We start from the raw sequence: 66,617 nt of genomic DNA on the forward strand, positions 1-66,617 counted from the left end.
CAAATTAATTTATGTGGCACGAGATCAAAAGCTTTCCGGAAATTCTTTTCTTCAATTTTCAAAAATGACGTCATCCACTAACAATGACGTCATTCGCGGGCCTTGTCTTCTAGGTGGTATTGCTGCAACACGGCTCCCCTCGCAGCTTAGAAGAGGAGGGCGATAAAAAAGATCCTATCCTTCCTCCAAAATACCGAGGTTTTACGTCGGCCTTTTAATGTGCGCACTTATAGACGGCTACTTAAAAAAGATTGCATTATTGCTTCGGAGTCAATGAGATCAATGCATTCACCGATAAGAACGCCGAGGAGCGAAACAGAAAGCATATTCAGTTTAAACAAAATAAGACACACGTCCTGTCTTCCTGAAGCTAGCGTCAATTATACAGCACGTACCCTAACGCTTTTAAGGCACTTCATAGACGGCCCGTAAAAATTGGTTTTACAAAGTATCGCGCTGCGATTTACAACAAAGGTGTGAGCAGGTGGTAGGAGTTTACACCGAAACAATAAAAAAAAAATGTTTCTTCGTTCAAAAGGAAAAAGAAATACGCAGAAACCTGTTCTGGACAACCTACGCCGCCACTTCGCAGACGATGCACGCGTAGTGAGAAGTGCTGCCGACAGGTGGCGCACGCCACGTCGGGGGAGGTAATCTGCTAACCATCTCGACTGAGTTGCGGTGAGCGGACGTGTTTCCTGGTTCTCCTCGAGCATCCGAAGCTAAGTGCCAGTTTTTCTTCTTTTCTCTCTCTTTTTTTGAGAGTTGATTGGAAGTGACTATGCGGTAGCAGTATTAGGTTTGAACAGCAGCAGTTAACGTTAGTTTCGCAAAGTAGGCTCTGTTTGAATTTTTGGCGGGAAGGGACGGTTTGTTCCCGGTCTAGACATGGGTCTAGATTTGGGTCGGCATGACAAGGGTGGGGACGAGTTGGTGCAGTGCGAGGGGTGTGGGAGGTGGTGTTACCTGGAGGAGACGGGTTTCGGGAGCCTGGAGGTGGCGGCGGAGGTGAGTTTCGAGTGTCGGCTTTGTGTGAAGCTTCAGCAGGTAACTGGGGAATGGGAGGGTAGAGTTCGGGAGATTGAGGCCCAGCTTAAGGCAGAAGGAGAGAAGCGGGTGGGTCTCGAGGCCCAGGTAGAGGAGCTGACTAGGCAGCTTAATCATGAGAGGGAGCAGCGGGTCGGCCTCGAGAAGCAGGCGGAAGAGCTGGGGGAAGTATGGAAGGCGGGTTTAGAGGAGCGTAAGAGGGAGTGTGACAGTAGGGTAGAGCGCCTGGAAGGGGTAATTCGAGCGTGTGAGAGTAGCGAGGGAAGAAAGGAGGAAGTGTCAGTTCTAGCGGGACGAACCACCAGTCTGCAGGCTGGGGTCCCTGGTGGTCGGGAGTCCGGCCTGTTGGCAGGCGGGCTCGACGACGCTGGAGAGCTGATTGAACCTCAGCTCAATGGCGCCTTCGAGCAGCAGGCGTCGGGCAGTCAGGTGACAGGAGATAAGTCGCAGGACAAAGGCGCGCAGGCACCAGGGGGATCTAGGGTACTGGTAGTGGGGAGCTCTAACGTAGCACGGGTTAGGAGGGGTGTACATAACAGGGTGAAGGGAGACCAGAGGGTAACCGTAGAGGTCCAGCCAGGGAAGTGTATGGTGGATGCTATGACCGCAGCACGTGAGGGGGTGTGGGATAACCGGGAGGGAAGGAACCTAGTAATAGTTCATGCGGGGCTTAATGATGTGCTGAAGGGTAGGAGCCAGAACCTCGGAAAGCAGCTAAACGTGGGAATACGTAAGCTGAGGGACGTGTCTGAGAATGTGCATGTGGTTGTGTGCACCATTCCAGAAGTTCGGGGGCAGTCCGGGTTAACGGAGAGGAGGGTTGTCGAAGCCAACGGAGTAATTAAGGGTATGAGTCGACAGCTTCGGTACGACGTAATGGAAGTAAACAGAGAAGTGTACGAGGCTGGCTCCCGCCCTTTTGCAGATGGCATTCACTACAGTGAGGCCACGGGTTACAGGGTGGGGGATAGGATGGGCCGCACGGTGACTGCTTTTTTGGGGGGACCGAGGGCCCTGGGGGCACTGAAGTAACTGAAAACCCAACAAAGTCAGGAGAGGCACCCAGGGTTAAAAAGAGGAGAAAACGTAGGAACAGGTATAAAAAATCAGCACAATCAGACATTGGATATATTAACATGCAGGGTGGTAGAAATAGGTTAAAATGGGAAGAGGTAGAGGAGCAACTAAGAAAGGAGGATTTAATGGTGTATGGGTTTGTGGAAACACATCTCAGAGACATGGAGCAGCCACCTTGCAACCCTGACTATGTGTGGGAAGAATGCAACAGAATGGAGGGAACGAGGAAGGGAGGTGGAATTGGAGCATTTATTAAGAAGAATATGAACTTTCAAAGGATCGGAAAGGAGTGCGCCGAACATTTGTGGCTGAAAGGAAAAGTCGCTGGGGAATCAACAGTCCTTGGAGTGGTTTACTTATGGACAGGGACAGGTGCTAAAGAGGAAAACAGAAAAATGATTGATTGCATATCAAGAGACATTAGTGAACTAGGGGAAGGATCCGAAATAATTATTATGGGAGACATGAATGCCCATATTGAGGGTCTGGATGGGTATACGGACTCAACTGGAAGCATATTACTAGAACTGGTGGAAAAACATGACTTAGTTTTATGTAATACCAGTCAGAAGTGTGACGGGCACATAACTTGGGAAACTGGCAATCTGCATTCAACTATAGATTACGTACTCATGTCACACAAAATATATGGTAAGTTACAAGTAATGAAAATCGATGAAGAAGGTTCCAAAAGTCTTGGTAGTGATCACAAACGTATTAAGCTGAATTTTGCCAGAGAAGTAAATGCTGAAACTAGACAACATAATTCAAAGCAAACTTTCTGCAGCGACAAAGAGTTGGAAATAGTTGTTGAAAGAATAGAGGCAGCAGTTTCAGGGCAACGGCATACAGATTGGACTTATGAGAGCCTAACTAGGCTTTTTTCTCTAGAACTAGACAAAGTTAAGAGTAAACGAAAGGGGAAGCAAGGACATAGACCAAAAAGTTGGTGGGACAAAGAAGTGAAGCAAGCGATACAAAAACGTCAGGAAGCCTCTAGAGAACACAGGTATTCCAAGCGTAGTGGGGAGTCCGAAACGGAAGTAAAAAGAAAATGGGACAATTTTGTAACATGTCGCCGAGAGGCATCCAGTTTGATCAATGCGAAAATTCAGAGAAAGGGTGAGGAATGGATGAGTAATGTAAGTAAGAAAGATAGAAATGCTGCCAAGAAGTTTTGGGAGCACTTGAACTCACTCGGTGAAACAACGCAAGCTAGACAGAGGTTTATACTCTCGCATCAGGGAGATCAATTAGAGGGAGATGATGCGATACAATATATAGGAGCAGTGATGGAGGAGAAATTTCGGGAACGGGTACATGTGGAAGATAGGAGAACCGAAGGAAGTAGCAGTCCAGTTTGTGACATCGCGGATTTTGGACAAAGAGAATGGGAAAAGGCGGAACGAAGAGTCCCTAGTGGCACGTCGACAGGCACAGATGGTATCCCTATCAAGCTGGTGAAGAATTTGGGTCCTAAATCTAAGGCAAAACTAAGGGAGGTAGTGAGTACCATGATAACAAAAGGAAATATTCCAGATGAATGGAGGCTTAGTAGGATGAGTATGATATATAAGGGAAAGGGAGATAAGTCTGATATTAGGAATTATCGTCCTATAACCGTGACACCGGTTATTTACAGGTTGGTAATGCAGATTATAAAGAACAGACTGGAGGAATGGGTAGATTGCGAGGGCATACTGGGCGAGTTACAGAACGGGTTTCGAAAACAAAGAAGGTTGGAGGACAACTTATTTTCTCTAACACAGTGTATAGAAATAGCGCAAAAAGAAAACAGACAGCTCTGGCTGGCATTTCTGGATATCAAGGGTGCCTATGACAATGTGAACCAAAGAAACCTGTGGGACATAATGGAGAACTTAAACCTAGATGAAGGACTAACAGCACTATTAAGGAACATTTACAAAGATAACAAGGTGATTATAACATGGGAAGGAAAGGCGACAGGGAAAATAGAGATAAGACGAGGCCTTAGGCAGGGGTGCCCGTTATCGCCTTTGCTGTTTATGTTGTATCTGAGAGGATTGGAGGATAGACTAGAGAAGAGTGGGCTTGGGTTTAACCTTTCTTACAGTAAGCTAGGCCAAAAAATTCAGCAATCCTTACCGGGATTGATGTATGCGGATGATATTGTACTAATGGCTAACAACAGGACAGAGTTGCAGGAATTAATGAGCATCTGTGGTAGGGAAGGAGAGGAATTAGGTTTAGAATTCAGTAGCGAAAAATCGGCAGTCATGATTTTTAACGAGGATGAAGTTGAGAGGCTGAAGATACAGAATATTACAGTTGAGAGAGCTAGTAAATACAAGTATCTAGGAGTATGGATATGTGATGGTGCAGAATATCTCAGAGACCATGAAAAGTATATAATAGGTAAGGGCAACAGAAATGCAGCTGTAATGAAAAATAGAGCACTTTGGAATTACAACAGGTATGAGGTGGTGAGAGAGATTTGGAAAGGGGTCATGGTGCCTGGCTTGACTTTTGGAAACGCAGTGCTATGCATGAAATCCGAAGTGCATGCGAAACTAGAAATAAAACAGCGCGGAGTAGGTAGACTGGCTTTGGGGGCGCATTGCAAAACGCCAAACCAGGGAGTACAAGGAGACATGGGATGGGCATCATTTGAGAGCAGGGAAGCGGTGAGCAAGGTAGAATTTGAGGATAGGTTGAGGCTAATGGATGGGGAGCAATGGGCACGAAAGGTTTTCAGCTATTTATACATGAGGAGTGTAGACACAAAGTGGAGACAGCGCACTAGGAAATTAAGAGGAAGGTTTTTGGGCTATAGCGAAGATACGGAAGAGCAAGTCTCAGTTAAGAAGAAAGTTAAGGCCACAGAAAGAGATCGGTGGCTAGAGGGAATGCAGACAAAGACTGCTCTGGAAAGCTATAGATTAAACAAACGAGTTATTGCCAAAGAAAGCATTTATGACAATTCTAGGGGAAGCTCATTGCTGTTTGAGGCAAGAACGGGTGTTCTGCGAACCAGAACATACAGAGTGAAGTACCAGGAAATTGATACAGTGTGCACTGCCTGTGGAGAGGAGGACGAGACGGCTGAGCACTTGATACTCTACTGTAAAGGGCTTCACCCTATGCCTACCGAAGACAACATAGATTTAATAAAGTCATTGGGTTTTAGAGACAGCGAAGGGAGAGTGGATTTCAAGACTGTAGAGATTACCAAGCAAAGATTAAGTGAATGGTGGCAGAAATCGAGAGAAAACTAGGTATTTTCTTAATCACTGATGGCAAGGGGGTTTCATAGCCTCACTTTCTTTGCACTGCGGAGTGAATATAGATTTCACATTTAAATATTCTAAGCTTAAATGGTAAAACAAAATGGCTAGGTGGCGTAAGCTACCGCCCGATCCAAAGGGCTCAGCCGTATTCATCCATCCATCCATCCGAGCGCCGGCCGATTCGGGTTGCGATAGCTCGCGATCCCGCAAAAGTGTTAGTTTACACGCCGTATAGATCACGAAATACTGGCATTGTTAGTAACTATGACCCTAAAAAAGGTTCATGACATCCCTTCTTTGTTGTAGCGCTCTGTGGTGTCTGTTCTTCCTCTGTCCTTGTCTTAAAGCGCAATCATGTTTTGCCACGTACAATACCAACTACTACAACAATCAACACTTCTTTGTTGTTGTTAAGTTTTCTCTCTTTTTCTTTTTTTTTCTTGTATGGTTTTCTTTTTATTTCTGCAACGACTTACCGTTTGTTCGATTCATTCGTCCGGCTTCTAGAACCTTGTCAAGGTTCGCGAGAACCTGAAACGAATACACAGACACACACAAACACAAAAGAGAACGTAAATCACACTGTTAATACATCATAGAGGACAGTCAGCAGTCGCTAAACAGGAACCGTTTTTGCACATTCGATACAAGAGAGTTTTAGGGCACCATTTTTGCACATCCGACACTCTACGATGCGCCCTCCGGTAAGAACTGCGCATGTGCGAGTATTCTGCTCTAGCGCATGCGCAGTTCGTACCGGAGGGCCCATTGTGCCGTATCGGGTGTGCAAAAGCGGTTCCCTAAAGCTCTCTACTGGGTCAGGCAGGTTTCGTTCATGTACGACGGTCCCGACACGTTGGTCATACAAAAACCATCCGCAGAATTGTTTGAAACATAGTCCAAGAGATAATTGGCGTCCGTGTTAACCGCTGAAGCTGGATTAGAAAAATGGCAGCGGTTGTTGTTGTAAGCGTTGAAGTGGAATTTGGTGGGGGGGATTAGAGTCAATTTGTCGCTGACTCTGGGGGTAGGCCGGTAGGGTGAAGGGAGAAATGTGGGAATGTGGGGTGAGAGAGAAGATAGAAATAGAAGCAAGGGAGAGGAGTCGGTCATCAGGAGCTTCGTCTCACCGACCCGCCAGCTCTTCGTCCTGTCATCGCAGGATTCGACCCTCAGGTCTGCCGTGGGAATAAACTTGGTGTGACCAGCCCGCGGGTCTGGCGTGCCTTTGGTGGTGCCTTTCTCAGCTCGGCGCGGCAAGATACAGGTTATCGGACTGGTGGCATACGTCGAGAGTAGAACAAAGTTTCTTTTCCTTTCAATCCGTAGTGTGCAAAGAGCGCGCGCCGGGTTGCGAAGACGCATCACCGTCGCACGGAAGCTTTGCCCATTTCCACTTCAATCGGCATTTAACCGCAGATTAGTTCATTGTGGGATTTACATGTGTTAACTAGGTGGCGCGAGCCGCCGCCCGATTACAAAGGGTTCAGCCATATCCATCTATTCATCCATCGTATGTGCAGACCGTCGAATTATTATAATGTACGCTAGAGGTTCAACTGGAGATAGTGTCTACGCGACTTCCGTGACGCAAATTGTAGAAGACAGCAACCGGTTTACTGGGAAGAGGAACATTGAAGACAAACATACAAGACAGGCTTTCTTGTCTGTTTGTCTTCAATGTTCCTCTTTCCTTATCGTAAATTAGTAACCAAATTAACGCGCTCAACCATCTGCAATCTACTGTTACGGTGCTCTATATGAGAAAACGCGCGTGCATTTTATCTCTTCGACGGAATAACATGGAGCACTTTTGTTATTTGGGTCGTACCAAATAGTATGTACCTTTATTAACATTGTAAAACTTTAATTGCTTTATTTAGCGCATCCTTTTTCTTCAGTGAACGAAGTTTAACTTGGCTATACTTCAGACCCAAACCTGTGTTCCACAACAGGTGTGTAAAAGCAAGCGATGATTCTAAGCAAAATAATTGATTGATGATTCTAAGCAAATTTTTTTATTGTAAACGCACAGGCAGTTACTGATCCAGTGTTACTGCGTAGCTCTTGCCGTCTCCCTTGGTTTTTCAGACGTCCTTCGTCCGTTTGGCACGTGCACCCTCCTTAGAAAAGTGCCGCGCTAACAGTGCCCGACAGTACACAAAAATACATGTACGAAGTCGTTTTAGCGCCTATTTTAATGTGATGAATTAAAAAAAATGCCCTAACTGACCAATTATTTGATTTGCCTGACTGATAAATGTTCCAAGCTACCTAGTACGTATAAATTATTCGGGTCATCTGCTCTTGTAATCAAGCGCAGGGTGAAAATGCACCCTCTTTTCCCCACAGAAATGCTACCGGAAGTTAATTTTCGTCTGGTTGCTGCCTGCTTCAATTTTCGATAGCACACTAGCGCCAGTAGAACCTCTAGCGTACATCGTGATAACTCTATGGTGCAGACGCTTTCACGCGAAGGTGGTTTTCTGCGCACGCGCAGTGCCCACACCTGATAGGGGGTGGAAGGGAGCAGGACTGTTTGCAAAGAGCGCGGTGACGTAAAGTGTAAGAAACCTAGAACGTCTACTTTCCTGCAAGACACTTGGGAAAATACGGCCTATTGCGAGGCAATTGTGTTGCATGCGTGAAATCTTCTAACATCGCAAACGTTTAGCGGTACTCCGAGTTTCCAGACGTCTACGTCCATGGCGCTCTTTATCGGATAGTTTGACGCGTACCATATGTGTGCACTCTATAGTCGTACCTAAAACGAAGCGATACTACCACTAATCGGGCTGATAACCCTGTCGATCTTCCAGATCCTTCCATACTCTCAAGCTCCTCTCCCTGAGCGCGCACAGGTGGTCGAGTTGCTCCTCGCCTAACCCTCTGGTCACATGACCTCCCCGTTAACCAATCAGAGTCGAGCAGCTCACTCCTCCTCTCACACCGGCCATCCGAATAGTGTCGAGGTTCGAGGCCACGCTTTTATCCAGGCTTCACTTTTATCTGGGCTTTACGAAATGCCGAACGCCTAGCCAAAGAACTTTTCACGTTTAGTTCTTCGGAGAGAACTCGGTGAAGGGCGACACAAAACGGAGGATGGGTCGCCCAAGGACGAACATATTCGTCGTTTTGCAGGGATGGGGAGATAAAGGGGGGTGGGTAGGAATTGGGAGGTGATTATGGGGATGTTGAACTACGTGAACAGGATCATAGCGATTGACTTTTCCGAATGTTTTCCGGAAAAGTGGACGCTACGGATTTCTTAGAGTGTACTGTCTGAACATACCCTTTGCGTGCTTAAAACACACACTAAAATCGCGAAGGTGTTCCTGTACAAAGCAGCCGTTTTTGGCAGACAATTATTCCCGGCACTCCAACGATCTCGGCAAAAACTTGCCTGTCGTGTCTCTGGAACGATTCCTCCAGGAACCAAGAGTTTAGTCTGGGGGTCGGTTCCGGTCTGGCCGGCCAAGTACATGGTGTCTCCCACGCATATGGCGTGACTGTTAGGGGTGGTAGAAAAAAAAAAAACTACTTAATTTTCTGAAGTCACAGACTGCAAACCATGGGTAGAGGTCGAACATTTAACGCGATATGTTTCGCTAACTTTTTTACTTGAACAGCGCAAAGGATCCTTTGTTTTTCGCCAAGCGTACCAGAAACGCTCGAGCTCCTGTCAAAAAAAAAAAAAAAGCGTCAACATGATGAACATATCGTATTGAAACGAACGCGCGGTAGCGAGATTCTCGGTATAATCCATGGTGCCTGGAACGCGTCCTCCACTGGCGGATATACGATGAAATAAAAATGGAATGCATCGTAAGCTGCAGTCTGATAGAATCGAATATTCTAAACGAACCTTGTCCTATCCACCTACCCGAAGAATTTTTTTTTTAAATATTAAACACCACAGTTCACCTTACGATGTCCCACAGTGGAGGCCACGAGCCAACCCAGCCAAGTGATCGTATCACGTGACAACACGCTTCGCTGCGCCCCTTCCTAAGGTCACGTGACACACACACACACACATGGTGTGGGATTGGCTCGAATGACTCGTAGAGTCCTCCGCGGTTCATCGTAAGGTGGACTGGAGTACGTTGTATACATGTCGTTACACTGCGCGACCCTGTGAGCCCCAACACGACTCCGCCGCTCTTTCACATTTTACTTCGAAAAGGTTACCGGCGCGCATCAAGAGTACCACTTGGGCTAGGATCCCAAACGGAGCACTCTCCATCACTGTAGCATTGTTTTTATCGAGCCCTTTAATACTGAAAAAAAAAAGGGGGGGAGCGATTGTTTGATCGCGTTAACGGTCTCTCGGAGCGTATACACTGTCACGGCCAAACAACCGATCCGGCTTCTTTATGCGTTTGCGGACCCCACAAGCTCTGTTATCTCTCATGATGTCAAAGAGTTCGAAGTATGCGACCTCAACTTCGCATTCCGTTCTGAGTTCGAACCACCAGCTTTCTCAAAAACTGAGAAATACGCCCCCCCCCCTCCCAAAACAAATTAAATAAATAAATAAATAAATAATATTAATAAATAAAGAAGCACGAAACATTGTTCTAGCTTACACCGAACGCGATAGTGCCCCTCGTGGAAGTTTTCGCGTGATGAGGGTTGAATCGAATGGCCAACTTCACTACGCATTTCTATCTTTATTTATTTATATATTTATTTATTTTTTCAGGCATTTGTTTCTTTTTTTTTTTTTTTTTTTTTTTTTTCAGGCTGGCGAGCCCCATTTCCGGTAGGAAGGTCGGAGAACGATTCGCAAAGCATCAAACGTGACCCACACCCTCACCGCGGTTTTGGGTTGCCAGTGACCAGTCACTCGAAAGTGCCTTCAGAATTAAAATAAATAAATAAATACCGCGAAAGGCCCTCCAAGAGAAGGTATTACGTAGGGGGAAAAGGGAGGGGTACATCTGAGTACAGAAAGTACATAGCGTATGACTGCAAAACGAAATGAAGTATACGCGAAAACGATGAACAAGAGTTATTAGTAAAGTGGAGATAAGTAAACAAAAGGGGAAAAAAAACTAGATGGTATTGTTAGCGCACATTATCGAGTTCTTGAAATTTCGTTAGATCATCTCTATTCGCTACTCTTTAAGAAATGCCTGCGCGTCTACTTACCCGCAAAACACTCAAAGAGCCAATCTCTACGATCTATGAAATCAGCTCAGCGAATGATGTGGCGCAACATCTGTTTACACCTGAAAATTAAGTCTGCGCTGTTGCATTACGCAATGAAAGGCGTCGTGCTTGAAATTGCGTAATGCCACTGCGTAGACTTAATTTTGAGGTGTAAACAGATGTTCCGCCTTATCACTCGTTAAGCTGATTTCGTAGATCCCAGAGATTGTCTCTTCGAGTGTTTTGCGGGTAAGTAGACACGCAAGCATTTCTTAGAGTGTAGGTGTGTTGGCAGGTTCTTCCAATCAATGATTGCTCGCGGTATGAATGGTTGCGCATAAAGAGGTGAGTGCCATGTGATACAAGAGCGGTCCAGTTTGGAAAACTAATCTGAGGTGCCTGAAAGAAATGATCGCGAAATGAGATATGATGACAACGTTTGTGGAACCGTGTTACACGAGAGAGTTTCCGGCGATGACATAAAACTTGACATTCAGCAGTTTTTGTTTTTTTTGTACTATTGGAAAACAGTGAATAATCTGCAAAATGAAACGAACAGTACAAAACAGCACGACTATGGTACTAGTGTCTCGGGTGAGGCATTGCTCCATGCAAAGAAGGATTAAAAACGAGACACCATACCTGTACGGGCTGGTGGGCTTAGCAACGTCCGGACTGGTGATCACCTCGCGAGTGGCGTTCAACACCGCCTCAGATGCACCGATGCACAGTTGCATCAGCACAAAACTAAGCACCATCGAGCGCGTAACGGATGTTCCGAGCATTTCGGTGCGAACTGGCTCAAGAGGGGTCTGTATGGTCTCCCTCGGGAGCAGGCTACAAAAACAAGTGCGGAATCTCGCGAGGAAACTTTATAAGGCTGCGTCGGCCTCCAGTGGCGCGAAGGTTACCAGCCAGCAGAACCAGTTAATGGCAGTGCCTCATTACGTGACTTCCTGATAAGTTCGTGCACGTCCTTGCCACGATGACCCGGAAAAGTGCGAAACTAAGATCGGACACGTCTGCCATCTTGTTTTTTAGTTGGATTGTTTGTTTTTGTAGCTAAACGCCTTGTTTTGAAACCGTACCATTACAGCCAACCTGAATTCTCCCATTATGCTCTATAGGACAGAAGCGTTCAAGTTTCGCCGCTGACTACAATGCCATTCCAGCCCCTGGCGGGACGCCTCACACCGAGTGGTTCGCGTTGTTTTTCGCCCCGCTTCGCCGCCATAGGCGGTCGGCTACGCTAGTAGATAATATTAATTGCGATAGAGAAGATATAAAAGCCCGGCCAGCACAAATCTTTCGTTGTTGATTGCAGTAACAACCTCCGATATTGTTGTAGTCAGTCCAAAAATACGGCCGCTTCCCTGAAAAACCGTAAGAGACTCAAATGACGCCAAGCCTGGACCACCGCAGTGCTCCGACAAAAGTAAGTTCCTCGTTCGTTGGAGGATCGGTTTTGCTAAATACGCCGGAAAAACGAAATGTAATTGGTGTCAGAACAAAAACAGCATGAATACCGAACGGGGGAAAGTCATTTGGCACTGCCTGCTTGACGGAATATTTGATTTACGTGCGCGTCTGTCCCTCTTGAGGTGTTTGACGGGGCCTAGATCGCGATATTGGATTCCTTTGGCACGAACATTTAAACTGTAATCCCTGACAAGATGAGAACGGCAGGGAGGAGCTTCAGTTACCCCCGCCTCCAGCACTATCGTTCAACCTTCGATGGGGCTTCCATCTCGCGAGCCTCGAGCGTGCACGCGCAGCCAAATCGCGACGAAGGGCAGCGAAGACGTGCTGGAGGTGGGTCGTTCAGAAGAGACGCCCTGCCATTCTTACTTTGTCAGCAGTCTTGTAGCTAGGGGAGGGGCTTATGGGGGTGGCGAGTAGAGCTTTGTCCTGCCGTATTTCTTAATCGCTGTCCCCGTTTGTTTGTTTGTTTTTTTACAGCGGAGCTGTCAAGAGCTGGTTTCCCCAGGATCGTGTACCCCGCGAAGAAATGAAGACACCGAACTCTGGGCACCTACCGCCATCTATGAGCGACGGTGGCAAGCTACGTATCTGCTTGCCGCCGTCGCTCATAGATGGCGGCAGCCTTTCGACTCTGGCTTGCCGACCTGCGGCCGGCCACTACTTTCCATTGTACAGCTCCGCTGGCCTCCCGTCTTCACCAGAGTGGAAAGGCTGAAAGATTTTTTAACTGTTTATCACCATCGCGGTGTTTTCATATGACGTCAATCCGCCATTTTTTTTTTTTTTTTTTAGACGAGTTTACTGACTTGAAAGATTACATCGCAAAAACACAGTTGAGGAGATGTCAGCGTGGTAAGACTTATAAGCTTCTATGCTCTGCGCATGAGGGGTCATGTAAATCCTTAGAATGCTCGCCTTCGGCACACGCCAAACAGCTCCTAACAACAAAAGGGGGAACGAAATTGCGTCAGTGAAAACTCTCTATAATATAAACATGCATCCCCCCCCCCCGCAAAAAAAAAAAGAAACAGACACACAGAACGAATAAACTTTCCGGCCACCTCAGCCACACACACACACACACCCCTCCCCCTTCTCCCCTCCCAGAAAAAAAAGTCTGGCTACGTTATTGCTTGTCAGGCACTATAATATATTTTTTTATTATTATTTCGTGTTGATTTTCTGCTGATCACAACAGAGGTCTTATAATATTGATTTTTCAGTGGGGGCGATTCAGTTTGGATTCCGCCAACGTCACCGAGGATCTGTAGCGTGCACTTTGTGAACGCCTGCGTGGGACGACGCTCAGGCTCATCATGTAACAAGTTACATAGACAAGATGCCAGCCGAGGTGACCTTAATTTAATGGAGACTACCTACCAACCGTGCAATTGCATGTGAAAAATTCTTAGTTTATTTAAATTAATGTTCACTCCCTCGCTCGCATATACTGGTGATATTTCTTCGTCTCTTTTGCATTCTCTATACGTGCCCGGATCTTAGCCAATTAGAAGTATCGTATCGTTAGTTATTTCGTAACTTCTTGTAATCTCTTCGGTCTTCTAGTTACATGTTTTGGTTTACTCTGCACCCCAGGTTTCAGTATAACTTGGCAGCGCTAAAGATACAAATAAGTCTACGTGATGACTGTTTTCTCACGAACTGGGAGACATTTTTTGTGAGATTTGGAATATCATGAACAGCCCGTGCAAGATCCCTGAAGTAGTCAGGGTTCTTGGCCCTGAAAATTCTTCGACAGGCCTTGCTCCTCGAAATGTGTACATCAACGGCAAGTGTTCTGCCGGGCATGCTTCGACTCTGCGCCAATGTAACCGTGTTAAGAGCATGGGAAGAATTTTGATATTTATTTATTTATTTATTTATTTAACCTCAAGGTACATCGTACATTTCAGAGGGGAGTGAACACACAAAAAATTATGGCAATGAAATCAGTCAACTAAGGGCGCTGTTACCAAGTGCTTGTTTGAAAAGAGAAACGTCAGTGATGGAGGCAATTGAAGCGGGAAGGCGCTTCCAATCTGTTGACGTACGAGGTATGAATGACATACTGAATACGTTAGTGTTGTAACTTGGTATGCCAACCTTATGAGCATGATCAAGGCGAGCTGAGCGATAAGATGGTTCGAGCATGAGGCACTGACGTAAGAGTGAGTTGTGATGGTAGATTTTATGAAATAAAGAGAGACGAGCACATTTACGGCGGGAAGATAAGTCAGGTAATGACAGAGTTATTTTCATAGATGTTACACGGGAAGTACGATGATAGTTAGATAAGATAAATCGAGCTGCTCGGTTCTGAATGCTTTCTAATGCAGTGACAAGACAATGTTGGCCGGGATCCTACACAGATGAAGCGTACTCCAATTTAGAGCGGACTAGACACTTGTACATTAACATCCGTATTCACCAGGCGCGACTAACTAGCGCCGTTTTAAGGTTAGTAGCACGACTAAGTAGTCGCGAGCTAAACGAGAAATCCGCGACAAACGAGCGATTATGTTCTGCCGTATTCACTAGAGCACTATATAGCTCCTACGGAGCAGAGTAGCGCAATCCTTTGATCCGCGTGTTTCGCGAACAACATGGCCGACAGAGCAGCTCGGCGCGAGTCACGTGGTACTCAGGGTTCCAGGAGGCGGCCCGCCCTATGGGAGAATACATGGAGATCGACTCAACACGGCCGATTGAAAAATAAACGCCGAGTTCACACTTTTCGAAACTAGTCTGTCGTGAAGTTGGTAAAGTACTAAACAGTTTATCAAAGTTTTAATAATATTGGATGCGTGTGAAAATTTTGAGAAGGCAATTTTCAAGGCAATGGCGTTTGAAGCAGACGATTGTTTTGCGCAGCGGAGATGGACTTTATGGGGATTGGCCGGAGCGGGTCACTTGAATGGTGTGACGTCGCCGCGTCGTCTGCTGCACGATGCCGCTCAGGCATTTTTTTAAAACAAATTACGGTATTACATGGCACACAACTCAGCGCAAATTATTATAAACTGTTTCTTTATTATGTTAAAAACTATTGTCCTTCTGTACATCCCCGAAATATTCAAGAAACGGCGATTTTCTCACGTTCCCCATGCATTTCCATTAGGGTCATAGCAGAGAGGGTAAAAGAGAAAAAAATGCACTCCCCCTCTCGCCCCGCATCTCGACCGCTCCGCCGAGTGGGCTGTAGCTAGCGCCCGGCTGGCGTGCAAACTGTTTAAAATCGCGTCATTTTGGAACTTTCAAGCGCAGATGCGCAGATTTTGGTATGTCAGTTGTCGTGTAATATTATGCTGGATAAAAAGACTAACAGAGTCCAATTGCGCTGTTATCTGCGTGCAAATAAAAAAAAAATAGGAAAAACTGAGTCGGACTGGCCGGTCTCTCCGGCGAAAAGTGAATCCGGTGGCTGTACCTTTTTTACCATACAAAGTTCGTACTGGTGTAGGCCTTTAGCGACCATGAGTGGATGTCTGAAATAATAAATAAAAACGTGCTCTCCTGCCGCAATACACGCAGTAGTTGAGGGTAGTACTGCCGGCTGACTCAACTGCTATTTAAGTAACGGAAAGAAGATATGTCAGTTGATCATTTACCGAAGTAGAACAACATGGAGCTCTAGGCTGATTTTGGAGTAGCCATAACTATTCTAAGAACGCGAACCACTTCACAACGGCAGCCACGAGCGAGAGTTCGATGTTCGAACGGCAACCTCCCGTTTTGTCGTCTGCTAGCGGAGTCAGGCGCGTGCCCTCTCTCTCGTTTTACCCCACCGAACCCGCTGAATTTCCCGGATGTACGGAGAGGGCGCTGCTGTCGAACAAAATGGTGCCGCCCAGAGAGCGCTAAATGTAATGGTCTATATAGTGCTCTGGTATTCACGAGCGCGAAGCGAGCGGGTGACCAAAGGGGTGACCATCGAGCATGGAGAATAGAAGGGTAGGAGAGGGCATGACGTCGGCCGCGTAGCCTCCAGAAGCCATGCTCCCTTGACGCCTCGCCTCTTTCTCATTTTCCTCCTTACTCTCCTCACTTACCATGCCAACGTGACCACATCACGTGGCCGTAGCTAGCCTTCGTCTTGCTGTGGGGTACTAGAATACATCACAGTCTAGACTTCGACCTGATAAAACCTACCGGACGGAGCGCACGCAAGCCTGCAAGGAGTCCTTCTACAATCAACCATCCATCTCATACGTGACATGTCACGCGCACCAATCGCCAGAGAGATCTGCGGTCACGCTGGGCACAAAATCGTTTAAACTTTTTATGACTAGGCTTCACCAATATTGCAACGTGCCCCCTCCTAGTACTTCTAACCTCCTTGCCATCGAGTCAGAACTAACAAGCGGAAGTGACGTAAAAAGATATGTCACGCATATGCATCCTTAAACGCCACTGCGTAAATGGGTATTTTTTCGTATGAAAACTAAACTTTAAATGTTTATCAGGAAAAAAGAAGTTACAATGAGAGACATATATCCGAGACAGAGTTTTACAAAGAAAAATTTAAAAACGCCAGGGAGAAACACGGAAGCCGCATTGCCAGCGACATAAACAAATATGGAACCGCCCGTAAATGCATTTTTTCGCGCCGTCCACCGCCCTCCTGAGATTAGGGGTGTCGCGAACCGGCCGAGGTTCGAGTTCGACCAGGTTCGACTTTTTCGAACTTTTAGTGGAAAATTCGACGAACCTTGTATTGAGGTTCGACTCGTGTGCGCATGCGCGACAGGCTGGCCAGTTGGCTTCGGATTTGATGGTGATGGCTAAGGGATGAATAAAGGGCAGCGCTGATTGGTTATTTTAGTTAATACAGTACAAAAAATTAAGTTATTAACTTCTTTAGTGATTAGAATTAGTTTATTTTAATTGCAACTCTTTATCAAACAAAAAAAAATCTTTTCAAAAAATTTTTTTCAAACCTAGACATGCTTGAATTGAGATCTGGCCACACTGTCCACAGAGTCGAGCCGGTCGAATCTGGTGAAAAGTTCGAAGGTTCGTCGAACCGGTTCGACCCAGTCGAACCCCGAATGTTCGACCTAGAAATCTGGTTCGACAAAAGTTCGCGACACCCCTACCTGAGATCGCTTTAGCAATATCTCTAGCCGTTGAACATGCCTATGTACACAATGTTTGCTCCTCCGATTCTTTCTACATAGATATGTCCCCCAGCGTTCCGAGACAGTAAGTGCGGTCAGCGGTGATACGAGTCGGCCATGGCGCTGAGCCGCTAGTTACCCGCTAAACACCGGCTAAACTAGCCCTACCCCATGACTAAGGTTTGTTAGTCTATTTCTTAAGGCCCGTTCACACTCTTGCGACCGAGTTAGACGGAGAGAGACCAGACCGGTTTTTAAGCCTCTTGCGACTTCTTAGGACCAGCTGCGCTGCAGCGGATTCGGTCCTAGGAAGTCGCAAAAGGCTTAAAAACCGGTCTGGTCTCTTTCGGTCAAAGTCAATCGCAAGAGTGTGAACGGGCCTATAGTCGCACGGGGCGACTGGGCCCTAAACACGACCGGTGAATACCAAGCGCTCACTTAGCGGCGACTATCGCTTGCCACGTGATCATTTTAGTCGATGACGTCGCCAGTCAGCGATTAAACAGGCGCTACTCGCGCCTGGCGAATACGGGTGCATACGTTTTAGCGATGAAGGCGCTTGAAAAAAATTGCGTTTTAACTTTTAAGTAACCCAACATACGGTTGGCATTACCAACAACATGCTCAATATGGGTATTCCATGAAAGATTGGAGGTGATATAGACGCCGAGGTACTCGTAACTGGAAACAGGTGATAGGGGTGCATTGTTAATGTAGTATGTAGGACATGTAGTTTTAGAGCGTGATACTCTCATGGACTTGCATTTATTCTAATTTAATTCCATTAGCCAAGCATCGCACCAGCGAGCAATGTGTAGTTAAAATCTGTTTGAAGATGAACAATATCAGATTGGTCAGTGATCTTGCGATAGAGAACGCAGTCAACAGCGAACAAGCAGACTGGTGAAGAAATGTTAGATACTAAATCATTAATATAAATAAGAAACAATAAAGGACCAATTACGGAACCTTGAGGCACCCCTGAATGAACAGACGCTAAAGCAGAATTGTTGTTGTTAACACGTACAATCTGTAGACGATTAGTTATAAAGGCATTTATCCAATCGAGTATGTGAGGGTCAATATTTAAGACGCGGAGTTTCTGAAGCAGTAGAGAATGAGAAACTTTATCGAATGCCTTCGAGAAATCTAAAAAAACACAGTCCTATGGTTGTCTATGTTTACCAACTCATGGTTGTGATAAAACTGTCACTAAAAATGTGTTTCACTCTCAACAAAACATTCCTAAAAGCGTTGCATTATGATGTTGTACATTCCTGGGAACGCTTGAAAACATGCAAGCAATTATTTTTATTACTAATTTATGTGTGCCCAAGAAATATTACGAAACAAACTTCATTCAGTGAAGCAGCAATCCATGTGTCGCTGATGTTTTTTTTTTTTTTTTTTTTTTTTTGTTTTTGTTTTACAACATTTTCTTTTTGAAAGGCTCATACAGAAAAGGCGCACTGTTTCGGTTGCCTGTCAAAAATAGGGTCGAACAATGCTTCGAGAAATGTCATTGAGCTTCCTAAAGGTTTGTGTAGACACTGTAGATACTGTGCTGCAAACTAGAGTGCCAATTCCATTTTAGTTTCTAAAGTTTTGTTCTTTCGTATGCCAGCGGCAAGTTCCGATCGGTAAGTTTCGTTTCTCTGTCAGCGCTTATTAACGAAAGATGATTCCTCGTGTGGATATGCATATTTAAGTTTCTGGGAGTGATCAGTGGACCTCGAAACACACCAGGATTCATTCAAGACTCAGATAAAACATTTTGCAGAAGGGGATTTGCGTGGTTTATTTTGCGCCACTCATCTTCACGAGCTAAAAGGAAGCCGTCTCAGGAAGAATACGCGTGTCACGATTCTTTTTGATGTCATGTTAGCCGTTGAAGTTGAACTATCGTATTTGTTAAGATTTTTTTTTTTTTAACCTCCGACTGAAACTGACTTTTGAAACCTGTCGTTCATAAACGTTATAGTTTGACAGTTGTTTGTTTTTCACCTATCTTCGTTTAAAAATTGTTCGTTGATTCATACTTGTGTCATTCACCTTTTCTTTGTGGGCACGTAAGTAAGGCTTTCAGAATTGGCGAAAAGGCAAGCGATCTCTGTTCTCATTCGCAGAATCTTTAGGACCAGAGTTCGTTCTGAAGGACTTTAACATGCCCTAAAACGGTGTACATGTGTTTTGTTGTACTTTAAGTGCCAATAAAGACAACACGGTGCTTTTTGAAACATATATTTGATGTGCTTACTTTAATTACGAATATACATGAGTACTCACAACTCGCCAAACAGCGCTAAATGACGCGAAAAAAAAAAAATAGAGCAGTGCGCGTTTGGACGAGTGCGCGTCGAGCGCGTCCGGGGACAGCTAGCGCCATCTATCGAGCTTTTCAGGCGGAAAATAATTTCTACGTGAGGTAATGGCGATACGTCACAAATCCCGTGTCCGGTACGCTTCGCTTGGGAAGGCTACGCCTGCGCACTCCTGTTGGGGCACCCGTTACATGGCTCTCCTAAAGTCCCCAGATAGAAGCCCTAAAGTCCTTAGCCTAAAGTCCTAGCCTAAGCCTGAAACCAAGCCTAAGCCTAAGGTCCCTAGATAAATGAAGTATCAAGGGACTTTAGGCTCTCCTCTCATCCGTTGTTCTGCCGCTCTACCTTTTCACTTTCAGCGGACGCGTCTCTTGGCGATATGCCAGGAGGAGGCTATGGCACGACCCATACGGCGCGGTAAAAGGTAACGAGCGTTTCCTAAAGGCCGGGCGTTCGAAACATGCCCCGACGTTTTCATCCTGTCTATAAATAGCTTCCACTGGCGTCACATCAGCCGCCATTCTGGTAATCTTGTTGCGGAGCACAGTACGTTTTGCAGCACATATCGTGCACCACGAAATTTGTTTTTTCTTGGCAAGAGCATGTAGAAACGGCCGCTATATATATATATATATATATATATATATATATATATATATATATATACTTCGCCGCCGACGCCTACGAGCTCATGGAACCAACCAGAACGCGTCAAAAGCGCACCGTCGTGGTGTTCGTCGTGTTACCGTACTTGTTCTATGTCGTCGCTGAGCCAGTCACTAACAGAAAAAGGCCTAGTGACTTGCGCTTTTCGCGCTGCTTGATCGGTGGAAGCGTCGGCTGCGTCTGTGCTTGAATTGAAACGAAGTATAGACCAACTCAGCACACTGATGTCACGCCCCTGCGGTAGCACTGCTGTCGGTACTACACTTGGGCACAAGCTTCACTCCTCCCGAATTTGGTTTCCGCGCAAGCGCAGTGCCCACAGCTGGTGTTGGCAGAGCTGGCTTGTTCGTAAACACTGTCTTGGTGTATAGTATAGCCCGATGACGTCACGCGCAAATTATGTAAAGCATTTCGACATCACTCACCCTGAGAACGAGCACTGACAGAGATCTAAACACGAGTGCTGTCATCGTTCAATTGGGCCTCCTTTCGAACCGATAAAATGGACGAGGGGATGTTTTCTCAGACATCTCATATGCTGATCTCCCGCTCTGGGCCCGTTTGCTCGAAAGTGAACTATAGACGCTTTGCAGTAGCTGTACATGGGCGCCGCCATAACCGACCTTCAGTTTTTGTATTCTCTTATTCCGTTTACTTCACTTCATCATTACCGTTGCAGGCCAGGTCATTGCCATTTTAGATTTTATTGCGTCCTTCTCTCCAGCATTGGCCTCTGTGGAGGCTCGTCATCACCTGTTTCAGTGGCTCGGTATCTCGGTAAGGCAATGAAAGGTCGGCAATGGCGGCTGTAATCTGGAGCGTGTGTAAAGCGTCTCGGCAGAGTAGGGATGGCGGGGAAACATGGCGGTGCCCCTGCCAGCGAGTGACGTCGCTCGCTTTGGAACTAATACGTCGTAGTCGCTGCAATATCGGACAGGTCGGTCAGCAATGAATAATGCAGGAGGCTTTCGATTGGCCTTACCTCCCTTAAATCGCAAAGTATGTGCAATATTTTCGCCCCGTTCTTTTTTTAGATCGTCTTTCGATTCTGGCCATTCCTAAACCTAAAGGGACGCGGTAATTGTCGACATAGGAACCGTGCGGATCTAATTCAAGCCCCGACCAGGGCGCCCCTAGCGGCAAACGGGTCCGTTGCATCGGGCATCTTCTGCCAGTCGCTGCGTTGGTTGTACGTTGTAGTGGGTTAGCGCTGTAATTTCTGAGATGGCTATTCCGCACCAAGAAAGCCCCAACAATTGCTGCGTGGTCGGCAAGATCGCGCACGGCACGAAGAACTACATCGTCCCTTCGAAGCCGTACGAGGCGGAGTACTGCGCGACCTGGGTACGACTTGTGCGTTCATACAGGTTAGTGGTGTTTCTTACCTTCCAGTTCGCGCTTTGTTTAAGCTGCTGACGAATAATACAATTAACTTTTTTTCTCTTCTAGCGACGATGGAACAGCACCGACGGCAAACTCTAAAGTATGCAGCAAATACTTCACCGGAATCGAGAAGCGGTCGGCCTCCTAAGCCTACCGTTGGATGTTTCCATCAGAAGATAGTAAAGAGAATCGCGGAACGGCGCGAAAAAAAATTGCCCAGTTATTGTCAAGTTGATTCAGAAATAAACGTACATAATTACCGCAGTCCACTCAACGCCAACAAAGTTTTTTTGCGGGCGCGCTTAATTTTGTTTGCAGAGTACGGCGCTCCGTGACACCCACTTGTCCGTCGAAACGGACCTCCTTCACGTCGCACACGCGGCCAGATTCATGAAACGGTTTTCTCTTTGTCATATTGGCACCACGGAAGAAACTTTCTGGATTCGTAACCGCCTTAAATCCCGTCGTAATCACCCCGGGAACACTGTCCGCTGTACTGTATAATCGCCACTGCTTCCCCCCGATGATTCTGCACCGGCTACCGAAGGTTTCCGGATTCTTAGCCGCCCACTGTCCTCTGTGCTGTTCGTTGCTATTACTTCGCGATGATTCTGAGCCGGCGGCACCGGCTTCCGAAGGAACTTTCCGAACTCGTAACTGCCTTAAATTCCGTCGTAATCACGACGGGGACACTGTCCGCCGTGCTGTTCGTCGCCATTGCTGCCCGATGCTCCTGCGGAGGCTACCGCCAGGTCGCGGCGAACAATAGGCGACCGCCGCGACACGGCCGGCTTGCTCGCTTCCTATGGCAACGTCTTTGGAATCCTAGTGGATTGTCCCTTGGATTGTCTTCTCTCGACCAGCCGGTCATTCATAGCATGCAGAAGGAGACCGGGTGCCAATAGACCTATTGTTAAATTACCCAAGCATTAAAGGGGCCCTGCAATCATATTTAAGAGTCTACCTTTTTTGCAGTTTTCACGTCTCTTGGGGTTCGGGCAAACCAGCGGGCACGGAGAGAGTAACTGAATATCACTACGTCACTTTTTTGACCGGACGACGGGGAAACCTCCCACTGATCTCTACTATAGGGGGCTGGATGGCGCTTAGCTACTCTCCGAGCCTGGCGCAAGTGAAGCCACCGGAAGTTCGACGCTTGTCCCGGAAGTCGGGTGTGCGCTGGGCTTCCTAGTGCATTCAGTCGATATTTTGGATCATGCTTTCTTGAGTCTTTGATTGGGTTTTAATACTCCCGTTCTGGATTAAATCCCGAGAATGAGGCATTTGAACTTGGGACATATTCACAACTTGATCAACTAAAATCTCAAAATGTTTACATTGAATGGCTTCCGATGATATTTCTCGGGTCCGTATGCGCTCTTACTGCGCAACAAGCAGGCTCTCTTGAGGGAACAAGCGAAAATCCAGCGCTCTCGACGCTTTTCGAACCAGCACTTGGGAGGGTTACAGAGCCTGCCAAGCGCTCACTTCCGGGACAAGCCGCTCACTTCCGGTGGCTTCATACCTGTTTGCTTAATGTAGGGTGCCTACATGTCTGTCTGTCTCAGGGTGAAGACATCCATTGTTGCCCTGAATGTGCCAGCGCGAGACGTTCTCCCGCACTCGGTGCGTGACTTGGGCGGTAAAATGGCGTGTATGCATTAGCCAAAGCTACGCGCTCGAGCTGCGTGACACCGGATTGCGCGCACTTCAAAATGCATAAAAAAACGATTGGGCGGAAAAGTGGCTGAGATGTCACCACTCAAGCAAAAGCGCGCGTGTGTATGAAGGCACTCTAGCTCAATGCAGAGCCGTTTATACTGAGAGAGTTTGGCCGATGGGCGGAGCTTGTTGGCCGCTAGAACCAGCGGATTTCGCGATAACACAATATGGCGTTACTTCTTTGTCTTGTTCATTCCTGTGAAATCGCGTAGAGTTCCTATGAGGCAGATCCACAATATGGCGGACGGAAGTAGTCATCCCCCGGTTGTCAGACTACGCTGCTGTGGTTGTCAGACTGCCAAAATCTCCTTAAGAAGGCCAAACTCTCTCAGTATACACGGCTCTGGCTCAATGCCCCATCCAGCCCCCTCTAGTGGAGATCAGTGAAACCTCCTCCACTCACGGGTGCGATCCGTGGTGCCGAAAGCGCGCAAAACGTGACCTCTTTGGTTCTGGGCTTACTACTGGTCAGAGCCGCCAAGAGCTTCTTTTTAATCTAAATACAAAATATAAGTGAAGCGAGCCGTCTCAATTATTTATAAAATTAGTGTTTGTTAAAGTAGTTTAGATCAGAAAAGAAATAAATGCAGTTTATAAAGTACAGAAACAAGAAATGACCCGTCGACATACCCGCCACCAAGCGGTGGAAAAAGCTGCGCATACTAGAAAGGTGTAGTGGGATCAGGTACCGACGACGGCGACGAGCGGCGAGCGTAGAAAGGCCCCGGATGTACGCGTTGGCGCTGGAGTCGAGGATCCGACCGGTACCCAGCGCTCTGAAGGCCCTCGGCGAGAAGCTTGGGCTTGTGGTTTGGCCCTTTGGCGGTATGGCAGCGCGAAGTGGCTCCCGTTCTTAACTGATCTTTACCCCATGTTTGCTGCCGTTTGTGGCCAATGAATAGTCATTCCCAATTAGTGTTTCATCGCGAAGCAAATGCAATGTGAGCCGCCCTGGTTGCCCCCTTCATACAGCCTATCCAGCCCCCAGTGACTCGAGCGCAAGCAGTGATCACACCAGTCGTGCGATACATTCTGTTTAATCTGCCATCGTGCAGGCCCTTTTATAGCCGAACCCAGGTGGCAGGTTTAGCCAGCAGTGACGTCATGTGATGTCATAACCGATACATCTTCCCTCTTGAGACGGAGTTCATGAGTTCTTGATGGAAGTTTTCGTCGTAACTCAGTCTTGTCGGGGGGTGACGCCGTCTTGCTGACCTGCGGAATTGTCCATGGACGTGTCCATGGTGTGGGCTGGGATAGCTCGAGGCAGTTGTTTGGCTGGTTGGGGGTGGCAGTAGCGGTGATGAAAGTGTTGTTGACTCGGGTGCCTGGTACAAAGGGTGTCCGTCATCTTCGTCGTCGTCACTGTCGCCGTGTAGGCAGAAGGATTCTTGAGTTTGTTTCAGATGCTGCCTGTTTCTACGAAATACGCGGTTGTCTTCTGAGATAACGTCATAGGACCTCGGCGCAACTTGACGGAGCACTTTCGCTTTAACAATCCAGCCAGTCGGAGATACCACTCTGACAATATCACCTGGCCGGAGAGCACGCAGACAATGCCCACCATCATTTTGTTTGTGCTTCCTCACTTGCGCTCCTGGCGTACGAGAAAAGTCTGGCACGCGGGATCGCAGCCTTCGACCCATGAGGAGCTCACCTGGAGTCCGGCCATCTTCTAGTGGAGTTGTCCGATAATTAAGGACACCCAGCCAGAAGTCTTCTTCCCCTTCGGTGGTTTTCTTCAGAATACGCTTTGCTATTTGGACGCCTTTATCGGCCAGCCCGTTTGAACGTGGGAACCGAGGACTTGATGTTGTATGCTGGAAATCATAGAGAGAAGAAAACATCTTAAATTCTTTTGACGAGAATTGTGGACCATTATCTGAGCACACTTCGATGGGTAGACCGTGCCTCGCAAATGTGGCACTTAATTTCTGAACTACAGTTCGCGCTGTAGTGTCATCAAGTGGCTCAACTTCGAGGAAGTTTGAGTGTGCGTCATACGTAACCAAATATGGCTTGCCTGCATATTCAAATAGGTCTACGCCAACCCGCGTCCAGGGATTAGAAGGAGTCTCACGCATTAGCAGTGGCTCACTAGGTTGAGAATAAGCATGTCGCTGACAGATGCTACATCTACCGACCATAGACTCTATGTCCGCATTTAGGCCGGGCCAAAAAACAAGGCGACGAGCTTTGGCTTTGCATTTAGAAATTCCTTGGTGACCATCATGAATGCGCTTTAACATTTCAGATCGCATCGACCGAGGAACGACTACTCGTTCTTCTTTAAACACAATGCCTTTAAGAACAGACAGCTCTGGTGTCATGTGTCGAAAAACGCCATCGATCGTTTTGTTGTTAGTGATTGCTGTAACCACCTTCTGCAGTACAGGATCTTGTGCAGTTGCTTCCTGCAGCCTTTTGACGGTCGTTAGCGACACTCTGTCGAAGAGTATATTGGTGGCATGTATCTCCACATCGTCCGAAACATCCTCGTTGCTTGTTGTTTTTGGGGCTCTGGACAGCGTATCGGCCAATATCAGATCCTTTCCTGGAACAAACTGGAGATTGAAGTCGTATCTTAGCAGGCGAAGAAAAAAACGTTGAAGTCTGGGTGGCATCTCCCCCAACGCCTTGCTGGCGATCTGAATGAGCGGCTTATGATCAGTTTCGGCTGTAAACTTGATGCCATAAACAAACGGGTGAAATTTCTCGCAACCAAAGGTTAGGGCAAGGGTCTCTTTTTCAATCTGTGAATATCGGGACTCGGCATCTGTCGGAACTCGGGAAGCGTAGGCAGTTGGTCGCCACTCTTTACCATGACACTGAAGCAGCACCGAACCTATTCCAAATCTGGATGCATCCGAAGACACCTTGGTGGGCTTCATTGGGTCGAAAATTGCCAATTGGGGATGTTGTGATAGGGACTCTTTTAGTTCTTCAAATTGTTTTTGGTGACTTGGAAGCCATTCAAATATAACGTCCTGTCTTGTCAGCTCTCTGAGTACTTTTGTATTTTCTGCTACGTGTGGTAAGTATTTGCTGAAGTAATTAATCATGCCTAAGAGACGCTGGACCGCTTTCTTGTCTTCAGGCGCCGGCATGTCCAACAAACTGCTGATTAACGCAGGGCTGGGCTTGATGCCCTCGGAGCTGATCACGTCGCCCAGATAAGTGACTTCTGTTTGGGAAATTTTGCATTGTTCTGCGTTGAACGTTAGCCCGGCAAGCTGGGCTACTTCCAATGTCGTCCTTAATCGAATGTCGTGCTCCTCTTGGGTGCGGCCCCAAATCAAAAGATCATCAATATACACATGCACTCCTTGAAGTCCCTCGAAAATTTCGCTTAGTGTTTTTTGAAATACTTCGGGTGCCGATGAAATACCAAAAGGAAGGCGCAAGTAGCGGTATCTGCCAAATGGTGTAGCGAACGTGCAAATTTTTTATGTTTCTTCGTCCAGGGGGATCTGATGAAAACCTGCTTTGGCATCTAATGTTGTAAAGAACTTCGCTCCTGCTAGTTCTGCCTCTATGTCTTCTCTGCGAGGCAGCTGATAGTGCTCGCGTTTAATGCTTTCATTTACCCTTCTGGGGTCCATGCATACACGTAGACTTCCATCTTTTTTCTTAACAATTACGAGAGAACTCACCCAGTCAGTTGGTTCGTCGATTCGCTGGATGATTCCTGCTTTTTCCATCCGTCGGAGTTCAGTGCGGAGGGGCTCCCGTAGCGCCAGGGGCACTCGTCGAGCAGGCTGCACGGATGGCTGGGCATCTTCCCGAAGAACCATATGGTAATGGCGCTTCACACATCCGGTTCCCACAAAAACTCTGGAAAACTCGTCTGCAAAAGATGGTTTTGCGTGGACGGTACATACGTGCGACACTAGTCCAAACACCTCACTTGCCTCTAGTCCTAGAAGTGGCTGGCGACCATTCTTCACAACGAAGAAATCGACGTACGCTTCTTTTCCGTTGATCTTGAGCCGAAGTCTCGTCATGCCGAAGTGTTTTATCAATCCGCCATCGTAACTACGAAGTGCAGCTCGATTGGGCTTTAACTCTGGTGCTTTGTGCTGCTTAGCGTACAGTGAATAAGGCAGCAAGTTTGCCTGAGACCCCGTATCCACTTTGAGCATGATTTGCCCTCCTCCCGCGATTGAAGCGCGTACGATCCAGTCTGCCTGACTTTGTGAACTCTTGACGCCAACATTCAGAATATCAAAGTCATCATTCTCAGACAGCTGTCTGCTGTATTCACCGTTGCTGTTCTTGCTTATACAGCAGTTCTGCGTCTCTGCCACTTGCCGACCCGCCAGACAGCACGCAGCAAAATGATTGCTTTTTCCGCAGTTGTGGCAGGTTTTCCCTGAGGCGGGACACCGTTGAAAGTCGTGAACGAAATTGCAACGACCACAGCGGTTCCTCGACTTGTTCCGCATCTGTCCTGCATTTGTTCTTCTGACTGCATCTGCCTGCTTCTCATCTGTTTCCCAGGCTTGATTTTGTTTTTCTGAAACTTCTGCAGCTTGGCATATTCGTATCGCTTTATCAAGCGTGAGGTTAGCTTCCCGTAGGAGCTTTGTTCGCAATTTTTTTTTCAGAAATTCCAAAAACGATTTGGTCCCGCAGCATCGAATCTGTAATGCTTCCGAAATTGCACGACTGGAGTTTGGTTTTTAAGCCTCGGAGGAACTGTTCAAAAGGCTCACCTTCTTGTTGCTGCGTGACTCTGAAGACATACCGCTCGTAGGTCTCATTCTTCCGTGGAATGCAGTAGGCTTCAAACTTTTGCACCAGGGTCGTGTACAATTCTTTGTCCTCTTCGTCGAGAAATACGAAGTTGTTGTAGACCTCGATCGCTTCTTCTCCGGCGACATGGAGTAGCAAGGCCGCCTTTTCGTCTTCCTTCTTCTTCGCAAAACCCGTGGCTTTCAGGTACCACTCCAGCCTTTGCTTGAACTTGATCCAGTTCTGCTCGAGGTTGCCCGAGAGTCGCAGTGGCTCGGGAGGTTTCAGCGTATCCATTTCGGTCGTCGGAAGCGCTAAGCCTAATTGTTCCAAGATCCTGTCGGCTGCGCCATGGCTCGAGCGCAAGCAGTGATCACACCAGTCGTGCGATACATTCTGTTTAATCTGCCATCGTGCAGGCCCTTTTATAGCCGAACCCAGGTGGCAGGTCCAGCCAGCAGTGACGTCATGTGATGTCATAACCGATACACCCAGAACATGCTTCAGTGGCGCCCTCTCGAGCCGACGACACGGAGTGCGGCAGCCGTGAGCGCTCGCTGAGCTCACTAGTTCACGGCCACTCAAGAGGCCAACGACGTCATGAAGGAGGTTATTTTTTGCTTGTTTTTGTAATCTTAAATTGCCTATAACTTTTTTTTAAAATAAAACGATATTCGAGAAAAAAACAAGTTTCATTAAGTTACTACGTTCAGTGCGCTCGGGTTCGGTGCAAATTAAAAACCAGTAAAAAGGTCCTTGCAGATGCAGGGATTGGTGTTCCACGCGCCCCACACGCTCACGCCTTCCCTGTATAAAAGATTCGAAGTAAATAACTGCAAGGATGCAATTTGTTTTAGGAATTTGCTTTATAAACGTTACTATACTGCCGAGGCTAGCATCTGCGGCGCGTGGAACACCCATCTCTGCATTCCTCTTGATGCTTGGGTAATTTAGCAATAGGTCTACATACCCTTTGCAAAATTACCCAAGTACGAAGGAGCATGCACGCGCTGTACGTGCTGGCTTCTGATGTAGCAACTATTCTAAACAAAAGTCTAAAACAAATTTCACCTCGCACGCGCGTTCGTCACAGAATTAGTTTGGTTATTTACGTCGAATCTTTTATACGGGGAAGGCGAGCGCGTGTGGCGCGCAGAATTACATTCCCAGCATTTTCCTTGATGCTTGGGCAATTTAGCAATAGGTATATTTTCACTGGAGCCGAAGCATGCGTTTTTCATGTTATAAAGAAGGTTTTACACGCAGTTCTTATATGCTGGCCAACCTGTCAGTGTGCCGCCCAACGTCACGTGCCACCCGCCTCTTACTGCTCACTTCTTCCTTATCGCCTCTAGCATTGAACGTCGTCGTCCTCTGTCGTACTTGGAAGGAAATTTCAATGAGGCTTACCTTGGCTTCAAACACCCAAACACTGAACAATTTCCCACGCAAGGGTTGGTTCAGTTTTGCCTTACCCATTATCGTTACAGCGAGCAAAAAAAGAAGAAAAAGAAAACGCAAATGTATGCCGCGCTGCTACAGTGTACTAGAATGCGGGGCAGTATTGGGACTGGAGCGGCTCGCGTGAGGCGTGTGGTGTAGATCGCGGTAGGTGCCGACACCGGCGCATGGGCAGTAGGGTCAGTATGGTGGTGCGGCGTGCGACGTGCGGCGTGCGGCGGCACCTGCGGAATGCAGCGATTTTCTACCGCCCTGTCAACTGCGGCGCCGCGATTGTTACACGCGCAGATCACAAGCTCCCATTGCCGAGCTGCGCCGGTCCAAACACTACCCCGTATTCTAGTACACTGTAGTCTCATAGCGCTATTTTCCCTTAATCACTCATGTACAACTACCGACTATAGCTCAACTACCTACCTTGTTACATATGTATATGAAGCAAACACGCTTCACCCATATGGTTGAAGGCGTGCCAGCGAACACTGCGTCTTTTATGTATACGTCAGCGTGACTCCAACTGCTTAACGTTTCGCTCAAAATACGACAAAATACCAACCACGGTGTAGGGAAACTATCAAAACGCAATTCTTTATTTGGGCTACTCGCACAAGCTTTACACAATGTTAGAAGCATTGTACGCTTTATTCGCGTCGCGACCTTTGTCGGTATACCCTTGGCGTGCTGCCAGCCTTCTCGGAAGAGGCACGTAACGAGCAACCTCTCAGTTTCCTAGTTTCAGCAGTCCACCGCGACGGCCTCGATTTCCACACGGGCGTCCTGGTTTAAAAAAACAGATGAGAGTTAGTGACCTCGATCGCCTTTGAAGAACGAGAGAAATCTACAGTGCGAGGTGGTATCAAGACGCTGACCTCGAGTTCTGTTAGCTACAATCCGGCGAAATTTCGATACTCACTGATCTGCCTCAAAACTAAAACATAAATCCCGATACTTTTTTTTTTTCGTAGTTATTGAATTTCTTTTATTTATTGCTTGATTGATTGTTTTTTCTTTAGAGAGGCCCACGCATCATGCTGCAACACTGAAAACGTGATGTCAAATGTTAGGTTAGGTGGCGCAAGCTACCGCCAGGTATAAAGGGTACAGCCGTTAGCATCCATCCATTCATGTTGTAACCATATCGTTCGATTTACCTGCACCTCCTCCACCGACGCAGAAAAGTGTAAGGTGGTGCACTTCCGGTCGTATCTCAATATACATACCGGAAGTATACTGCCCTGCACTTTTCTGCACCGGTGAAGGAGGTGCAGGTCAGTGCCACTTATTAAGCTACGCTTCAGAGTAACGACACTTGGCCATACTGTGGCTTAAAATCATGGTTGCCAGTTATCTGAAGCTTTATCTGAAATCACAGGAAACGCTCTTCCATCCTCCACGAATGTTTAAACAGTTCGCGACAAAGCAAAGCAATATTACATGAGCTTCCCAACACCGAATCTAATGCTGAGGAAGTTGCACTTTTTAATCATGACGTCTGCTCTGCACAGGCACGAAAATGGCGGCGCCCACGACAATGTCGGGGAACGAAGTTTCGATACTCTAAGCGCAGCTCATTTAGTGGCTCTAGCACAGGTAAATCGAAAGAAGCTAATGTGCGCTAGAGCTTGAACTGGCGCTAGTGTCTATGGGACTTCCGGTTTCAAATGGAATCAGACAGCAACCAGTCCACTTTTGCGGTGCTCCTGCGCATTCATATGGGAAAACACGCCTGCATTTTGTCTCTTCGTCGGGGAACAATAAAATTGAGTTTGTTGCTTGGGTCGTAGTGGATAGTAGGCAACTCTATTAACATAATAACAGTGAAATCGGAAAAAGACTAGTCTTTTTCCGATCAGTGAGCGATGTTTAACTTCCAAGCATGCCGGGTCCAGTTCTATGTTCCAAAGCAAGCGTGTAAAGACCAGTAGCGGATCAAGCAAGAAAAACAGTCGGAAAAAGCGTAGGATTTGTTTACGAAGCGCCGACATTCCGGTGAAAGTAACACTCATCATCTGCAAGATATATATGCCACTTCCCATTTACCCCCATTTACGAGCGGTTAAAACACGTAAAACAGTAAAAGTACGCACACAATAAAAGGCGTTTCTCTTTTTATTATTGTGCTGAATTTGTCGGAAGGTAAGAGTTTTCTGGCTTTTTCCCCATTTTAGAAGTTTTCGAGCATGCAGATGTGAGCTTTGAACGCCAGAACAAACTTTCCACCCATACATGAGCAGTAGAGTGAATAGAACGAATTTAATTTATTTTAAATCGCACTCTTTGCTTGGCTTTACTTTATTTTGATCGTTTACATGCACAGGTAGGTACTGATCCACTGTTAGCGGATAGTTCTTGATGTCTCTCTGGAATTTTATAGATGTCTTTCATTGCTTTGGCATGTAAACCCCCCTGGAGAAAAGCGCCGATGCCGTGTTCGCGCGAACAGTGTCGGGCAGTGTACATAAATACATGTACGAGGCCATTTTAGCACCGTATTTAATGCCCTGAATTAAAAAAAAACAAACGCCGTAACTGACCAATATTTTTGTTTACGTGATTGAAAAATGTTCCAAGCTAGCTAGCTAGTAAGAATTATTCGTGATATTTGCTCTTATGATCAAGCGCAGGGAGAAAATGCACTCACTTTTTCCATAGAAATGCACTACCAGAAGTCAATTTCAGATTGGTCACAGTATGCTTCAATTTGAAACCGCCCACTATAGCGCCAGCTGGACCTCTAGACTACATTATAATAACTATGGTTTTAATATGGCGGTAGCACACCTTGTTCTCGACAAGTTACAATAAGTTTGATGGTGAGAAATGAATGCGTTGAATGGTCACGTCAGGAAAACAAAAAAAAATATATATATATACTGTTTTTTTTTTTTTTAGCTGTTTATTTGGCTTGCAGGTTATACAACACGGGACGTCACTCCACTGGAGAGCGTGCGGGGAACTTTGAATGATGATTTTGGCATAACCTCCATTTGCCGTCTTTTCACTCACTATTTTGAATTTAGAAATAATAAATAGCATGCCGGGATGGGCAAAGCCCAAATATTCCTAAGTAGCTAGAACAAAAAAAAAAAAAAAAAACGCGTTGGTGCATTTATGCGATTGTTTCATATACGTCAACTAAACACTTTTTTCCCCCCGAAATAACCAGACATAACTCTTCTCAGCGTGATATTTATTATCACGTAAATTCAAAATAACAATTTTTTTCTTGCGCACTCCAGTGGGATCACGTCACGCGTCGTAAAACTTGCAGGTCGAGCGACCAATCCGGAAAACACGGACAGCACGAAAGATCTGCGCTGTCCGTGTTCTGACTCCTACGTATAATTATTTCTTAAGTTCTCACAATATACCAATGCACTCATCACAAAACAGCACGCTTTTTTTTTTTTTTTTACGTTTCATTGGTGTGAATATTTTTAGCATTCATTTCGCACCATCAAACTTCTTGTCACCCATCGGGAAGAAGATGTACTACCCACATTTGGCCCGGATTACGTTTGTCGTGAGGTTTAGAGTGTTGGCAGTAGAACATTTGTTTCCAAAGAGAGGTTCAAATGTAAAAATTCTGTAAACTCGCAAAAAAAAATATTTTCACTTTTAACCTGCACATACATGTCTGAGCTAACTGTGCCGCACACTCTAGATAAAGCGTTACATTTTGGTAGTAAAGTAAATATGGGGACCTCGATCGTGGCATCATTCCCCTAATTGAGAGGGGTGTTGAAATGGAGCCACGACAAAAATCAGATCAGATATCTCCTGTGCTGTGATTGATGTGAGCCGTATTGAAGCCCGTTTCTAGAGCAGCCAACAGTCGATTTTGGAGCAGCAAAAAGAACTTTTGGAGCATATGCAAACACTTCATTTGCATTCCTACCACTGCATATGTTAGATGCTAGGATTCACGTGCTGGCTAGTCAAACTAAAAAACATCATCTACTTTGCCTTGCGACTTCTGTGAAACCTTTTATTATCCCCAATTACACGGCAGGTTTGATTCCCTCAAACACAGAACTAGCTGTTTAGTTGGGAAGAGAAACACCAGACAAAGCAACATGATGCTGAATGATGAAAGACACTATGAACTGCCATGAAAGCTTGTTTTATGTATGAAGTCGGAGGTAAACAAAATAATATATTCCGTGGAAATAATATTAGAACATGATATTAAGCACCTCAATTTATGTTTCATTAAGTTCTAACGAATGTATTAAACTGCAATTCTAAAGAAAAAAAATAGTCCTTTGATTATGCACATCAATGACATTTTATATGAAAAAGTTCATGATAACAAATATCGGCATGTGAACGTTAAATGTCTCGTTAAAATTCAGCAAAACTCACTAAAGTTATTTGAACATTTCCACTTAGTGCCCAACTAATTTAGTTTTAATTTACCATACTCGCTATTGCCACACAAATAAAACCTATACAAAGGTAATAACGAAACAAGACAGTTGACAGTAATTAAACCCAGAGAAGTCTATATTAGTTTCACAATGCCCCAATTCTCAATTTTTTTTTTTTTTTTTTGCTGTTTATTACACATTTATTAGCCACAGTTTTTGCCAGAAAGTCTTACTGAAAAATAGTTAAAGAAACACTCGCTATCTTCTTGTTTTATTGTTAATACGCCCAACACCTGGGTGCGCGACACATTTGTCTGGAGGAGCGCCTTCACCTTAGCACACGGGTGTGCTGCGGCGAAGCAAGATGCGCATAATCACGATGCCAACTCCGAGCTTCTCGCTTCACTGCAGTGCACCAAAGCGCACCGAGAAGCGCACTCAACGAAGCTAGCCTATCTGACAGAACAAAACACGATCAGGATCAATATCGAGAGACCCTTAAATTCGAAAGTTCTGAGAATTCGCACAAGCCTACCGTAATGATCCGACCACGTAGCTATTATATTTGAGTAGTAATAAAGTGAAATTACGTTTTGGTGCGAGCAATGTTGGCGCAAATTGATCATATTCGGGTGAATTGTTGCAGGGTGTAGCAGGGTAAGCACTTTGACGCAGTTTAGGGTAACTGGCGCAGCCATCACATCAATAGATATCCGTTGCGCATGATTTCAAAGTTTAGTCGAGCTGGTGGTGTTTACCTTGGGCAACCTTCCGACCTGGAACGCAGCTCGCGCTGGGTACTTCTCTGTGAAAACTGGAAACGAAGAACAACAGAAAAGTCGATCGGATTTAAAAATTGGATTTAACCTTCTGAAGAAATTAAAAACGTTGAGAGAAAAGTAAATAATACCGGAGACTTTATTAACACAGACGTTTTGGGAAGATACTTCCCTTCTTCAAATGTGAACACACTTGGAAAAGTTTTCAGGGTTGGCATGTCAAAAAAATCGAGTCAACATTCCTAAAAATTTGAGGCATTTAATTTCCTGCAAAGCACTTGAGACAGCCACCTTCTTCAAATGCGAACACACATCGAAAAGCTTTCAGGGTTAATATGTAAAAAAAAAAAAAAATCGAGTGAACTTTCCCAAAAATCTGGGGCATTTAATTTCCTGCAAAGCACTTGGTACAGCCAATCCCTGCAATCTATGGAGGTAACTCGGAAAAAAATGTGAACTGTTTGGGGTCAGCACATTCTCAGCCTCGTCATTTGCCAAGTCACCTCCATAGATTTTGGCAATTGGATCTCCTAAGCGCTTCGATGAAAAGTACATGAGCTGTATTTTTCAGTCTAATGAGTATTAGCACCGCCGTATCCTCATCTACCGTAGAATACCGTGCGTACACTTATTCCACACTAAGCGCCCACCCCAAAATCTGAAACATATAAAAAAATAAGCACAGTACATATATATGTAAAATTCATGACTTCACATGCCCCCATCCCCTATTTTTTTTTTTTTTTTTTTTGCGATTATCTTGATATTCTGAGTGGGTGCTGCTTGCTTAGTATTTTACAGTAGATCAATTAGATCATTAATTTGTTTCCATACAAAAGTCCCGAAAGCATTTGTACAAGAATGAATGATGCAACAATGCTTATAACTAGCAACACAAATTCTAAATTGGCAACTTCCGTTTCTAACTGGGAACTCCCAGGCGTCGATAGTGATCGAGTCAAATGACAAGGACAAAATGATGCAAAAAGTACAGAGCAGTTCTGGGTCTAACTGTGAACAGTTACCCGGAAAAGAATTGTATTTTTCCGTGTCCTATTCAAAGAAAGAACCAAAAAGCCAGGTATTATCAACTTTAATCGTTTAAAAATATTTCCATATACCTTTTCTATAATCAATGGAAAAAAAAAAATGTTGGGGGTCTGGGATGTGTTTTTTTTTTTACAATTGTAGTGTCACTTACACTCAGTGTAGACCTTGTTCATGTCGCCAAACTCGTTCATATCTGCCAGGTACACCGTGCATTTCACCACTAAAATAGAATAAAAATGATGAGACCCAGATGCAATTGACACAGAAAATAGAAGTGCTTGCAATGATGAATTTGGGGTAGACCCTTAAATCACATCGCACTATGCATATTTTTTTATTAAATGTCTTTGTTGGTGCACTTGAATCCTTAGCCTCCTTTGGGGAGCATTTACCTACATTGCAGCCACATGAATGCCAAACAAGCAGGCACATGCATTAATTTAACAATGTTTGATCTTGTGCTGAGAGTGACCTCTGACACAGGTCTGCGGCACCATCAAATTTTCTGTTCCGCATGGCAAAGAAGCCACATCAATGTCATGCCTTTGGATGGATGGATGAATGAATGAATGGATAGAAGGTATTAGTAGGAGATGGTAACTTGTACCACCTGGCCTACAACACTGATGCTGTTTTTATCAGCACCCACGAAAATTCATCCTTTGCCAAAAATGTATAATACTACTATAATATTTTTGGACAATTAATGGTGGGAATAATGCGAACTCCCTCGTTGCTCTAAAACTGTGACACCAACTAGGTTTAGTTTTTTTGTTTCTGACTGGGTAATTGGTCTAGATCAGGTGATTGCCCTTGTTTCTCCTCATTCCGGCATTCAATAAAGCATATTCGTTGAGTGCCGCGACTCACCATTTTTGTAGTTCATTCGTCCAGCCTCAAGGATCTTGCCAAGGTTTGTCAGAGCCTGCAATATGCATCCAAAAGCTACCATGGAACAGACATCCCTTAAAGTCAACATCAAGATTCCTGCATGATGTAAACTTCTGAAATGGTGCACCATGGTTGGTACACACACTAGTGTAGACGTTTTGCATATCCCTCTGTTTATGTTTTCCTCTTCTCTCTTCTTGAGCCTTTTAAATTATCATGCATCACCAGCTTACCTGATATCATCACCAACAGCTAAACTGGTGATGATCAGACATCTTAAAAAGCTGAAATAATGTTCAGAAAAACAAAGAAAATTCAATCACCTACAGATATAGTATTGTAGAGAGACTATGTTCATGTCTTGTGCACATGTGTGTGCCCACATGCAAGTGCATGTGTATATGTGCCTGTATTTATGAGTGTATATGCATGCATATGTGACTTTGCCCCTTGTTTTCTATACCTAAAAGCTCATATCTCCAAGAAATACATGGCTCGCACCGACGTCACATCAGCGGCCATTGTGAAGGACCTTGCTGCTCCACCCGTACCTTCTACAACACATGTTTCGCTCCACCAAATTTGTTTTTGTCAGCTAGAGCATGAAGGAATGCCCATTGGTAACATGCAATGACATCTCGTGCAAGCCATGTATACACCGTCTGTAAGGACTTGCCTGTCTCGTTTCTGGAACAATCCCACCGGGAACCAAGTTGCCTGTCTTCGGGTCCATCCCAACCTGGCCCGAAAGGTACATGGTGCCTCCAGCTCGGACCGCATGGCTGGAGAGATGAACCCCTCATGTTACCAAAAACGAAACATCAAATTTGGTGTTGCCTTTTCTAAGGCCATGGCTGTAGATATAAACTTCTTATAATTATGAAAAGGTATCACCAAAGTTGCTGTTACCACAAGATTCAGAGCCCTATAGCCAGTTGCAGGTAAGAGCAGCAGGACAAGCTCTTCCCATAAAGCCTTCCACCCTTTTTGCACCTTAGTAGAGCAAACACCAGAGAGGAGAAACCACCAATTATGAAGGGTAGAGAGCTTTGTAGGAGGGACTTCTCCTTGCTTTTTCTTATGGTGCACCAGACTATAGGACTATAAACTGAACCAAAAGAAGGTCTTCGTCGACGCTGTCCCGCAGAAGCTTCTCTACGGGACCAGCACTAAAATATATGTGATTGAATACTACCTTACTATTTTCTTCATGCCTATGCTCCTTCAGAAGGATGCTTAGGAGAATAAAGTCTGCTCTACACAGTTGCACTCAATATCGCACATATTTGAGTAGTGGGCAAAATAAACTGGCATTTGTATACACACATTATCTTCACATTCATTTCCACTTCGCAGACACCATTGTAAAATTAAATGCTTTCTCACATAGATTTGAATACACTGTAGCTTTCACAGACGTCACTTTCAGGGCTTATGGGATATGCCACCGCCATCACCAGGTACTGACATAGTTTCGGTTTCAGGCCGGTGCTGCATCGTTTTCGGTGCACGTTTCCTTCTTTCGTGTTTTCGCGCTATGTGCACTTGTGGTCACAGCGGTGTAGTAGTGCCGATGTGCGCGATGTTCAGCAGCAGAAGCAAGTCTTCCGCAAAGGAGAGTAACATAATGCCAAATATAAGGCTGCATTGTTTGACGAAAGTGATAAACCGACCGTCCAAGCGCACAAAACTGCTGTCCAAGAAACACCGGAGCTCTTGCTCATGTACAACAGAAGTATTTGAAGAGCCTTGACGACGAACATGTCTGTGGTCGTTGCTTCATTACCAGCAAAAAAATACATGCGTCATCCCTAATACATAGATTGCTGAAACATTACATTTGTACTCGGTGCACTTTGCCACAGTGGCCAAGACAGCTTTACAAGTTATGGTAGTGTCACACTGCAGGGACTGACAAACCTCCTACTAGGTTATGGAGAACCGCTGCTATTGTCTTTGCTTTTACCTTTGTTGCCAAGCTTCCTAAACTCTCTGGTTCATAGCCCACTTGTGTGGATAGTGATTCGGCTTTAGCACGAGTTTGTACAGCTCATTAAAGTAGTAATTTGAGCTAGTTGGTACTTCAACACAATGAAGCAGTGCACAGAACATTTCCTTCGTATTCTGTGCACTGTTCTATCATGGTGTACAGCTCAGGCAAGTCTTTTAATGTGCAGGCAAGCTTTCGACTCTCATGGACAATACGAACCCTGACTGGGTGCCCACCCAGCATCAGGACAAACGTGGTGATAACCTCTGCCCTTTATGAGCCTTGCCGCTCCACATCATGCATTTTATTATTATTTTGAGTGCAAGTATTCAGTTCACTTATCTTGCATTTCTGAAGGAAACTTCGTGCTGTAGTCGCATGCGCATGCTGCAACATATGCACGATGCACACACCGTCGTGATCTGGCAGTCGAGAATTGCACGAGCGGCAACGGCCACATCCGCTTCTCAGTACCTGGTAATGGCGGCCGACGGGCAGGAATAGATGAAGTGACGTCACGTGAAAACTATATCTGCGCTTCTCTATAGGCTCCTTGCAGTGACGTCACATCGCATACATTTGACCACCATGTAAAAGGAGGAGAGGGAAGCTGCTTTTGTAAGAATTTTGGATGACAAGTTTATCTCGTATAATTATCTGGGAGAAGAATAGCGATGTCTGTGCATATCCGGGGATGATCCTGATAAGAGGGGAGCTCCTCCCTCCCCTTTTCTCTGGAGGTGATCGGAAATGACGTCATGTGCAAGCCACGTATACCACATACGGTTACTTAGGAGAAAACTCTGTGTAAGATATGGGCTTGCCAGTTCGAAGTTATTCGCAAATCTACCAGAACCGACTATAGAGCCAACTTTAAAATGAAATGAGAATAACAGGTAGGAGTTTCAGTTGCTCCGCCACCAGCGCGAGTTTTTTTAACTTCGGTGATGCTTCGGCGTCTCTTGAGCGTCGAGTATGCACGCGCTGCCAAAGCACCACAAAAGGCAATGAGCTCGTGCTGGAGGTCGGGTTTCCCCAACGGACGCACTGCCGTTCACATCATATCCTGTCAACAGCTCCAGCTCCAGCATCACCGCTCGCATATTTTGTGACAGCTGAGGAGAAACCGACGAATTTGAGCATGCTTATGCTTGGAGTGAGAGAACAAGCAACTTTACCTGTACGGGCCGATCCCTGGCGCGACGGCTGGGCTGGTGATAATCTCGCGAGATACCTTCGACATAGTACGAATCGCACTGACGCTGAATTGCCTCGACAGAAGACTGCAAAACATGAAGCGAATTGAGGCGTCCTCCAACTGCTAGCGTCCGTCGGACGATAAGCTGCCAGACAGATTATGGAGTATCTGCCAACCAAGCAATGCGGGGCTCCAGACGACTCGAAACGAGATAACAGCAGCCTAAAAGTATAATTTAGATAGCATAAGTAGCCGTCCGAGTGGAGAAATCGTAGATTGCACGGCTCTAGCAGCGAAAAGGAAAGAAATTTCGGCACAGCAGCGGAGTAGCTGCCAACGTTTAAAAGACGGGAGTGTGGTGAAACTGAAAACAAAAATCCGCTAGATTAGGCGAAATTCAGTTTCGGTTTCGGTGTTGTAAATTTTGTTTTTTGCCTATGTTTCATAAAACCGAAACTGAAACTAAGTGCAGGAATGGCCGAAGTTGTATACATATCCACCTTCTAATGTCGCGGATTTTGTAGATATCATTGCATAATCACTAGGACTGCTACAATTGTGCAGTGCCGCGCCTCTCCCGTACTATCATGGTGCTACGGCAACGAAGATTTGAACGATTAGTACCACTAAAACTTCTTATTTTCAAGAAAATGAAAGAAAGTAGAACTTGTAATGTCATGAAACTTTTTCGAGAAATATATTTTGTAGTAGTTGGTTTTTTTCTTCGTTTTGTGGCTGCAATATTTGGCATTTGACAGTGTTTTTTATTGCCTAGTGAAGCATTCTCAGAAGCCGGTGGGGACGTTGCAGATGAACTGGAGGAAGTAGGAGATCTGGGTGTAGACGTCAGGGAATCCGGGCGTGCACTGGTAGTCGTTGGCGACGCCGACCAGCGTGAACTGGCCGCTCGGTCCGAGCTGGACGACTGGGGAGCCGCGGTCACCCTGCAAAGATGAAAGCTTCGATGTATCGCCACAAAGAGCATGGATAACCTTGGCAAGCGGGATAAACATAGACTCCTATAGGAGGTATTCACTGGACGCCATATTTGTGGGTGCTGTTTAGAGCGCATGCTCAGAACGAGCTCACATTAATAGCCTGCTAAGACCGGCAACCTTGATGGTGCTAATTGCACGCTCCAAAAGGACTGCCGAAGCTCGCCCTCAGCACGCGCTCAACAGCAGCGCACACGGATATGGCCACCAGTGAATACTCCCTATTGAAAATCATTTGTCGATTGTTAGGTTGCGATTGCACAATGACGGAACAACGACACCCCGAAAAATGCAAATCTAATACTTTAAAGTACACTTCATTTAATCAAAATTCCGATCGCAGGCGAAGGCACAAACGAACCGACTGAGAGCATATGTCACTGAACTGGACCTTTCCTGTACTACGTGACTGGTTTAACGATGATAGAGCGCGTACAGACACACGACAAACACCATGACGCAGCGCTTTGGACGCTACACTTATGGCGCTGTTTTGACTGGTCCTATCCGCTCGTGGCGTCGGTGTGTCAAACGGATCGATGGCGGTTTGAAGGGACCGCATAAGTCGGTTTCTTAACTTATCGCGCTGGGACTATCTACAGAGGTGCTCGAAGCCGGTGTTTTCCTTAATTGAGAATATGAATACATAAAACCTCCGGAGTCAGAAGAAAGAAAATAAAAACTGGCTTTGTCTATGAAAACATTATCGCTAAGCCTTCTATCTCAAAATCACCAGAAAAAATCGCTGGGGACTATTCTGGCGTTTACTACGATTGAAGAATCTCTGAAATGGAGAGAAAATAAAATTGGCTTACCTAGTCTTCACTTCGTTTGGCCCAAATAAGCGCCACAGTAACACATAATACTTTTATTGTGCACTCAAAGTATAAGAAAAAACATTGTCTTTTTTTTTTTTTTCTTGGTTTACTCAGGTAAGCCAATTTTTTCACAATTTTAGCAAAAACTTCTACCAACTTCAGTCACCTCCGTAGTAAATCCTAGCACGATACATTAAGAACCAAATTTATGCCGTCGGCCGTCCATTTAAAAGGCCACGATCCCTTTGACCCACGCGGTAGAAGACCAGAAGCACAAACGCAAGGCCGCTTTGCAGGCCTACGCATGACCGGATTAGCAGCGGTGGCACCACGAGCTGGTTATTAGTTATAGAGTTCTAACTTCGGCGGTGTCATTTGTGTCCGCTATTGTGCGGGGATCACACAGCTCCCAAAAGAAGACTCACCACTGTGTGAAAGAAATTTGAAATAAATGGGTCTCTTTCCGGCGTTACGGAATGCCACAAGGGTAAAGTCGAGCTTTCTCAAAAACCACTAGTCCTGGGTATTCAGCTTATTTTTCCCGGTATTTGCCGTCATAAATTTCACTTAATATTTTGTTGTAGTTTTCCTCTAACTAATCTATTCCTCAAATGGGCACAGCTCGAGCAAATATTAACACAGAAACGCACGCACGCACGCGTCGTGGTATGGCGCATGAAACGTCACGTAGCTGTAGCGTTCCAAGGCGGGTGTGGGATGTGGACCACGATGTATACCTACGGTGCGTATTGTATACTTGCGGTATACTTATATGTATAATCACGGTGCGCGCACGCTCGCACACACGTGCACGCGTCGCGGTTCCGGCTTCAGCGCGAGCTCGATGGCTTCCGCAGTGCTCTGGTTGCGCGTGCCTGCGCGTTCTCATTTGTTTTAGCAAGATCAGAAAGCTAGCGCTGAAGGCGGAGCTTCTATTGGCGACTCCAGCGAAATCGACGCCGCGTAGTGTCAACGCCGAGAAACTCAAGAGACGAGGTCGTTGCGACTGTCAACTGCTATCGCTGCTAGGTTCTCGCAGGCAGCATTGAAACAAACATCGTTTCCAGTGATTATTTTATGCTTCCGCCGTGTCATTCCTACGCATTGAGTAGAAGAAGGTCTCTACCGTCGAAAAATCGCTTTGCTTTCATATGTAACACCGATTTTACGCAGCAGTGCAAGAAATTGATGGTGGTTCGCGTGCTAACGACGAAAACGATTTCCTTTCGTCCGCCATTTCGCCTGATTAGCGCGCCCCCTATAGTTCGCTGGAGTGTTTAACCATGTGAACGGAGTATAGCTGTAGCGTATTCGCGACTCCAGCAAAACGGACGCCGCCAAGCGGGAAAACCGGGAACCAGCCGGTCCAGGTCGCTCCGCGCCCCGCCGCGTCCCTGATGGCTTTCGCGGACGCGTGCTGTCGGCGCGGCGGCGAGCAAAGTAATTTGACGAAGGTCCGAATATTTCTTAAGTTTGCCCGAGTGTTCATTAGTGTGGTGAAGTCTCAGTAGATTGTTTCTTTCTATCACGTGTTTGAAAGCCCGTTTATTCCACAACACACGATCGCGGGCTTTCAATTTTTTGGATGGGGAGGAATCACGGGAAAAAGTTTTGATTTCTCGTCTGTCTCTAATCACAATCAAAGTGACGACTGCTTGGTAACTGATAAGCGGTTTCTTTATAAGGATGTAGAACAGTAGACTGAGGTCGACGGACGAAGTGTTTCACTGGAGGGGACACCAATGTTGCAGTCAAGTGAATGGGAAGGTTCGATAGCTGCTTTCCTTGAGTTTAGTTGTCCTCGATTAGCTTCAGGTTAATTTAAGCCACTAACGCCGGCCGGTGCGTTGGCTATTCATCTTGGCGGCGTTTCGCCGAAAAAGACCACATTGAGGGAGTTGGGCTAATTTCGCAATTACTTGATTCAGAAAACCTGCTCGCTGCATATGATTAATGAGGGAAATTATCTGCTTTCAAAGGGTGGGGGACGCGTCTCGCAAAGATAGAAGCTGTAACGTCATTAGGATCTATCGCGCCTCCAATACTTATAACCCCTGTCGAATCCAGTAGCGATATACGTCTACACTGCTCAAGTTGACCGGCCACAAAAAAAAAAAAAAATACTAATTTTATCTGTTTAGGATTCGAAGTCAAGTTCAATGCAGAGAGGTCTGAGTGAATCTCCGATGAAGACTCTCCTCAGCTTGTCCGCATTCGTCTCCGTTCTACCGGCTAGAACCATTTGGCTAAGTTTAAGTAGTATCTGTCTGTCAAATATACTTTTATTCAGCAGTTCACCCTAATAGTTAGTCAACTAAGTTCATATTTCAACCCGAAGAACATACTAATATCGCTTTAGTGGGACCATAGTACGTAAAATAATACAGAACCGCATATTCATCAAAATGACTTCTCGATTGCTACTAAAGCCTGAATTGAAATACGAGTATCAGCCGCTTAGTGAAGTGCCAGCGATTTGACATGCTCCTTGGCTCAAGAAGCGCTTGCTTAATTTTCGTAATTTTCCTGCAGCCTGTGTTCTTGACCGAGCACACGACTGCAGCTGTATCTTGAAACGCGGACAGGCACAAAAGCTCAATTTCGCGGACAGGTAAGTCGCATGATCGAGGCATGCATGCGAGTTAGCTAAAAATTATTCTTGGTGGAACAATTTTGTAGCCCTCGCCACTTTCCTTAGATGACCAGAACTAATTAGAGTCTATTACCGTTTCTCCGGAGCCCATAGTTTCGGTTTTGATCGAAGTCTTCGCAGCGAAAGTTTGACATGAAAAGAACAAAAAACACCGGCAAAACAAAACATTGCTCGGCAAGTTTATGCGCACCGGCTAAACTTAACTGTCTCAGTTCAAATACCCATAAAATTGGGCATTCAACAAAATAATAATTGTTAAATTGAATGCGCCACCCATTCAGGCGTCCCGGCCGAGCCGACGCGACCTGGACTCAGCCGCCATGTTTGTTTCGTGGTGGCGCCCCCTATAGGTCGCTGGAGTCGCGAATAACCATGTGGAACAAGGCTATACTTACGGTGCATATCCCAGCGTTACGTCCGACGCCGCAGAAGGCGTAAGGTTTGTGGCGAAACAGGGGGCATTCGTCCTTGGGCTGCTTCTTGATGTTCACCTCTTGCATGATGGCGTTGGCTCGACCTGACAGAAACCAAACAAGGCGGCGTAACATCACATTGAAATCACGTCGAACCTTATCCAAAGAATCCTGAGCCTTGACACCTACAATGTCATTACGTCTACATTAGCACAACCGCGTTGCTTCGTTGCGCTCCACAATATATTCAGGGCCTGTATTGACGTCACATCAGCGCGGCCATTGTGATGGTCTCGTTGACGTGACGTCCATTGAGCTGCCAACCTCCTGCAGCATATAGAATGGGCGTTCAATGTAACTTTAGCTAAGGTTTAAAAATATGTTCGCGCACTTCAGGAAGACGAAATCAAAAGAATATGTCTGCACATTGTTTGGAGTCAGTCAGGCTATTTTTGTATGTTTTTTTTCAATTAATTATTTAATTAAGAATTATTAACTAACTTTCGAAATATGCAATTTGGAGCAAAAGTTCCAAGGACAAAGTTGTAGAGCGTCCTCAGAAATGTCTAATTCAGTGTTTTTTATTAAGAAACCTTAACACGTTCTCTTTTTTTATCGGTTTTAAAAGACGCCCGCGAATTATGAAAAAAACAACACGTGACTTGGCGCTTGTGCGCCTTATATTGCAGCGCTCTCGGCCGTGGCTTGAATAAACTAGACCTGCATGCTGAGTAGAGCACTGTTGACAGGGCACTGTTAAAAACTTCGCGATTCTCTTTTTTTTATATATATAATTTGCGCGTTTTTTTTATGTTTTAAAAGAACGAGTTGTGTGTGAAGTTTCTTGATAAAAAATACCTTTTCATTTGATGCTTCTGAGGATTCTCTACAACGTTGTCACAGGAGATTTTGCTCTAAATTGAATAGTTTAAAAGCTAATTCATCCTTCTTAAATAAATAGTTAACTGGGCAAGATACAAACATAACCTGTCGTGCTCCAAACAATTAACAAACTTATTCTTTTGGTTTCATCTTCCTAAAACGCACGAAAATAATATTAAACCTTGGCTAAAGTTACGTGGAATATTCTGCATTTCTGAGAACAAGTAGGGGTGGCCAACAGCTCGCGCAACGACATCACGTGCAAACCATGTATTTATCGAGTGCTGCAAAACACCAATGAAGTCACGAACTCAAGACAATGTGGTGACCGCGCAATACAGCTTGTTTCTATCATTGCTTGTTATATTTTGTTGCTGTGGTAGATATCAGTAACATCGGTACACAACTACATCTGACATTTTGTCATATATCTTATGATTTTATATTCTGTTCTTGTTGGAGTCATTATGGCGGCTCAATAGAAAAAAAAAAAGACGATGAGTACGACGCGTTTAACATCCGCGGGAGCGGATTCCACGAACCGGGCGTATCGGCTACTTTGCCTATCACGACCCTTTTATAGTAGTTCGCTCGAAATCCGCAAGGTGGCGTTTACATCACTCTATATCGAGGTGTTAAAGGGAGATCTGGAAAGGAGTTTTGGTTCCGAGCCTGACTTTCGCAAATGCAGTTTTGCGCATAAAACTGGACGCCCAGACAAGGCTAGAAATAAAGCAACGTAAACTAGGTAGTAATTATAATGCAATTAAATGCAAAGGTGCAAGCGAGCTGGACAAGAATGATGAAAATAATCCCTGGAGAAGGGGAACAAGAGGGACAAAGGACAAACATAGATCTCCAAACACAGCTAGGTGACTGGTGAGCGACCGAAAAAATCCGCCTGGTCCGGGTATCGAACCCGGAACCTCTCCATTACAGGTGGAGCGCTCTACCAACCGAGCTAACCAGGGGTTAGACGTCAGTAGAGCAAACGGGTTTTATCAGTTGCCACCAGTCTAACACCAACAAGGGTGAAGCTTGGAAGTTAAGGTTGTAATTATAATGCAATTAAATGCAAAAGTGCAAGCGAGCTGGACTAGGTGACTGGTGAGGTTCGATACCCGGACCAGGCGGATTTTTTCGGTCGCTCACCAGTCACCTAGTTGTGTTTGGAGATCTATGTTTGTCCTTTGTCCCTCTTGTTCCCCTTCTCCAGGGATTATTTTCATCATTCTTGTCCAGCTCGCTTGCACCTTTGCATTTAATTGCATTATAATTACAACCTTAACTTCCAAGCTTCACCCTTGTTGGTGTTAGACAGGTGGCAACTGATAAAACCCGTTTGCTCTACTGACGTCTAACCCCTGGTTAGCTCGGTTGGTAGAGCGCTCCACCTGTAATGGAGAGGTCCCGGGCTCGATACCCGGACCAGGCGGATTTTTTCGGTCGCTCACCAGTCACCTAGCTGTGTTTGGAGATCTATGTTTGTCCTTTGTCCCTCTTGTTCCCCTTCTCCAGGGATTATTTTCATCATTAAACTAGGTAGATTGCCTCCGGGGGCACAAGGTAAAACACCGAAACAAGGTGTATAGGGCGATATTGGATAATGCGCAATCGAGGGCAGGGAAGCTAGCAGTAAGATAAAATTTAAAAATAGGCTGAAAGAAATATAGATGCAGAACGGTATATACAAAGTGGTCTTAGCTGTTTACACATGAGAAGCGTCGATACAAAATAGAAAAAGTGGACTAGGAAATTTAGATATTAATATATGGACAATAGCAGGGAGGCGGATGAGAAAATGCAGGTTACGGAGAAGAAAATATAGGAAGCAGGCATACAAAGACTAAATCGGCCTTGGAAATTTACAGATCGTTTAAGAAGGGCATTGCTGAGGAGCCTGTCTTTGACAATTGTAAACGAAGCTCCTTGTTGTTCGAGGCGAGGACGGGAGTGTTGCGGACTAGAGGGCGATTCTTACACTTGCGTTGAGTCCGACCTTAGGGCGAGGGTTGCTATGGCAACAGCTGAGCACTTGATTCTTTACTAAGGGGCTTCACCCTGTGGTAGCTGAAGAGGCGACTAATTTAATAAACGCACTAGGATTTAGGGATAGTGAGCGAAAAATAGACACGGGGAAGGCAGAGGTAACCAAGAAGGTATTACCTGACTGGTGGCATAGGTCGAGGGAAGGAAGAATATTTTCTTATTCCCTTCCGGGCGACCCTTAGGGAGGAAGGTACGTGTGTGCACTCGGTTGCATAGAAGCGCCTCCGGCGTACGGATCGTAGCTTTAAAGAATAAATATCTAGATATATGATATATGTTAAATAAATGTTAGAAGAAAAAAAAACACTGGCTAGGTGGCGCCAGCCACTGCCCGTTTAAAGGGGTTCAGCCTCATCCATCTATCTACCCATCGCTAGAGAGCCTAGATTGAAGAGAGGGTCCATCTCAAACCATGGGAAGCGTTGACAATCTAATGGCGGACGCCTACCGCGCCGATTGGTCGTAAGTGCGCATACGTAAGGCTCTCTAAAGATCGCTGAAATCGTTAATTTTTTTTTCTTCTTTTGCTACTATTTTAGGTTGGTCATTCGTTTAAGTCGTCTGATCAGCACGACTCCTCGACACAAGAGAGAGTTACAGAAGCAGTATCGAAATAAAAGAAACGATCGCGCACCGGAGTCGTCGTAACCGAAACCGGTGAGCGTCAGCAATCCCTGCGTGTCCGTGCGCTTGTCCGGCAGGCAGACGGCGTTGATGTAACCGTTGGTGGTGGCGAAGTCGATCTCGCTGTCCAGCTGAAGGAGCGCCAGATCGAAGCTGTACAGGTCCACGTCCTGGTCCCAGCGCGGGTGGAGAACCTTGTCGTAAACCTTGGGAGAAAGGGGAGTACGCAACCGATGTGATGTCGTCCCTACACGTCGACAAGAAGCCCTGACGTCACGACGCTATGGTGGCGCTGCTGTCGGCACGGCACATGCGCGGATGCTTCACTACACGCAACTCTGGTTTCCGCGCACGCGCAGTGCCCACCCCTTTTGCCTGGGCCAACGCGGACTTGTTTCTAAACAGCGCGGTCGTCTATACCAGGGACTTTACACCAAGGGTCTCCAAACGGCAATCCGCGGAAGTTTTCCGACCGGCCCGTGGCTGGCCGCGGTCTTTCCAATGAACAAGGGGAATGAGCCGAGCTGGTGGGTTAAGGCCCGTTCACACTCTTGCAACCGAGTGCGACCGAGAGAGACCAAACCGGTTTTTAAGCCTCTTGCGATCTCTTAGGACCAGCTCCGCTCAGTGCATCCGGTCCCAAGAAGTCTTTCTCGGTCGTACTCGGTTGCAAGAGTGTGAACGCGCCTTTACTTATTTCGGGTGGGACTAGCTAAACATTGGAAGAAAGGTAGGTGATAAGAAGAGACAACTGACCGCTGGACTACACACAATTCACTGAATCCTCTTGCCCAGGAGATATAGACACTTTACACACGCGCCAGATTGCAGACGCCATAGCTGGCCTTCTCTTGTCTTATACCGAGATGCCGAGCCACTCAAAATGGGCACTGACGAGCCTTCACAAAGGCGAATGCTGGGGACAAGGACACAATAAAATCTAAAAGGGCAATAACCTGGCCTGCTATAGTAATGATAAAGTGAAGTAAACGAAATAAGAGGAAACATCGGTTAAGGCGGCGCCCATGCAGAGCTCCTGCAAAGCGCCTTAGTAAGAGTAAAAAAAATGATTAATCGTGGAAAATCAGAAGAAAAGTAACAGCGGTAGTAGAAGAAGAGGAATCAGATAATATAGTTGGTAGTCCAGCGGTAGGTTGTCTTTTCTAATCACCTTCCTTCCTCCCAATGCTCAGCATGGTTCCATCCGAAATTTCCAGTGAGGCCCGGCCTGCCGACACTGGCACAGAAATGACCGTGCGTAAAGAACTGGCACCGGAACGCACACTAACCACGTAAACGAATATACAAATAAAAACGAGAGAAAATTGCCTGTTGTAAGGCGTCTCCTTCCGTCATAATATTCATTCGACATTGGCGTAACGAGCATCATTATCCTTAGTCCCCTGTTTCATATATGTCTAACTACGTAGGTTAAACTCTTTTGCGTTCCACAACACCCCCCCCCCCCCCCCCCCCCCACAAAAAAAAAAATAATAATTATTATTATTATTGCAAAAGTTAAATACGCATTGCCAAACGCTCATCCTCCGCCAAAGGTTGCGCTAGCTGTTCGAACCAGATGCCAAAGCTTCAGAAGTAACCGTTATCTCATTCGAAGGCTATAAGTGATTTTCTGAAAATTCAATGGGGAAAATGGCAGCCGACGGAGCTCTTGAATGCACGAAGCTGAATTGCGCCAGTTATCGAAAGCGGGCGAAAATGGGCCCCATTTTCGCACGTTTTTCATTTTGCTAGTTTATTTTAGAAACACTGAAAAGGTGACGCGTGTGGCAGGAAAACGTTCAGTTTGGGCAGCACAACTATATATATTCGTTTTCACCTCAAGACAACAGTAAGTTTTGCGCATTGTTCATACGCCGCGCGAAATAGTTCTCGCCAGATTTGGTTGTCGGAGGCACAGGCGATGCTTTTTGCGTTTGAAACGTGTACTCCTTGATAAGATGACGTGTATCCACTCTAAAATGCTAATAAATATATCTTAAATCTCCACCTAAAGGAGAAAATTAGTAATCATCCGCGAGAAGCCGGACTTTTTTTCCTATGGTTCTTGAGGTGAAAACAGGTATAGTTCCCAACTAATTACAAGAAACTTGGCAGTGTGAATTCAGTGCTGCGGATCCACAGTACAGACTCGCTCAGCAGCGCGAAACAAATCCGCGACGTACTGCCTGCTCGACAGCCAGTGAAGTCCCGCCACTTACAAGCGTGGGTTAATTCGAATGCTCGTTCTGGTTTCGCTTTCATTTGGATACAAAACTTGAAAATATAAAACAGAGAGGACGAGGACGGGAACAGGACATCTTTTGAAAGATGTCCTGTTCCCGTCCTCGTCCTCTCTGTTTTATACTTTCAAGTTTTGTATCTATTAACCAACACGCTCGTTTTCAACTGTAACTTTCATTTGGGTAGCTCGAAAATCGGCGAGTAACTTTCAAGCAACCGCGTTGGTGAACCGCTTTGAGAATGCAGTACAACCACCAACGTGAGTAGTAAACGCCATTCGGTGTGCGGCAGCAAACAATCCCTCCTCCAATCGTCGCCTTCTGTGCACCGCCGTATTTGCGTATACAGGACTCTGGAACGCGTCTCTGGGCATGCGCAGTAGGAAGGTACCCCTTTTCCCCGGAATATCAGACTTCGCGCATGAGTCCACGACACGTGAGTCAACATATTTTGCCCGGGGTAATAGGCGCCGAAAAGGCGTACACACCAACACCCGAACCTGGCGTCCTTACGTCGCGCCGTGTTGTCGGCGCAGTGCACGCGTAGAAATTCTTACCTTGTAGCTACGCTCCGTGGAGGACACGACGTTGAGATTCGACTTGCCCAGTTTTACTTCCAGCTGGGACGTCGTGTAGCTGAAAAAAAAAAGGAAAAAAAGATCGTAATGAGCATCAGTGCCTGACAGTTCGCCACGGCACTACACTTACCGCTCTAAGATATAGATCCTTTTTCAAATGTGCGCGCCATCTAGCAGCTGCTGCGCCGATTATCGGAGACCGCCATTGTTTGGGTACGTGATTCGAATAGTTATTGGACGCGGGGGTTGCGTCACCAATGTTGCCTCCTCGGCTTTTAAAAGCTATATATCGTATGAAATGTTCATGTTACTTCAGCATTTACCTAACAACCTACAAACCATAAGATCCCTCCACCCAAGGTGAAGAGATAAAATAAAAAAAAGAGGTGTACTATATTTCGGGGGTGGCCGTTTTTTGGGGGTGGGCGATCTTTCGGGATTTTTATGGTAATTCCACAACACGCCCGCGGCCGATGCCGGATCGACTCACTCTTGAACCAGGTAGGCCGTTGTCAGGACGAGATTGCACGAGATGAGAGCTCCGCCGCCGATGGGAACGCCGTCAGCGTAGACAATCGCCTGAAAAGAGAGACCAAGTTTGCACGTCATCCTGTTGACTAGAAAATCTGAAGTTATTAACGTTCAAATTTAATCCCTGTCGTTTCTTTGTTTTTTTTTTTCTCAAGCTGGCAACAGCGAAAACGTGACGACGGATGTAATTTGGGCAGTACAACCTGTTCCCGAAAGGCAACAGGAAATTACATAGAATGAAATAAATTCTGGAAAGGTCACTCCAGCAGAACGAAAACCAATGCTCGACGCAAGGTTTACAACACATGACGTCACCCCACTTCAATGCGCGGGGAAATTTGAATGTTGGTTTTGACACTGCCTTAATTTGCAGTTTTCTCAATAACTATATGATAAATTTAGAAAATATGGCATACCGTGAGGAGTGAATCTCGGGTACCCTGAATGTGTAGTAAGTTCGGGTGGCTCAGAGAACCACCTAAATGGTCTATCTTGTTATTCCTAAATAACTAAAAGTTGTCATTAAATTAGTTAGAGAATTAACGTTCGGCCTAGTTACTGTCCAGCCGTGACGTGAAATTTGCATTAAAACTTCCGTAAAGGGTGCTATAAGGCGAGAATTGTCACCCTTGTACATGGCTTTGAAGCTAAGCGATCAAAGAGCGCCAGTGACGTCGATCAGTCCTCAGTGCGCCGTCTCCGCGACCTATGTTCACGCATTGCAAGTGACATCAGCGGCGCGACGCAAGCGCAGAGCGACGGAATCAACAGCACGGGCGCTCTTTGCGCGCTTAGTTTCGATGAGAAACCGAAACTAATGGCGAATTCAACTGGTCATTTTGGAGCGCGCCAGGACCACTAGACTAGATCCGAGATGGAGCACGCGATTCGAACGGAGTCGCTCCACCACCGGATCCCCAGTTTAAATCGAGATCGGCGGATGCCTTCCCGTCATTCACCTTCCCGGAAATCCCCTTCCCGCGGTCCCGGATCTCGAAAGACATTAACAACTTGTGCTCAACGCACGAGCGAAGTTAATCATGATGTGAAAGATGCGTGTTGATAAGCGATGTGCACCAGCGTAACCCACTTGCCTCTTCATCGGAATACTCGTGAACGGTGCCCAAGTACGTCTCGAGTTTCGGCCTCTTCGGAGGAAGTCCGAAAAGGCAGTGGAACTCATGCGGGACATACAAGCAATCCTCGTCGTCGCTGTTACTCGAGCCGTTGCTGCTGGAGGAGCTGCTTGAGTAACTTGGCGACGAACTGTCATCAAGCAGCAGCAGTAAAACGGGCGGCACTTCGCGAGCGGCCATTACGAATTAATTCTTCCGAGGCAAGATGCCCGGCGAGAAAGGAAGTCACGTGTGTGCGCCGAGGGCTGGCCATGGGCTGGCTTCCGGTCGAAGCCGATGAAATCGGCGGAGCGACTTTTTTCGGATCCGGATCGAGATCTGGAGTAGGAGCTGATCCAAAACGGACGAGTGGAACACGTCGGTCTCGATCCCAATCGCCCAATGAAACAGGCGCGCTCCAGAAAAGTCGATCCCGGCGCGCTCCAAAACGACCGATGGAATTCGCCATAAGTGTGACACAGGGAAATGAAAGAGGTGCGCTGGACGGAGCTGGCTGTACTCACGTGCCACGGGTACCGACCCCGGGAGGAGTTGGAACCTCCGAAGGCCCTGCCGGCGAACAGGTCCCAGGGATTGCGGGGCGAGCCGCAGTTGACGGGAACGCAGCTCCGGCAGGTTTCCGGTTTGTACGGGTAGCTGCCAGCTAGGGCTGCAAAAGTTGTACAGTTTGTAATCTGCGATTTGATCTGAATGCAAGCATCAGATCTACCTGGAGACCTCAAAGTGACAGCGCTGTTTCACCGAGGCAGTTGGCCTTGTCTGTACATTAGTGAAACGCGCCGGCAACATGTTTGAGGTCCTCTTCCAATATCCAGGCTCGCGGTTCATAAATGCCGATGATAAGAGACGGACAAATTGCGCGGGCGGGCTTTCGCATTTCGAGTCTGACACCTGCAGCACGTGTGGTAACTTTAGCGCACCATCGAGCATTCCAGGTGCTCCAAGTATTTTCAAAATTTACTGGTGTGTTGGTTTTCGATTACGCCGAGCAAGTTTCTAATGGACCATCTGTTTATCTTCAATATTTAAACAGTAATTTAGAAACCTTAGTTAATTAACCAATTTATCTTGACGATTATCCCCCTATACTATGTTCCTCCGGCCGCATAACTCATCTGCACAGATCGCATTATGTACCATTCACAACTTTTTTTTTTTAACAGTGTGTAAATTTAGGAAGAAAACCTCACGTTTTTTATCTGGGCTTTCTTCTATAAAGAGCGTATTCATCCTTGCACTTTTTGTGAGGCCTGCGTGTCCACTTACGCAACCCTCAAGAGATGACCGTGGTTCTACAGGGTCCGATAGAAAAAGCATGCCTAAATAAACCGCCGCAGAAAGAAACGCCGTGGATGTGACGCTAGAGGTGGTGACAGATGTCAGATTGTAAATGTTTAAGAACTTAACGTTGCCTAAATCAAAAGATGTTAAAAAATTCAGTCGATGCTTAAAATATCTTTTTAAATCGAAAAATGAGATTGTGTGCGGCTATGGCGTTTCTTTCAGCAACACCAACTTGTCAGCAAGTAAGAAATCGATTTTTTTTTCTTGGTGAATGATGTGGTGTGGCTCGGCACTATAAAAAATGTCATATACTCACGTCAGGCCCACTCAGTGTCAGCTACCGCGCGGGTACTCCATTTTTAAATAGAAAAGTCTTTGAGACAAAATTGTTTATAGAATTCCTTTATAGATAAATTCAGTTTAGAGAAAACGGCGACAAAGCCTTTTAGCATTTTTTTGTTTTTCTTATGGAAACATTTTGGAGTCGGCCGACGTACGGGGGGAAAGAGAGAAGGAGGCGCTAAAGACTTGGCTTTTTCGCATCATCGATCGTAGCGTACGCGGAGATTGGCAGGCGCAGGCCAAGAACCGTGCGGCACCGAAAGTACAGCCTCCTTGCGTTCGCTGTCTTTCTGTGAGCGTGTGCAGGGTTCACCGAATGTCTGCGTGTCTATGCGCTTGTGGATCGTCTAGTTCTCGCGACTGCCCTCTGACTTTACGGAGACAGGAAATAAAAACGTGTTTGTTTTTGGTAGAAAAGTAAATTGCATGTTTCTCACCGCGAAAATAAACTAAGTGTCGCCGAATGCTCAGGTGCCAAGGTTTTTCGTGGCTTAGCGCTATCTAATTATAAACCTATAAACGATTTCTTTTTTTACAAATGTCCAAGCAGAAAGCAGGGCCCGTTCCTCGCCATATTCCCGCCGCCCGGGCGCATTTCGCGTAATTTTTTTCAATGAAAAGTTTCGATAATCGCTTATAATTCTTTTGAATCAGATAATGGCAAGCCCAGAAACTCCGGCATTTTATCACAATCTTTAGTCTCACATTCGGAGACTGTGCGTGCGGTGCGTAGTTTATAATTGCGGTGAGAAAAACGCGATTTACTTTTTTTTTTTAGGTCGTAAAAATCGGACACCTTCGCGACGCCAGCTTCTAGGTATTGTCCATATATTATATTTTTTTCTGGCACACACCGAGCAGTCGAAATGCCACCGACACGACTGATCATATATAAACCTTTTCTGTGTACTCTCGTCTCCAGCCACCTATAGGCGTATACGGTAAGGGCGACGAAAAAATAATCCAACGTTTCAAAATGCCAATAGTAAAACAAATAAAGAGGAGGCAAACCGAGAAAGTCTGACGGTTACGCTTATATCCTAAATGCCTTCTATTGGCGTGGCAAAGGCAAAACAATGTTTTTGCCCATACTGGAAGTGACGACAATTTAAGATGGCGGCGCACTTGCAGAAAAGAAGCTGCCGCCTGTTACAAAGATAATAGCCGTTACCATCCATCCATCCATGGTTCAGGGGTAACTACCCCCCCCCCCCCCCCCCCCCAAACCTCATTCCACCTTAATCGAGTGAACGTTGGAGAGGAGGTCGCCTCCTCTACAGCGTTCATTCTGCAACAGTCGAAAGAGGTGCCAGGAGCTTCCCCTGAACTCTTCAGCTCGGGGGCGGATTTAGCCGGGGGTGCGGACGTCGTGACCCCCCTCTTGATTTCTGCATTTGTAAAATTTAGATCGTGAAACGAAGGAGAGGGGGAGGGGGTTCCTAAACATATGGTACGCTGACCAACACCTGACCCCCCTCCCCCCTCAGCAAATTCCTGCATCCGCCCCTGCTTCAGCTGTCACCGACTGTAGTGTTTTAGCTCTCAAAACTGTGTTCGGCACGTCGAGCACACACGGCATGGAAACACGTAACCCAACAAAACAACAACTACAAAAACCTTGGCAAATATTTCTAATTATTATTATTACTATCGATGCTGTGCACTGTTTCGCACCAAGTGCTCCGACAAAGCCTAATGCACTCGCGTTTGACGATCCGACCGACTGAGGCAACGCATCCGGTCCTAAGACGTCGCAAGAGGTTTGGAAACCTGTCTTGTCTCTCTGGGTCGTACTCGGTTACAAGTGTGTTAGCGAGCCTTGAAAATAAATTAACGTACAATTTTTTCGTTAGCCCCCCCCCCCTTTTTTTTTTTAATTGACACGCAGAGTTATGTTTTACAGAAATCGAACGGTACATGCCGTCACAAGTCAAAAATATTCTAGCCCTTTTTTTTTTTCTTTTTTTTTTTTTCAATTTCGAGAATTTAAAAGCTATGTAATAACGCTGGCAAGAAATTGTCTCTAAAATCGGTAATAATTTCGTCGTATGTGTTTTAGACATTGACTCCGCTAGATAAGGTATTTAGCCAGTGCAGTACGACTGCCAGAGTGAATGATACACGCTCTCGCGCCTGTACGATGCTCGTCCAGATTGAAACGGGCAGGGTTGTGGATCGAACCCAGGTTCTCTGGATTCTGCAGCGCAAGATTCTGCGGCGCTCCATGCACATGTTCCGAGATGCCGTGCCCTAACTTTACACCTTTCCAAAATACGCTCCTAGGCCGCCGCCATGTTGCTGATGCTGATGCGGCTGGTGCGACTCTCGCGCCCTCTATCAGCTAGAACTTTTCTGCCACTCTCTGGGACTGTGAAGACCCGCTCAGCGTGGTTCTCTACCTACGTTTTTGCGGTTTTGCATTCGAGAGTTTTCTCGCCCCTCTTAAAAGTTTCCACTTAATTTTTTTTTATGCGTGCTGCGTATCCTTTTTGTTTTATCTTCCACTGTGAGAAATGAGGCTGGTAAGTGCCTGCCATTCAAGCTTTTCTGCTCGACATTCACGGGAAACGAAGGAGGTGAAGGACGTCGATCGACCCTCGACGCGAGTTTGCGAACATTGTTCTCCCCCCTCCCAGAAATAATCCGCATAGAATCCTCAGTCATCTCCAAAAATAGTTGTCCGGGTTGGGGTGAAAAACGGGTCAGTCGCGTTTGTTTCTTTGCCTTGGTGCGGTTGTGAAAAAAGGAAGCTCTCCCCAAGACGTGCCCCAAAACGAAGTCGTCTCGGATTTCGTCCGATCGTCAAGGACTTAAGATGTCATTGTCGTCGACTGTGACTGTGTTATTTGAGAACTTTTTCAGATAAATCATTTTCGGATAACGCTGCATCGTGTGGTACGTACGATATAGACGCTTTGCAGCAGCTGCGCATGGACGCCGCCATAACTGACCTTCAGTTTTTGTTTCCTCCTATTCCGTTTATTTCACTTCATCATTACCATAGCAGGCCAGGTTATTGTCATTTTAAGTGTTACTGAGTCCTTTTCTAAAGCATCGGCCTTTGTAGAGGATCGTCAACTACCGTTTCAGTTGCTCGGCATCTCGGTAAGACAAAAGAAGGTCAGCAATGGCGGCTGTAATTTGGCGCGTGTGCAAAGCGTCTATATTGTTCGAATGTTATTGTATGCCCCCTTGTCGTGTCCATCAGTAAACACGTTATTTGTAAGCGTGAAAAATGCATGCCTTTCGGCCCTCTTCTGTTGCAATTTATTTTTGGCAGCAAAGCGCTTTGTCGTTTCACACGCGGCGAATCCCGCGGCGCCGTCAAAACTTATCGTAAGAAAACAAAACGAATAACTAGAACTATACATTCCACTCGCATTCGTTCTGTCGCGCGCGTACCCAACAAAAATAGTTAACAGTTTTTTTTTCTTGCTTCATTTTTTTTTTTTTTTTTTAAATGTGGCACAATGCTTTCTCAATGTCCTCGGGAAAATCCATGTACCATGAAACACAAAATATAGCGGGAAAAGCCGAGAATTTAGCCGCCAGCAGCGTTTGAAACTGCGCCTACGCAGTCAGCGCCTATTGAAATCACAGTCCACTCGGTTAGGGTTAGGAGGGACGCCGGGGAGAGTCTAGCCTCAAACTCAGTGACTGGGCTCGAAAAAGGTTTGTTGCCCCTGGGGTAGAGTGTTTTTGGAGCTAACACCCTGCAGTAACCGTTCTCCCCAACTTCAAGATACAAAATCCCACATAGCTAAAACGTTCAGTTTTGCTGCCTTCTCTTCACTCGTGAACAACGTGCACTTACGTGGCTCGGAGCAGGTGAAGCGAACGCTCGCAATGCAAAACCCGCGGGCCGCAGCGATCCTGGGATCCGGATGAGCATCATAGCGGCGTGCAATCGCGTACCACTACGCTTGCTAAAGTTCTAAACTACATAGTTACGAGGAGGGAAAGAGCGCCAAAAGTACGGAGGACAAAGAACGAAAAACACACAGGCCGAGCGCTGTGTTCCTCGTTCTTTGCCCTTTGTAGTTTTGGCGCTGTTTCCCTGTAGGCTCTTCGTACCTATGCATAACCAACTCGCCCCATCTTCAACGGTTCTCAAGTACAGCGGAGACATCCGACGCCCAGTGGGGCAGACTAGATTCCCGCTGTTTAAACGTAAAAGAACACAAGTATACTTTTAGATTTGCCGACGGCATCTTCTACCTCGTAAATAACATTTTCTTGTTCTAGCAGCTTGTCTCTTTGGCACTGACGCGAGATCGAAATAATTACATGTATATCCGTCTTACCAATATGAGCGAGGTAGTAGGCGACAACGACGGCGGCAAGAATCCGTGCTTCCATGGCGATGTTGAGCTGAAGCAGACGTGTGACCACCAAACGAAGCTCGCGTTTTGAAGTGAAATTCTCAATTCGAGGAGGAAAAAAAAGAAAAAAAAGAAGAGCACCAATATCCTTTCTGGCTCTTGTGAGTCAGAAAGAGGCGAACTGGAGATAGTCAAGAGAGAGAGAGAGAGGTAGCCCTCGCATTATTGAGTCACCCCACAAAATATTGGAGGATGAGCCGGCTTGAAGGCGTGGAGTGCATTGTCTATTCACAAGAAAACGCTTATCGAGTTTTTGGGTGGTGGTGGTCTTTTTTCTGTATGTGGGAAAGGGGAGAGTTCCTTTTGGCTGCTGAAACCGTCAGCTTAGAAGAAAATGGTGACTGGCTGATGTTCGGGGGGGGGGGGGGGGGGGGGGCGCAGGCAGACGCTGACGTGGTGCCCTGGTCATGCAACTTGTTTCTCAAGAAGCTTTTATTTTATTATTCAAATCTGGAGCATTCTGCTTGAATTGATCTGAAGGAACAGATACGGACACAGTGATTATTGTTTTGTCCGTTATATTGATATGAGTACACTTAATGCAACTCAGTCATCAATGACTACCATGACCTGACTCATCACAAAAAGTGTCATTATCCGAAGTATAGGTCAAGAGTCCGGCTTAGGCTAACTCTTTAATAATATATAATTACGACATGTGCATCAGACATGTTAGCCGATTGTCAGTCTCGAAGCCCAGCGCGCGCTTTGGGAATGCCAACGCGCTCACCGGAAGTCGTTATAACACCATAATAATCATTACAAACTGTTTCTTTGCTCGCGCTGCAGAACCCAGGGGATCCTAGGTTCGGTCCTCACCCCTGCCCGTTTGAACCTGGATGAGCATCGTAGTCGTACTGCACTGACGAAATTTCTCATCAACAGTGGGTAACAATGTCGAAATAAAATTGCGTTGTGTGCCTAGAACTTGGCCTGGAGGCCTCCACGGGCGACGAGTCTCCCAGCTGTAGATGAGCAATTTAGCCAGTGCAGTACAACCGCTAGCCTGATACACGACCGCACGCCGGTACGATGCTCATCCAGACAGAAACGGGCAGGGGTGGGGATTGAACCCAGGATCCTGGGTTCTGTAAAAATGTCGCAATACTCTGGCACAGTGGTTCTCGACTATCCATGTTTCGTGTACCCCTTGTGGATCGGCGGAGATGATGGAGGACCCCGTTCGTGCTGAGGGGAAGGGAAAGGTAGGTCAATTATGATAATGATTTAATAAACGGATATAAATCATATAACTAAGGGCTACTGTGAAGTAGACTTCGCTCATGGACAAACACACAAGAAAACTCACCCACAAATTGAAATGTTTCTTCTCAATCTGAAAAAAAGACAACTTTTATTGCAGGGCTTCGCGGGCCCCTAGGTTGCCTTCGCGGACCACAAAGGGCCCGCGGAACCCTATTTGAGAACCACTGCTCTGGAAGATTAAAGTCCCGCAGCCCGCTGTCTAAACAACTAACGATAAACTGGTTATTGTATTAACAGACCTAAATTTTTTTTAAAAAAAGACTAATGTGGTTTGTGCGGGAGAGTTATGCGTAGGGTGACCACCTTTCTGCTAGCGAAATGCGGGGCAGGGGGGGGGGGGGGGGGGGGGCGAAGGGGGGGGGGGGGGGGGGGTAGAGCAAATTTCCTAACACGCACACCACAACCCGAGGCTCTGTTAACACATTTAATATCGTCCGCTGTTTATACTCTCGCAAATTGTATAGCAGCAATTAAGTTCGAATAATTTTCACTCCCAGTGATACAATTTTTTAATGCTAAATGTGTTACTAATTGCGTCGAAGTTGGAAACATAAAAATCGACTGCAGCAGAACTAAAGGCATCAAATGTAAATAAGAAACAGGAAGTTTTTTTCGGGTTATTGTTTTCTGTCAACGCTTACTTTTACCAACATGGTCCTGCACAAATGTTTTAACATTATGGTCTTTTCGACCTTCGTGAGTTTCAGGCTTCTTGTCTTGAGTGGCTGTCTTCACTAAAGAACACTTCCACATTAACCCTTTCGCATTGATACAGCGATATGAAAAGAAGTACAATAATTTATATTTAAACTTTTGGCGAACAGTTTTTCCTTAGAATATTTTGCCACCAAGGGGACAGGCACAACGGCGCATGCGCGTCGGGTCTCCTGCAAGAACGGCAGTCGCTTCCCGCCATTCTTGTATATAAAATGGCGTATACCATTGCGATTCACACGATTACCAGCAACCTCCGCGCTTCCCCGTGCCCCGTTGTTCGGCAGCACCATGCGTTGCAGAGTAAATTGTACGACAGTGTGAAATGCGGGACATTCTGAAGATTGGGAAACTTCTGAACAAAAAGTGAGGGCGCAAACGAGCTGGTGTACATTGCACATGGTTGAAAAAAAACCGAGACTGCAGGTAAACGACACAACACTAAAAAGTCGCTAACACAGCTGAAATTTTTATTTTTCGAAATCTGGTTATATAACCAGACTTCGGAAAATAAAAATTTCAGCTGTGTTAGAAACTTTTTGTGTTGTGTCGTTTACCCGCAGTCTCGGGGTCTTTTCAACCATGGAAATTTCTCGCGGGACGCGGGACACGAGCCCTCAATGCGGGACAGTCCCGCGAGGGGTGGTCACCCTAGTTATGCGGCCAGAGGGACATAATACAGGTGGCCAATCTTAACAATAACTCGGCTAATTAACTAAAATTTATAATTTATCTTTTAAATTAGTGAAGTTAAACATATGGTTCTAATTAACAACTTGCTGAGCGTCATCGAAAACCATTATCTGGGTAAATTTTCGAGGTTTAGAGGCCGTGGAGCGGCTAAAGCATAGCCTCCTATTTACTGACAAAGCCTGGCAGGTTGCCACGAGAAGCGGCTGCCGAAATGGAAAGGGTGGAGCGGCAGACAACGGATGAGAGGAGAGCCACGTGACTGGCGCCCCGCTGCGGTGAGACGCCGAAACACACTTCTCCCGAGCGAACAAGAGTGTTTCGGGTCCTCGTCGCTGCAAAAGCTGTGCGCTGGCGTCTAGGTTCCCCGCTACCTCAGAGCTGGGTTCCCCGAGAAATGACTCTTTGATGCTATGCGCTACCAGATCCTCGCGCACCAAATCTGCGACTGGGCACTCTATGGCTCCGTCGTCAAACTGTGCAACAGACGCAAGGCTCGCGACCCGAAAACGTGCCAGCGTGGTTTTTCGGTCTTTCATCATCCGCGAGTTTGTACCGCCAGCATTGCGCCCTTGTCCGAGTGGTAACTTTGGCTCACCACCGCGCCCCAAATATTTCCGAAATTTACCTATATATTGTCACGTGCGTCACCGAACGAGTGCGTGCGTGGCCTAGTAGTTACAGTGCTTGCATGGCTTTCGAGGCCCCGGGATGGATTCAAGGGAGTGGAGCGTCTTTTATTTGTTCTTTCACTTTAGCGTTCTCGTAAGTTCGAGAGCCTTGTCGTCTGTTGGAGGTCACAACGTTCTATGCGCCGAATCTTCTACGGCGATTATCCCAAAAGCGCACGAGTGTACAAAAAGGGGCTCCACGTGGCGAGCCGAAGTCAGTCTCGCCCCAGCGTTCGATCCTGCTCTTTCGCCGCCATCAACGCCTGCGACGCTAGCCTTTTGTCTATTTTGTTTTGGGCACAATCGCCCCATTAAACATTTAGTTTGCTTCAGTTTTCGTCGCCTCATCAATTGTCCTTCGTGACAATATAGTGGTTTTGGATGACGCTCAGCATGTTTTCAATTGGAACCATATATGTGTATTTTCACTAATAAAAAGCTTAAAAGGAAACTGAGGCGGTTTTGTATTTGAAGAAAAATACCTATATAATCTTTATTTGGCCTTCAGAATCCCGAATATCGACACCATTTATCAAATTGGTGCACGGAGGCTGCAGACACCCTAGCATGGACTGACCGCGAAGGCTGTGCTAGCGCGAGCGGCCCCCTTTCGAAAGTCACGTGCCGATTATTAAAAGGCCGGAACCACTGCACAATGGTGGGAACAACCGCATCGAGAAACGTTCAAGTCATTCCATAAGATAGCTAAAGTCGGAGCGCATCCAATACTTCGAGCCGACGAGCCAATCAAAAAGCGTCAAAAGTGCAACGTCACTGCGCTCATCATCTTTTTCTGTGGGTGTGTTTTTTCCAGTGTGCCGTGACGTTGAAATTTTAGTTCGCCATTGTGCAGGAGTTCCAGAGCTGCCATAAGAGGGCAGTATTTCGAAAGGACCTTTGCAGAAAGAGCTCTCTGGCCGGCGCCATTTTGCGATTCGAGCGACCCCTATCAGCCAGAAATTTTTGTCGCCCGCCTGAGCTGTGGAAACCCGGTCAGCGCGACTCCTCCCTGCATCGTGCATTGGAGTTCGCCGGCGTTTCTTGAAAGTTTTTACTTTATTTCCCTATTCAGGATGCTTACTCTTTGTGTGTATCTTCCACTGTGAGAACCAGGGAACACCAGGGCTCGCAGTCTGCTCGGCCTTCGCAGGAAACGAACGAAGAAAACGAACGTCAAGTAGCCAGCGACGCGGGCCATTCGACATTCTTTGAGGATTATTTCCGTTGAGATAATCTCCGAAAAACCTTCCCGGCTATGTTCCCAGTCTTCGCGAAAAATAGCCCATATGGTCGGGTCCGGGGTGTGGGGACGGAATACACACGTTCGTTGATTTGCTTTGGTGCTGTGCAAAAGAAGCAGCTTTCTCGAAGACGCGCCCTATTACAAGCCGGACTCCGTCCGTTCGTCGTGAAGTGACTATCGTGGACACTGTATATTGGATATGCTGTGTTATTTAAAACCTTTCTCAAATCCTGTATATGAGACTCGCTGAATTTCATCTTATGAGCGGGGAATGCCCATACCATTAGGCTATTATTTGTGGTCAAATATTTTCGACAGTTAAGACCTTTGTAGATTGACACGGCTGAGTGTATGATGCCGTTAAAATATCAACGTAAAAAAAAAAAAACACGAAAAAAAAACGTTCCAGTGGCATTTGTTCTGTCACGGACAGACCCACCAAAACAGCTTTCATTTGTTTGTTTTTGTTCCCAAAAACAGTACAATGCGGTCTTAAAACCCCCAAGAAATTATATTCGCCATAGAACACGAAAGAAAAGATAAAACGCGGCGATTTAGCCGCCACTAGCGTCTGGGATCTACGCAGGCTGCCACAGCTCACTGACTAGAAAACCCACAGCCCAGCGGAGTCGGGTAACACTGACGTACACACTCAAAACCAGGGATGCGCGCTGTAAATCGCTTCCTTCGAGACTGCCGCTGGAAAGGTCTCCTTGTGTCGTACCGCAGGAAAGGCTACAAGCGGGAGCTCCTTGCTCTAGGGCACATCTCGGCGGCACAAGCTCTCGTGCACCAAGGGCAGCTGCCAACGCTATGAGCTCGCGCTTCTAGCCTTCGCTGCGGTACAACATAAGGTGAAACGGAGTATAGAGCACTTGCTGCACGAGCGCTCGTGCAGCCGCCGCGGCTTCATTCAAAGCGACTCGCGCTTTTAGCACGCGCGGCTAACAATAGTCCATACTAAGGTAAACGAAGTATAGTGCGGGGGAGTATACCTAAAGACAAACGCAAACACATCGCAAGGCTTTAAGTATACCTGGCAAGCTTGCAATTACACGTGCTGTCCACACGAGCGACACGCGCTTGGCGGCCCAAGGATCCTTTTGTGACGTAACAACTGGTCGGAGGTTTTTCGTGTTTTCTCACGCTTAGTTACATCTTCAGGGGAAACGAACATGATATTTAGATTCCCGAGATAAAAATACGTCAGAATTCACCTCTAACTCGTGTTTTTATTTGTTTCAATTAGTGTGTCAGCTTCTCTTTAATTAACCAACTTTTAGTTAATTATTCGACTTATCGACTTCCACCTTATCGGACCAGTAACATGTCTATCTTTCGCCACGCGATCCCGCTCCTGGCCATACCCACACGCAGAAAGCGGGAGCTTGAACTTGTATGGACGGTCAGGGCGCCATCCTTACATTTTTTTTTTTAGCCTTTTCATTACGCCGTTAAAAAAGAGGCCGGTGGAGGGGGGGAGGGGGCGCCACGGCCGGAGTTTGCTCAGCGCACTTGATGGTGTAGAGCCGTGCCTGCTATTAGCTAGTGGTAAACGCCGTAATACTATGACCTCATAGCAAATTGTGGACAGCCGAAGAGTATTTTACACACAACGGCAGCGGCCAGAATAAAAAAAAAAAAGTGTTGCTTGTATATTTACAGTTTTGATGTTAGTACACCGCAACGTGTAACCGGTATCTTAGCTGTACATAAGAAATTTAGCCAGTGCAGTACAGCCGCTAACCTAGGGCTCTTTAACATGCACCAGGTAGTGGCGATTACGTGTCGACACGAAACTCATCCAGATCGAAACGGGACCCGGAATATAACGTTGAAAGAATTGACATCCTTATACTTTGGCACTGTTCATCTTGTCACAAAGGACAGAAAACACACATCCTTCCTTCAAAATGTTGCGATTCCGCCGCGTAGTCGCGAGGCAAAAATTAGAACATTCCGAGACCTGCAGCCGCGAGCGGCGACAATGAGAACCACGCGGATTGACGTCAATGGGGGACTTGTACAACGATAGCAAGTTGTGCGAATACCTGCTCGATAAAAGGTAACTTTTCTATAAATCCTGTCGATCCAACATAAATATAAATGCGTCAAAAATCTGGTATCATCGACAAAACTTTTATTATACGGAGTTTTAGTGGGCTGGCGGTTTTGTGTGCCTAAGATAGATGATCTTAGGCCCACAAAACTGTCAGCTCTATCTGCTACCGCGAGCAGCCGCCAGACGCCGGAGGGGGACGGGGACAGACGCGGACGGGGATGGCCGGACCCGTACGAGACTTTCCTCCTTCGCCAGCACGTGGTCACGCGGTCGCGAGCGGATGAGTTCTCGGTGCTCATTAATGCCGGAACCCCGCACGACCCCCTTGACGTAATAACGCACGTGACTCGGAAGATGGCGAACGAGTTGAGAGGTGCCGAAAACCTCAATCTTTGTCCATTTTTAAAGTAAAAAGTAGGACATGCAGGTAAAAGCGGTTTTCTTTTGTTCTTCAGAAAGGTCGAGACACCAACTCCCAGAGGCACTGATATTGTTGCAGTTTCACTCTTGTTGGTGGTAGACTGGTGGCAGCTGATAAAACCCGTTTGCTCTGCTGACGTCTTACCCCTGGTCAGCTCAGTTGGTAGAGCGCTCCACTGGAAATGGAGAGGTCCCGGGTTCGATACCCGGAACAGGCGGATTTTTTCGGTCGCGCACCAGTCACCTACCTAGCTGCGTTTGGAGATTTGTGTCTCTCCTCTTGCTCCGCTTCTCCAGGGATTTTTTTCGCCATTCTTGCCCAACTCGCTTGCACCTTTGCATTTAATTGCATTACAATCGATTATTAATTATTCGTGACGTCACAGGCGCGCAGCCACCTGTGACGTTACACGTGGCTGTAACGCCATGACCCTATCGACCCGCTAAATTTTCCCGCCAAATTTAGGGGAAAACTTTCCCGCCAACATTTGGCGGAAAAATTCCAATGAAAACACGTGGCGTCACGTGACGCTACCGACTAGACCACGCGCACACACTTGAACGGCTTGGGAAGGAGCGCGGGTTTAATGAGAAGACTTTGCAAATTAGGGCCCATGAAACGAATTTTAAGCTGGGATAAATGCATTTAGACTGGGATTTTACTAATAGCATATCGGTTTAGTGGGACAAAAGAAAGAAGGTAGAAAGTCAAAAGCCTGATTTTCAATACGCAAATTTGAAAACAAAATGGACTTTTTCGTACCTCCTCCCCTTCGAAAGCTATCTGCCTTTTCTCCGATATATCTGCAATACTAAAGCGCGTCACCCGGCCCAAACGCACGTCAGACGATACCGGACCTCACTCCTTAGCTGACAGTGCGGTGGAAGCAATGCGCTTGCCGGATCAATT

General features: G+C 46.3%; 3 protein-coding genes across 5 annotated transcripts in view; all 3 read right to left on the reverse strand.

The window, feature by feature from the left end:
* Positions 1-11,631, reverse strand: part of LOC8051747 (2-iminobutanoate/2-iminopropanoate deaminase) — a 15,825-nt gene extending 4,194 nt beyond the window's left edge. Inside the window, exons 1-3 of the mRNA XM_042286699.1 lie at positions 11,190-11,631; positions 8,797-8,902; positions 5,870-5,924 (exon numbers count right to left, since the gene is read on the reverse strand). Coding sequence (XP_042142633.1) covers positions 5,870-5,924; positions 8,797-8,902; positions 11,190-11,332 — 304 coding nt within the window. The 5' untranslated portion in view covers positions 11,333-11,631. The remainder of the gene's footprint in view (positions 1-5,869; positions 5,925-8,796; positions 8,903-11,189) is intronic.
* Positions 11,632-29,996: 18,365 nt separating this feature from the next.
* Positions 29,997-40,072, reverse strand: LOC8051745 (2-iminobutanoate/2-iminopropanoate deaminase). Of its 2 annotated transcripts, none has more exons than XM_002433959.5 (6): positions 39,692-40,072; positions 37,200-37,305; positions 36,503-36,557; positions 35,784-35,852; positions 34,562-34,617; positions 29,997-30,210 (listed from the first exon to the last, which is right to left on the reverse strand). In XM_002433959.5, the coding sequence occupies exons 1-6, from the start codon at positions 39,805-39,807 to the stop codon at positions 30,169-30,171; spliced, it is 444 nt and encodes a 147-aa protein (XP_002434004.4). In that variant the 5' UTR covers positions 39,808-40,072; the 3' UTR covers positions 29,997-30,168. The 2 variants fall into 2 exon arrangements, with proteins under 2 accessions (XP_002434004.4, XP_040071664.2); XM_040215730.2 differs by lacking the exon at positions 39,692-40,072 and adding an exon at positions 38,927-38,988.
* Positions 40,073-40,454: 382 nt separating this feature from the next.
* On the reverse strand, positions 40,455-58,719 carry LOC8051748 (transmembrane protease serine 6). 2 transcript variants are annotated; one of them, XM_042286683.1, is made up of 7 exons: positions 58,564-58,719; positions 53,137-53,282; positions 51,457-51,545; positions 50,946-51,024; positions 48,156-48,351; positions 44,573-44,694; positions 40,455-40,655 (listed from the first exon to the last, which is right to left on the reverse strand). In XM_042286683.1, exons 1-7 carry the CDS (start codon positions 58,616-58,618, stop codon positions 40,497-40,499), a joined length of 846 nt encoding a protein of 281 aa, XP_042142617.1. In that variant the 5' UTR covers positions 58,619-58,719; the 3' UTR covers positions 40,455-40,496. The 2 variants fall into 2 exon arrangements, with proteins under 2 accessions (XP_042142617.1, XP_042142618.1); XM_042286684.1 differs by lacking the exons at positions 53,137-53,282; positions 58,564-58,719 and adding an exon at positions 52,592-52,700.
* Positions 58,720-66,617: the final 7,898 nt, after the last annotated feature.

This window comes from Ixodes scapularis, unplaced genomic scaffold, assembly GCF_016920785.2.
Source record: "Ixodes scapularis isolate PalLabHiFi unplaced genomic scaffold, ASM1692078v2 PGA_scaffold8__174_contigs__length_109621045, whole genome shotgun sequence".
Taxonomy (NCBI): Eukaryota; Metazoa; Arthropoda; class Arachnida; order Ixodida; family Ixodidae; genus Ixodes; species Ixodes scapularis.

Coding starts and splice junctions, on each gene's coding strand:
- LOC8051748 (XM_042286683.1), bottom strand. CDS start 58,618: ATGGAAGCACGGATTCTTGCCGCCGTCGTTGTCGCCTACTACCTCGCT. Junction 44,695..48,155: donor TTTCGGTTACGACGACTCCG/GTGCGCGATCGT, acceptor GGTTTCTGTCAG/GTCGAGCCAACGCCATCATG. Junction 40,656..44,572: donor GTAACGCTGGGATATGCACC/GTAAGTATAGCC, acceptor TCATCTTTGCAG/GGTGACCGCGGCTCCCCAGT.
- LOC8051745 (XM_002433959.5), bottom strand. CDS start 39,807: ATGTTTTGCAGTCTTCTGTCGAGGCAATTCAGCGTCAGTGCGATTCGT. Junction 37,306..39,691: donor CCAGGGATCGGCCCGTACAG/GTAAAGTTGCTT, acceptor TCATCTCTCCAG/CCATGCGGTCCGAGCTGGAG. Junction 35,853..36,502: donor ACGAATGAACTACAAAAATG/GTGAGTCGCGGC, acceptor ATTCTATTTTAG/TGGTGAAATGCACGGTGTAC.